A 72,089-nucleotide genomic window follows, 5' to 3' on the forward strand; every position below is an offset into this window, starting at 1 on the left:
ACTTGAGGAAGTAGTCAAGTATGAAACCACTAACCCACATGAGCATATTTCAAACCCTGTTTGAGAACCAATCATAGATTCTATGAGGGAACATCATAGCTTGCCAAAGGCCTTGATCAAAGCCATGATTATTCTCAAAAAAATGTAGCAGAAAGGGTTAATTTCAAAGCCTATATCTTTGGAATCAATTCAACAAGAACCCATATTGCTAGATTTAGTGAGTGAAGGATGACACTCAATGGGAGGTCAAAGTTAGCCTTCCATGAATCATGATAGTTTCCATAATATTTTCTTCAAGGTGATTGATGGATTTATTTTAACCCTTTAAAGACACTGTCTCCTAGGGAAGATTCAATCCCCATTCTCTACATGGTGGAAGATCCAAGCCCACCTCTGAGTGCGAGTGTGAATATCGCCTGCATGACATAGCAAGCCTCACAGCCTTCTTGTCCTCAAAAGGCCGAGTCCTGAAAAGTTCTCTTTTATAAGAAAATTCTCTTATCCATTGACTAGGGATAAAAGGGAATCTAAGATCCCATAGAGCTGAATTTGAGGAGAAGGATAAACCATGCCACATTGAGCACCTCCTTCCATATCCAAAGCCACCTCTGCTAAAAGTGTCCATGAACAAGTTGGGACACTATTTAAAAAAGCAACAAAATGAATGATCACTCTCCTTCCATACCCAAAACTAGTTAGAAAAAGTTGGGACACTATTTACTAAAGTGACAAAATAAATGTCATGTTACATGTAACAATAAGGGAACATTTATAAAGGAATGACAATCTTCTCCACAATCTTGGATTGTGGTGCTATTATTATCATAATCACCAAGGATTACTAAGAGGCTTGGGGGAACCTAGCACTCACATAAGCACAAGCCTCATGGTCAAGCTTGGTGATGCAAAAAGCTTTAGGATAATAAAATCAAGAACTTTGGTCTAAGATTCTACCACTCATTCATGATGATGGATTTTTAGAGAAGAGGGTTGTACACAATGCTCGGAAGAGGGTTGTGCACCATGATTTTTAGAGAAGAGGGTTGTACATCATGATCCTCAGAAGGCCATACATGTGAAACATGAAGCTAGTTCATGATTGGAAACCAATCGTCACAAAGTAAAGATATCCTCTAATCGATGGTGTCCTCATAAGGCCGCATACATCACTATGTATAAGTTGTAATTTCTAGATAGCCCCTACTAATCTATCTTTTGGGAATGATGCCCATTGCATCTTGCCCAAAATTCACCCCTCACATACATGTTTGATTGGGACCTCAAGCATTGTCAACTCTAACACCATCTCTTATGCATATGGGATGCTTCCTAAGCATGCCGGTATAACCTAAGCATGTCGGTAGTAGCAGCATGCACCACGAGTGCTCCCAATACATGTTGGGTTCTACCCAAGCATGCCAGTAGGAGTGCTAATGATAAGCTCACATCAAGAGAGTCTAGTAGATATATTGAATATCACCATATCAAACCCTAGGCAAAACCAAGGTGTCTGGACCTGCCGTTTATAGCCATGGTCTAGGTGGAGGAAAGGCATGGGGGATGTAGTTTACAGCAGCCCTATTTTTGATGTTACAGTTGACATCCACATAGTTTTTGATACTAGCATGAATACCTAAATTTTGGAAGAGTTTGGACATGTGGGTTGTCCCACTTGAATAGGTCAAAATAGTGAGCAAGAGAGTAAGCTACAAGTAGTGTACAACAAGCAAAGTTGTCATTTTCACCAAGTTTGGACAACCAGAATAGGAGTCCTGACATCACGAGGATCTCGTAGATATATTGGACTATCATCAAGTCAAACCACCCTAGGCAAAACCAAGGTGTCTGGACCCGTATACATGGTTTCACAATTTAATTGATTTGTCTATCTACACACATATGCACTACCTTTTTACACATAGCTACCTATTATTTTTCAGTCCAATTTTAGTATTATTTTTCCCCATTTTTTAAGGCTATATTTTTTAACTTTTTATATATTAAGAATAACTAGAAGGGATCTTACAACAGCCTCATCGCCCAAGGGTGCCCAACCAGCACCAGCTAGAGTCTTAGTTAAGGGACATGAGCATAGACGAGTTGGCAGAGAATGTGCTCAACCATTTAGGCCAGTAGTGGTGGTAGGGGGATAACCTCAAGGGAAACCCCAAGGATAGCCTTAGCTAATAGCACTTCAAGCAGGACACCCACATCTATTCCCACGAAGAGAGATGGTTTGATGTGTAATCTACTGTCGAAATTATACAAGTATAGAGTGTCTATGTTAAGGCCTAACACAACAACAATTTTGTGCTAATTGCCAGTGCTACAAGAACCAGGACACAGCTCACCGTTGGTGCTAAGGAAACCTAACATGGTGGACTTTCACACCATGATAGATGCTCCATGCTAGGGAAAGCATTGGCCCTGCCAGCCCCACTAGTCACTCCTTAGCAAGCACAAGCTTTGGTGCCTACATATCAAAACCCCTTATCTCAAAAGGTATGTATAGACCTCCCTTAGTTACCATATCCACCTCTAGTACTACCACCCTAGTCAGTTCCTCCAAGAATCAACTAGGGTTTCTCTAAGAACCACTCATAAGGAACTTCAAGTGTGCTCTTATCCTCACAAGGGGATTTGGATAGTCAGCCAAGCGTTTTGGTAAATGATCTAGATCAATAGGAGTTATTTTTCTTCCATTGATAAGGGTACTTGCGATTGGAATTCTCATTCTAACTCCTAAGCAACTTCAAGTCTACTCTTCTTCTCTCAATGGTATTTGGATATTCAGCTAAGCATTTTGGTAAATGCTCTAGACCAATAGGAGTTATTTTTCTTTGGCTTAAGTAGCCTTTCCTCATTGTTGTCGCTCTCAGAAGAGGATGATGAGTTTTGGCCCTATTCAAAGCCACTCTTAAGATAAAGAACCCCAAAAATTGAGAAGTGTGTGGACTCAAGGCCATGGTGAACTAGGGCTTAATGAGAGTGATAGGAAGACAAACCAATTGGACTATCAAAATCAATGTGTGTGTGTTTTTTTTGGGGATTAATATCTAGTTAGATCTTTAAAATCATGCCTAAAGCTAGGGCTTATGGTGACCTAAATCTAACTTATTACTACCATGAAAATGCAAGCAATGCATAATGTTGGACAACTTGGAAGTGGGCACAATATTGGATTGGATACTTGAAGTTTTCAGACTTGAGCCCAAGAGTTAAAGGATCGATTTGTCATTTCATTGTCTAGGTTTAGCACTCAAGTCGAGTTCATTGGTGTAATGATATGTTTTGGACTAGAGTGTAGGAAAACTTATTATCCGAATGATATGTTTTGGACTAGAGTGTAAGAGATAAAGATATATGCTCATTTGCCCAATGATAGCTTTAGGACATGAATCCTAAAGCTATTGGATAATTTTTAAACTTCAATTAGACATTAGCCCAATGATAGCTTTATGGCATTAGCCCAATGATAGCTTTAGGACATGAGTCCTAGAGCTATTGCATAGTTTTTCAACTTCAATCCAATATTTAAAGGATCAATTTGTGACTTGATTTCGAGAGCCAAATAATAGCTTTGGTTGCAAGCCCTTGACCATAGCTTTAGGAGAGATTTGATTCTAATAGACAAAGGATTGGTTTGTGACTTGTGTCCATCAGCTAAAAAATAGGTTTGGAACTTAAGTCCTAGAACCAAGGGATACGTTTGGGAGACGAGTGTAAGAAACAAAGGATTTCTTTTTGTGAATTCAGTCCAAGAGGTAAAGGAATTTTAAAGAATTCTTAAGCAATGTAATATCGAGTCCAGTAGTAAATGTTTTTATATTAAACCTCTACTTTTACCACATGTGCTAGGAGTGACATGGAGCTACGGCATGCCCACTTTGGTCACTTGAATTTTGGCAGTTTGTTGTACCTGTTTCATAAGCCTCTACCTATATTGGAGTGGTGGGGTCAAAAGGAGAATAAGAGTAGGTGTGTATGAAGAAGGGACACAAAGATGCCATTACACTCTGACTGTCATAGTGAGAATAAGAGTAGGTGTGTATGAAGAAGGGACACAAAGATTCGCCATCAATCTTCTCAACCATACATGTTCAACTATCACACTGAATGTTGCTCTATACTTAGCTTCATAGGATGATGTTGCCATAGTTGGTTTTTTCTTACTTATGCAAGATATGCACAAATTGCCAAGAAAGAAACAATTTCCAGATGTATTGTAATTGCCTACCCAATTGAAATCACTAAAGGCCTACAAATCCAAGTCATCAAATGTATTAGCTAACCAATTGTGTCTAAGACTTTTGCATTACGATTTTTTCATGCCTGATTCACATGGAACGGTGTAGGGATGGGCACCACCTGTCTCTTGTTAAGAACAGCCTTGAACCCTACACCCAATTGCTCATAAATCATAACATAGGATTCGGAGCTAATCCCTACCTTGTCACATATGCCTTGCTTACCTCCTTCAAGTGTACTCTTGCAACATCATCAGCAATGGTTTTGAACTTGGGGTTTTCCTCGGGGGCTGCACAAACCCCTTACATACTTTTCTGAATACTGATAACAAGTTCTTTTTAATGCCTGGAATAAAAGAAGAATTCTCAGAGAGTGGTGATTGTCCCACTATTTGTAGCTATGAGAACAACCTTACCAACTCCTTCACTAGATATGATTTATTGTTTTACATGTGAATGTGCCTACAACATAGAGAGAAGGGATCATAACTACAGTGCACAATGAATGCCCAATCATCCTGTACATAGTTTGTTGACTCCTTGTTTTCAGCACTTGGTGTAGATGTATCAACCACAACCATGCCTAAATTTTTATTCTTCTTCTCCAACCTTTTTTTGCATTCATTGATATAATGGTCTGGCTTTCAAAAATAATTACATTTGCCTCATTTGAGATAATAGAATTGGCTCATTACATTATTATTTGAGCATACAATTATGCAGTGTGATGATGGTATTGTGATGTTGTAGTCAAAATACATACAGAGACTGCTTAGACGATTTGGTCTTGAAGATTGTAAGCCTATTGCTACACCATTAGAGACAAGTGCTAGGCTCGGTCTCCAAGATGCAGGTGAACCATTTGATGCATCACTTTACTATTTATGCAATATACGAGGCTAGACATTCAGTTTGGCGTCTACCAATTGAGCAGGATAATGCATAGTCCCAAAAGCATTGGCAGGCTACCAAGTGAGTATTCCGATACTTATTATTACAGGGACTCAATCCCTTGGGCTATTCTAAGCTAAGGGGAGTGATATTCATCTGCATGCTTTTAGTGATTTCGATTGGATATTATGTCACACGAGTGTCTACTAGTGTATTTTACTTTCATCTTGGTGATTCATATATATTATAGCAGGCGATGGCTACTTTGAGCTGTGTAGCTTATATAGGGTAACTCAAGAAGAGAAGACAATGACTACTTTAAGCTGTGAAGCTGAGTATAGCCTAGCTTTTACAAAAAATTATGGAATGTGTATGGCTCATATGTCTTTTGGGAGATCTTGGTGTTGGACAATGTCCCCCCCCCCCACCTCCATCTTCACTGATATCTAAAGTGTATTAGCCCTTTGTAAGGAACCCTATGTTTTATGCTTGCACAAAGTACATTTAAGGTGCATTATCATTATGCCAAGGAGAGGCTCATTCTCTTACAAGAGAAGTTTGAAGCTTTTCACAAAGCTTTGGGCTTATTTTCATTTTTTGGGGATAATAATAAGCCAAGGTACTTTTTCCCCCCGAGCATGTGTACACACTCTTATGAGTGTGTGTAATCAACCTTATCATGTTACTTCACTGCTTCTCTCTATCTCCATTTGCTTCATGCATCTATATTGCTATCTTTGTCTCCACTCCAACACAATGGGTGTAGGAACAATGCTATTAGAAACATTACCAAGGTATACATATCATTAACAAATCTTATCTACACATACTAATATATTGCTACTTTATAAATTGATCGTATCTTATTGGAAGCATGTGCAAATTTATTACTCTTGGAGACCTAAGTGTCAATATCCACAAAAAACAACATATGCAAATAATTTCTTATCATTTTAATATATTTTTGTTAGTTAACTTTTTAAAAATATTTTCATCTAATTTCATTATCTTATAAATATGTCTAGAACACCAAGTTTTATCGTTAGAGAGAAGCTTGATAGAAGCAAACATATATTTTTGTTAGTTGCACACATACACCATTTACCTTTACTTGAAAATATGTTGTCGTCTCTCTTCATTATCTTATAAATATGTCTAGAGCACCAAGTTTTATCATTAAAGAGAAACTTGATAGAAGCATTTGGATTTGGTGGCATTTGGGAATGCAATTCATACCAGAAGACAAAGACTTGGGTGGAAATTTATTATTGGTGAGGATGCAAGACCACAAGAAAGTGAGACATGCATAAAAGGATGGGATAAGAAAGGAAGTGCATAAATTACATTGCAATGAACTTGTCAAATGAACTACTTGGAGGTCTTAGAGATGATATAATCCTTAATCTTATTTGGAGTAACTTTGAAGATATGTAGCTTGAAAAAAGGCCAAGAAGTGTAGTGTCACTCTTAGAGATGAATTATCAAAGAATTATAAAGTTCACATAGGAGTATATTGTGGATCACAATAGTAGCTTAAAGGTGAGTTGGTGAAGTTTAGTTGAAGACATTAAAACATATATTGAAGGCATTAAAACATATATGGATGGTAGAAAAAGGTTTCCAAAACATCAAGATCTAAATAAGCTGAGTATTCACTCAAGAGGAGACTTTATGAAATATATGATTTTCTTTACACAAAAGTACTAGTCACATGAATGGAAGATGTAGATGCTTCAACGTACATGATTGATCGTCATTTCAAGGAAGAAGGTCTCCTAAATTCACACACAACATGGAAGAAGGTCGATCATCATTTCAAGGAAGGTCTCCTTAATCCACACACAACATGAAACGATCATTCAAATAATTCAATAAAATCATGTCTTGGGCTAACCAACACATCATGGAATGGTCATTTAAATATTTTAGCAAATGAGTAAATAAAAATCAGTCATCTACAACATAGTATAACAATTCATATTCAAGACAAAGGGATAGAAACTAGATAGGTATAAGGATATGGAATTGGGGGAAAAAATGGGAAGCTATAAGAAATGTGTTCATTAGAAGAGGAGAATAATAACAAAAAATGCATTTCCAAATCTCCAACTATATGGTGTTTAGAGATGGTAGCCAAAATCAAATACATGTATAAGACAAATTGGAATACATAGAACCTATTCATATGTTAGTTGACCAAAGAAGGCACGTGCTATATGGGGTTTTCACGTAGGTCAAGCGAAGAAAGGTACAAGAAGAAATATTTGGGAGAATTTTTACCAATCCATTCAATATATTTTGTATTATGCATATTACCAAGTCAAATTTTGAAACCTTGAGACTAATTTTATCTAAAGAAATTCTCCATACCTAGTCAATGAGTGATCAACTTTAAGAATTTGATATAGTTTGATCCTTTATCTAGGATAGTTGATCTAAATGTCTTCAATTGCTAATCAAAACATTTTACAAAGTATTAGGAGTATAATTTTTGCGTGAGCATTGTTGATATCTAAATTGTTGTAAGTGGAGGGTGAGGACGATCACTATTCCCTTCTATGTGTTCGATGAAAATGTCAATGCAAAAAATAGGAGAATCTATTGAGCAATTTATTTCTTAGAAGAGTATGGATAACCCATAAGAGGTGATCTTGTGGTTGAAATAATGTAGAAATGGACCCTTAAGGAAAGAAGGATGTTACATTTTTGGCATGGATAAGCTAATAGGATATTGTTATTACTCTATGGGGCATGCAAGATGTAGCACTGGTTAGTAGTTGACTTTAAAGGATAAATAGTTAAGAACCCATAAGATTAGGGATATTGATCGTGCCAAGTTCCTTGTAAGCTCTTTTCCACATGTGTTATATATGTGCGTGTGGGTGGTCACATGTAACACTAACCACCTCAAGATAATCTAAGAGGAAATGCATTTGCAAGTACTCATAATATAAAAGACTCTCTCTCTCTCTCTCTCTCTCTCTCTCTCTCTCTCTCTCTCTCTCTCTCTCTCTCTCACTCACACACACACACACACACACACACACACACAAGTCATAATGTAGACATTGTCTCATCTCATGTATACTTGGGAGTCACCTTTTCTAATCCCTACTTCACTATGAGCACCCGGCAATCCAAGTCGACTGACAAGAGGGTATGCAACTTTGACTCAGTTGAAGTGATAATGTTTCCAAGATCACTTTCAAGAGCCTAGCACTAAGGGTTGCCTTTTTGACACACTTGTGACACCTATTGTGATGTATTGGGCCTCCTATTAGGACCAAACCTCAAGGAGGGTGATTGGAGGAGGATAGAGAGACCACACGTCATGATGTTTTAACAAATGATTCGGAGTAAGCCTTCAGTGCCCCACTCCATTATTCTGTCCCCTTTCTTTGTAGTTGATGCCCTCTTCCACATAGTGACGTTCATATACCATATCTACAACTTGGACAAAGACAAGCTCCCCCACTTGGCACTGGAGTAGTCTAGGAGACTAGCCGATGGGACAAGTTAAGAGTCATGTATACTAAGGTTACACATAGTGGTTCCTCTCACATGGGGTTCACATGGATTGCTTGCCCCCATTCCACACTACAATCTGGATGCACCACTATTACCTTTGACCTACCAAGACATTAATGGACATATTTGAGCTGACTTCTTCAGACTAAAGACCCATGTCACATGGCCTGATCCACTGCAACTTCCTTCCTACAAAGATGTCAAATCTTGGCTATCTTTATAGACACCTCACATGCCATGAGGATTGTGATCGGCCAAATCAAAGTTAAATCACATCGCATGAGGAGGGAGGCTGGGGTGAGCAAGGACATTGCCAGAAAGAATAGGATTTGCCAATTCTATTCACTAGAGGTCAAGACGAAGAGCACTTTTCAGAAGCCCAATGTACTATGAGATACGAGGGAGGTCTCATTGCCTCATGTGATTGATTTCCCAGACCAGTGATGCCCTAGGACTCTTCTTGGTAGAGTTAAACCGCCATAAATATCAACCATGCGGAAAGGCGCAAATGCAAACCCCAAGTACCTCACAAGCCCCCATCATGAGTTTCTTTCATCCGACTCAAAATGGACGCCCCCACCAACGACCACAAGAGAGATCTGACCCAAATGCCCCTACTCCATCGCACACTAATAACCCATGTGCCAAAGGTGCCACCTTGCCTCCCACGCATCTCCCTAAACAAAGCGATCCAAGTGCGACAAGTTAGACGTCTGAGACCCACTGGTCTGAGAAGATGCTCCACCTGAGAGCTTTAGATCCAAGACACTCCAAAGACATGAGTGCCCCTCCACAACCAATGGATATGGAGAGCCTCCATACACTCATGGATATTGAGGATCCACTTTGATCCCTTGGAATTTGTTTCACTAGGTGCTCACTTGGATAATCAGTTCACTAGGGAGGAGGAGTATTTAATTTTCGAATCCATGGTACTACCTATCATCGTGTTGGTTCTGTAATACCTCATGGAACATGAGATGCGGCTCCTCGACTTGCCCAACTATATGTGTATGATACAGAGCATGAATTAGATAATAGAATTCATGCAATGCCTTCTTTAAATCATAATGTACTTGAGAGGTTGCAAACAATGATGTATGGATATAGTCCATATGCCATTGTACCATTGTAGCATTGGCACTTACATGGTTGTTTCTTACTTCAGCTCTAGTTGGTTTTTTTAATGTTTTTTCTAGATTCATAAGCTTCATGGACACTATGAAACACTAGTGGTCTAATAGACCCTTTCGGACTCTCAATCTCTCTCAAAAAGACCCTCAAACGACACTGCAATACAAGGAAAAGCACAAGGCGAGGGTGCAAGTTGTCAAATATCTAAATGATTAACAAGACTTTGGAAAGGCAAGATTGACGAAGAAAAAAAGACAGAGGAGCACAAAGACGGGATAAGTAGCACTAGTGCTTGTGTTATATGTACATTATGTGTGCTATGTTGTATACACATTATGTGTGCATATACTAGGAGGCTAACCCACATTAGGCTTGTGAGCATGGGAGCATGGGAACAAGCTCTAGTGGAGCATGGGTTAGGACTAACCTTAAGGGTTAAGGTTAGGGTCAGGCATCCAAGGGTCACACATGAGGAATGGAAAGTCAAGAGTCACTTGAGGGCCCTCCTATATAATAGGGGCATGGGGCACACTCAAGGGGGCTTGGAGGTTTGGGCTCCATGAGGCCAAGGCTATGTTATGCTCTCTTTGTAGAGGTTCATATCTACTCTTCTACCATTTCACACTTTAGCTACATGCTATTGGATTGGAGTTATACCTCTTGATGGTATGGGACATCAAGGTAGAGGTATGATGTATTTCATTTATTATTCATGTGTGCATCCCTTAGGCTCGGGGGTGGTTGGGTGGTTGAGTTTATGCCTGATTTATGCATGTTTATGCATAACAATTATCTAGAGAGATCTTAGGGTTTTAACAGTGGTATCAGAGCAATCTCTATTTAATTGTTGTTGATTTTTTTTAGTAAATTTTAATATTTACTAATAAAATGTTTTTTTTGTTGATTTGTGTTGATGAAATGCACATGGATCATCGTTATGGTGATTGGAACGTGTGGTACTTCAATTCAATGGACGAATCGACGTTACGGGGGAATACCGTGAGTTAATGCTATTTTTTTCTATTTTTTATGGTTAAAATTGAGCATTAATGGAATTTTTTACAAAAATACCATAAAGTTTATGGTGGATATTTTTGTAGGATGGATTCCCTGAATTTCTAGAAATTTTTTCCTAATTTTTTAGGAATTTTTTGAGCATTTTTATGATTAAAAATGTATTTTTATACATTTTTTACGGGTTTTTTCCGCGGGAATGTGATCAAATTTCTGTCAATTTCTACTGAAATTCAGCAGGGGACAGCGTGTTGATGCATGAGATGCTCTCCCGTGTGCGTGGGGTTCTCTCCGCCTCTCAAATCTGATTTTTCTTTCTCTTTTCCAGGTGAAAAATCTCTTTAAAATGATATTTTTTAAGCATAAATCATAATTAATCATAATTATGATTAAGTTTAATTAAAATCTTTAATCAAAGATTAAGCTAATCTCTCTGGTTAAGAGAGAGAGAGAGAGAAGAGATTGGAGGAGAGATGGAATTGGAAAGGAAAGGGAGGAGAGAGGGGAGAAGAGAGAATTATCTCTCTCTCTCTTACACGCAGGCGACGACGGGAGGGGGGGGCTGCGCAGCAGCCGCCGGCGAAAAAACGCCCCCCCCCTAAAAAATCAAAATGAACTATAAGCTAATTAAAGCTTATATTTATTTTTTTTCATTTTTTAAAAAAATGAGTTTTTTAATTAAAAAAAGCTTTTGAATATATTTCAGAAAAAAGCTTGAAAATAAGCCTGAAAAATACTGAAAAATAGGAGATTTGAGAAAAAAATTCTCTGAAAATTCTCTGAAATTTTCTTCTTAAAATTTTTTTGGCTTTTTATCTTCCGGAAAACCTTTGGCTTTCCGTTTTCCCGAAACCTTTTGGCTTTCCGAATTCCGGAAAAACTTTTGACCTTCCGTATTCCGGAAACTTTTGACCTTTCACATTCCGATTTTTTTTGTCTTTTCATTTTCCCAAAACTTTTGGCTTTCCGTATTCCGGGAAAACCGTTGGAATTCTGAAATTTTTTGACCGTTCGTATTCTAAATGCGTTCGGGGTAATTTAAAAATTTCAAAAAATTCCTGAAAATTAGTGAAAAATTAGACAAAGGTTATTTTAAATTTTGGAGAAATGTGGGGTTGGTGTTTAGCATGTGGTGTGTCCATTCGGGCGCCCGTGACCATTCAAATTCCTTTAAAAATATATTTTTTGACCCAGAAAATTAGAAAAATCCATTAAAATTGAAAATTTTCATTGAATTTGAGAATTGTCGGGCGGAATTGGAAATTTCGTGAACGATGGGATTCTCAGGGAAAATTAGGAATATTCTAGATATTATATTTAGAAATCCTAAAAATTGGTATTTTTAAAATATCAATGGTATTTTGGCAAATTAAATTGCTAAAAATTTTCTGAAAAAATATAGGTTTGGAATGCCATGAGATAGATTTGGTGGAATTCAAAATTATTATATTTTGAGACCCTGTAAAATTTGAAAAAATTAGAAAAAATCATGATAATTCTTTTTCTCGAGAATTTAATATTTTCGAGGGTTATTTAATGTTGAAGTACGTTTTCTCGTACTGGCATTAGATAGATGCGTATTATTCGCATATTATTAATACGATTATATCTCGTATTAATAGATATTTATGTTTGGATTAATTCTAAACGATGTATTCATGATTTTTTACCATGATTTAGCCATTCTTTTTGGACATGTTCCTTAATTTCTTTTGATGGCTATAATTTACGTTCAAAGTGTGTTTTACCTTTGACACTTTTCCATGATAATTTATTTTGCACTTATTTAAGTGTGGCTTGTGCTTAATTTTTTAAGCCTCTATCATGGGTCAGTTGATCGGTTTGTTTTGGTGGATTTTATTGGATGTTTTCCAAGTTTTATATGGACTCATCAGGTTCTGCCTAGATCACTTATGTCTAGGGTTTTCTTATTGAGTGCTACACACATGTGTTTCACTTTCTTACTTTGGAGTCTTATTTGAACAACATAACGTTCATATACTCCGGATTGATGAGCTGGCCACCAATTTTAATGCTTCTTTTGGCATGATTTATGTCCATTAGATGGTATGCATTGATTTTTATGATCAACTATGGTTTTTATAGATTTAAGGAGCTTCTATGCTTTTATCCATGATTTTATAAGGATCTTTTGATCTTTTGATCTTTTGATCTTTTGATTAATTGCATGTGCTTAGAAGGTAGCATTTGCCTTCGTTTTTTGCACATAATTTTGGAGTATATTTCTTATACTCTTGTATATGTTTCAACTCAGATACCTAGTTGCTTATATATCTAGGTGAGTTATTTTGCTACCCTAACTTTATTGTGTTTTGGGTAGTTATCATTAGAAAGGCGCCAATAATTCAATTTCTTTTCTAATGATGTACTCAAAAGGAGTTATTCCTTGATGTAGTCTCAAGTATATAGAGACAGGTTTAGTATGTGAAAGTCTGGATAAGGCCATCTTATTCCTTTTATACAGGATTTTATTTATATTTCCTAGACGGCATACTAGGGAGTTTCAAATTGTTAAGGTATGTATGGGTGGTATCATGGTGGTATGGGACGCTAGTGATCCCTCACATATATTATCTTATGGGATAATTTGGGCTCAAGATTGTTGCTTTGCTTACATCACTTAGCATGTTGACCTCAACATTCAAAGACAATCTTATTTTCTAAATTCACTAGAAGTTATAGTGTGGACATTCTCTAGATAAATTTCTTTTATCTATAGCTTGCATGTTATGATGAGGGCAATCTCATCGACATTTTCACTTGTTGAAATCTCTTTCTTTAGAGTTCAAACAAGTTTATCTTGTTGTGTTTGGATAAGGAAATTTAGATTCTTCCTTTGTTGGCATTTCTTTCTCTAGTTCCGTACTTTAGGTGATTTACACAATCAACGTGATAGGTTTACGGATGGACATATGTGACTCATCGAGACGTTGATGACTCTATGTTGATATGGGTAACTCGAGACGTCGATTATTCCATATGCAGATATGGGTATGTCGGGGCGTCGATAAATCCCTGGTTTCTGCTATTATAATGCCATGTTTTCCTACTTTATTCCGAATGGTTTACAATGAAGAAGTTACTTTGAATGTGAATTGCTCTGATCATCCACAGTAGTCTGATGGGCAAACAGAGTGTATGAATCAGATTATAGTGTATATGCTTTGTGCATGTCTCTAGAAAATCATCATATTGAAAAATATTTCAATGATGAAATTTACCTATAACAGTTTTAAATTTACGGCTATTATTTTAGTCCGTGCATACTTATGTATGGGTATTAACTCAGGGCACCTATTGATGTCGGTCTTAAGGACATCGAGCTTGATGCATCGAGGGATTTTTGACATAATATGCAAGAAATTCTGACCGAAGCTCGGGATTCTATCAGGAGTGCTCATGATAGGGCACGGTTTTATGTTGATAGGGGACGCTCATCTCGGTCTTTTGAACCAGGAGCGTTGGTTTATTTTAATGTTCCTAAAGATTTTCAGACTTTGTCAATGGGAAAATGCTCGAATTTATCTCCTAGATATTGTGGTCCATTTCGAGTTATACATCGGATTGGCACGGTTGCGTATGAACTAAAACTATCTCCAATTGTTAGAGTTCATATCCAGTCTTTCATATCCATAGATTGAAAGGAAAACTGGGAGATGAGGATAACAGAGTTACTCCTCAAGAACTCGTTGAAGTGGAAGATTTATCCTATGTTCCACATGAACCTGATATGGTACATGAATTCAGGAAAAGGAAACTTTCTAGTTGACTAATCCCTGAGGTTAAAATTAGGTGAAAAGATAGGAAAATTGAGGATTCGACTTGGGAGTTGGTTGAGATTGTTCAGCGCAGTTCTCCTTCTTTTCATTGCAAGAGTGCAATGTTTTGAGAGAGGGGAAGTATGTTATATGTACATTATGTGTGCTATGTTATATACACATTATGTGTGCATATACTAGGAGGCTAACCCACATTAGGCTTGTGAGCATGGGAGCATGGGAACAAGCTCTAGTAGAGCATGGATTAGGACTAACCTTAAGGGTTAAGGTTAGGGTCAGGCATCCAAGGGTCACACATGAGGAATGGAAAGTCAAGAGTCACTTGAGAGCCCTCCTATATAATAGGGGCATGGGGCACACTCAAGGGGGCTTGGAGGTTTGGGCTCCATGAGACCAAGGCTATGTTATGCTCTCTTTGTAGAGGTTCATATCTACTCTTCTACCATTTCACACTTTAGCTACATGCTATTGGATTGGAGTTATACCTCTTGATGGTATGGGACATCAAGGTAGAGGTATGATGTATTTCATTTATTATTCATGTGTGCATCTCTTGGGCTCGGGGGTGGTTGGGTGGTTGAGTTTATGCCTGATTTATGCATGTTTATGCATAACAATTATCTAGAGAGATCTTAGGGTTTTAAGAGCTTGTTGGAAGGAGTTGGCTAACTTGAGAGAAAGAAAGGAAGTATAAGCAACAGCAAGGAGGTAAAGAGTATCACATATGTAAGGGAGGAGAGAGAGAGAGAGAGAGAGAGCGAGAGATGGAGACGCTACTGCACAAAACAGGGGAGAGAGTCGAGGAGAAAGGACTACAAAAACAAAAAAGAGATTGGTGAGAGTGGTGCCAAAGAGGGGAGAAGCAAGGTGGCAGCAGTGATAGGCGAAGGGGGGAATGGAGATAGTGGGATACTAGAGCAAAGCACAAAATTAACGGAATCCAAAGAGCTTAATCTCATCCCCCCTTTTTTTCAAATATATAACACAATCTCCAAATTCACAATGTTCTGTGTCCTTGATTTGGGCAGTGGACCCTAGAACATCTAGTACAAGGTGAGAATGGTCATTGCAAAAAAGCCGCACAACAGAGTTGGGTTAAGCTGAAAGCCTCTCCCAATGTACAACACAATTTAATTTGATTTATTTATTGGTAAGTTTTTCCCAATTTAAGATGCCAGGTAAGAAGGATGGCAAGTCCATCCGCCAAACGCCACACAAACTGGATTTAAGCCACATAGCTACTTTTCAACTAGATACATAAACATTGAATTACAGTTCGTAATAGTTTCAAGCATTTACTGAGTACTGCACTGTATCCATACATATCTTAACCAAAAAAAGCATTTGGTACCTTGAAAATCATTAAAAATAATGACATTTCTTGCTCATACATAGGAAAAGCAAAGTACCAAATTTTTGGTAATATTAAGTACCTTCCAGCACCTAGCCTTAACTACACATTATTACTGGTGATGCTGAATTGCAGCAGACCACTAAAAGCATAGACAAACAATTTCAGTGCAAGCATTAACTTAAACATGTCCATATCATCAGCCCCCTACTCTTCACCCCTTCACCTAGGGGCCAAACAATAGTTTGACCCCTTTTTGACTTTGACATTTACTCGGTTGGCCCCATATAATCCATGTAAGTCTGCGGACAGTTTAACAGAGCTGCACACGCAAGCATGCAGTAAAGGGAATGTAAGGATACTACCTAAGGGCATGGATGGATACTACCTACTACTGGAAGGTATCTACCTTTGGTGGTTGGGGAGGGCAGGAAGAAAACATGAGATCTCATATAAATAAACATACATCTACCTTAACATGGCCCTTCTCAAGAACTGCCCAGATATCAAAAAGGGCCACAAAACCTCTTTCTACCCCTAGGCTTTGTGGACAATACTTACTATCATAAGGACCCAAAAAGATGACAGTTACGAGGCACTAAAAAAAAAAGCTGAGACAAGTACGGAGAAAAACATAAATTATAGATCCAAAGTAGAGCAGCCACATCTGGAAAAAACAAAGGTACTGTGGATTAAAGCTCTCACGGGAACACACCCCCTACAAACTCTCCCGACAGAAACAAGCTTTGAAAATGTCAGTAAATATTGCTTGGAAACGGTGCCACTTAAAAGTGCTACAGTACGCCAAGACCTAGGCATAGTAATTTAAGCTGGCCTTCTTCTTGGCCTGTACTTGGATAATGCCCTCGTTAAAGTCTTCATGAGTGACCTGCGAAAGCCCATATGAATGTAGTCAAGGTGCAATTAGAGATCAGCATAGGGCATATTGTGGTGCAACCATAGCATGTGTAACCACAATACCTCGTTGGCATCACGCCGCAGGGCAAGCATACCCGCTTCCACACATACTGCTTTGAGTTGGGCTCCATTGAAGTCATCAGTTGATCGAGCCAATTCTTCAAAGTTGACATCTGGTTTCACATTCATCTTTCTAGAATGAATCTGGAAACATCACACACTTTGATGAGATTCTGATACTGCCCATTGCATTAGCCATGTCTACAATAATGACTTGCAGAGTGAAACCTGTAAGATGCGTGCTCGGGCCTCCTCTGTTGGGTGTGGAAACTCAATCTTACGGTCTAGACGCCCAGACCTCATAAGAGCAGGGTCTAGAATGTCTGCCCGATTGGTGGCTGCAATTACCTGCCCAAAGTCCCAATTGGTATCACCCACACCATAGACATGACCAGCCGGCTACACACACAAGTTGGCACCACAGAAACCACAGAAATTCTCAAAACAAGTTGCTTACCCGAATTCTATCATCACTGCTAAACCCATCCAGCTGATTCAAGAGCTCCAGCATGGTTCGTTGCACTTCTCTGTCACCACTCACCTCACTGCAGAGGTTAAAGGTAGCCAATTTGAGCACCATCACACCAGAAAATGACATAAAGAGTAAACCTTATTTTAGAGAGGACACCGTTCAGTATTATTTTTTGCCCCTCAGAATACCTATCAAAACGTTTGGTTCCAATAGCATCAACTTCATCAATGAAAATGATGCAAGGAGCTTTTTCTTTTGCAAGTTGAAATGCATCTCTGACAAGCTTGGCACCATCTCCAATGAACATCTGAAGACAGAATTATTAGCAACAGGAATGTCAGGCCATTCATTGCCAAGCCTAAAGGAAACCACTTTATAACCCAGCAGCATTAAGCTTGATCAATAGCCAGTGACTCACCTGTACAAGCTGCGGGCCTGCAAGTTTCAAATATGTTGCGTCTGTTTGTGCTGCACATGCTCTTGCCATTAAAGTCTTGCCGGTCCCAGGAGGACCATAAAGCAGGACACCTTTTGGTGGGCGGATGCCTAGACTTTGAAACCGCTCTTTGTGTGTCATGGGCAATACAATTGCCTCCTCTAGCTCTTGGATCTGCGTGCAACAACCAAGTCCATACAGTCCTACTCATCATAAATGTGCAGTCCATGTCACATGCTGGTGACATTTGGAGCATCATTATGTCTAAGGACCTTCACGTTACAGTGGTCTTGATTTACTTGAGCCTGTAGAATGTCACAATGATCCACAGACACTCATTCTATGGTCCTTTTTGGCATTTACAAGCAAGGAGGCTTATGCTAAGTTAGATAAGGATACTTAACAAACATATCTGTGCTAGGGGCAGAAAACCTCCACCCTTGGTGGGATCTCAGACACCCAAAGGCTTCCCAGCTTGTTTCGCACCTTGACAAACAAGGCTTGGGACAGCACTCCAGGCCACAGCAGGCAGCAGTGTACGATACCTGGCAGGTGTTGCATGGGGCGGACAGGAAAGAAACAGCCCCCCTGGGGTCTGGCCAGGGCCGCAAGGGCCTTGATGCAGAAATATTTCTGGACTTCAATGACACCTAAATCTTCTACCATTAAAACCAAAGATTCTTTGCTTGCAGTAGTGAAAATACAAAAAGATTTTAAAAAAAATCACAGCCACCTGTTTGTCGAGTCCTCCAATATCGCCATAATCCTCCGTAGGCTTCTCGTCAACTTCCATAGCTTTGACTCGAGAATCATATTCAGAAGGAAGTGTGTCTAAGATAAGATAACTGTCCTTGTTAACCCCAACCAGATCTCCAGGCTTCAGAGAGTTTGGATCTACTAGACCAACAACTGGCAAGAAGATCGTCTACAAAAACAATCACCAGAATAGAAAAGAAAAGACTATTTAGACCAAATGTTAGGATTGCTATAGAACTTATAACTTGCATACAATGATGTACGGACTCATTGTCAAGGATGAGCTTATGTATACATGGCAACCTCATAGAATCTAGATCTACCATGACATGCATCCAGTACACCAAACCAGCTGCGTACACACACAGGCCTAAGAACATGGAAAGAAATTCATTAAGCCAGCCATACACCGAGCACAGAAAAGTTAGCACCTGCATAAAATTCATGAGAACTTGAGACTCCAGAGACAACCTTGCCCTTGAGAAACCACCATTCATGTCTCACCATGTCAATGGTCACCTTTGGTTTCTGGCTGCCTCAAAAGCTAGACTGAGGATCATCCCTTGATATGCACACTCATAACTTCTATGGGAATATTAACAAACTCCCCAATAGTCAACTACCAACCCATGTTACTCCCTAGTCTGAACCATTAGCAAATAACCATATCACGTGTAATCCTGAATGCCAATCTTTGCACACATGGTCATGGCTGACTTGCAATGCTAATCCCTGATTAGCACGCGGATAAATAGTAGATTAGGACACTAGAAGGAGCTTAGAAGACATCCATTTGGGCAAGGATCAGGTCGGCCAGTTTTACAGCAACTTCTGAAGGGTGTGTGTCATCCAGCATGTTATTTCTAGGATTTGTCCTAGAACAAGCCGAACGCAGGTCGGCCAGTTCATAGTGCTTTTTTGGGGCCTATATAAAGGCTAGGCCAGATTAAGTCTCATCATCTGATCCTCTCTCGAGGACAGGTCATAGATAGGCCTTAGGATACCCTTTTGGGAAGGCCAAAGGCCACAGATTTGTATTAACATATACATCTTTGTAACATATAAATATACTGAAAATACAGGTATCACTCTCTCTCTTCTCTCTGTCTTTGTTGGTGATTTGCATCAAGGTTCCTATTCAGTTACTTAGGGCTGAAAGAAGACAAACAAACAGAGCTTCCGTGCATGTGACATTGGTATCAGAGCATCAGGCTCAGTAAGGCTAAGTGCTGTAAGTGTCCCATAAAGGTGCATAGTTTCAAGGAGAGTAAGTTGTAACACAGCCAGGGTAGGAATCCCATGGGGTTGGTCGGTGTCATCAAAACCCAAGGGAATGGGAGTAGCCCTTAGGGTCGGATGCCATTTGGGGCATACCAAGGAAGGCTCTTGGGAAAACGGTTCCAAGGTGGTGGAGGAAGGATGCCATGATCAATCTCGGAAGGGAGACCATTCAAATGTTTAGAGACAAGTATAAAGGCAAGGGGACAATGTGGAACAGACACACAGATCTCAACTCCAGATCTGGATGGACTCAGAGACATGGCAAGGTTTTCAGTGAAAAGGTTGCCAGGAAGGAAGAATGACAGATTTGGGAGTCCAAGAGGAGATAAAAGGGATGATGACAGTCATCCAAGGTCAACAGTTGGAATCCCGTCATCAAGTTTGGCAGGAGGGGATGTCATGTGCACACATGGACATGGATGTTAGCTACATTCCTCTATGGTCAATCGGGGACGCTTGTGACACCATTATACTACTTACGGTACGTGGGTGATTTCCACATATTCCGCATGGATAGTATATGCACAATTGGTACTGACTTGTATTTTTGGGCCTAACTATTTGCGTTTGATGCAGGATTATTTGCAAGTGTCACAACTAACATTATTGTTTATTGAGAGACGGCCTACTTTATTTCGTTTTGCTCCTTGCGCTCAATTCTGCGTAGCACCGTTTCTACCATGCTTTTGGGACTTCTATGATATATGTGTACTAGTCACATTGGATGTTGTGGTTATGTATGGTTCACAGTGGTATACAACTTAGACATTTACTACACTATTAAGCTTATGGGACTTCTATGATATATGTGTACTAGTCACATTGGATGTTGTGGTTATTTATGGTTCACATGTTAGCAGTCATCTCCTGTCTGTACAATATGTCAGGGCCTCTGTTGTGGGTGTGCCCGCCCAGTTTTCCCCATTTTTTCCTCACTTCCATGTATTTTTCTCATTTTTTGCTTGGTGTGGGAGGCTGTTTTGTGCTTGTTGACTGTATCAGATGCTAGCTGACTGGACTCTGCTACCCGACCTGACCTACAATAGTAGCCGACTGTACTTATTGTTGGTCGTGAGCATTTTTGCTGCTGTCGGCTTGTTTTGTGCTAGCCGACCAGCAGCCTGCAGCCATATAAAATGGCCCCTTGCCTCCCCCCACTCTCCATTGTACATTCCGGGATTTTATTGGTGTATATAGCAGAGTTACACTAGCTTCTCTCTCTCTTGCATCTGTATTGCTCTCTACAACAGTTGTCTTCAGTTCCACTGTGCATTTTGACATGGTATCAGAGCCCCAAGTAGCTTGAAGCTTGGAGACAGTGGGACGTCAAGGGTTTGCTGATTCAAGATTGTTTTGGGCTGTACGGGACTTGGAGATCGGGTAGAAGGCGGCCATCATCATTGGACAGCCACCTTGCATTCTATTTGCAGCCTCTTCTTCTTCTTTTTTCCCACCCACCCTCCCTTCACAAGACCTTGTGAACCTTTGAGATGGCAGATTTGCTTGAGATGGCTGAGAAGCACGTGAAGATCCCGACACTCCCCACGTTCCCAGTGGACCGCCAATTGGACGGGAACAACTACGGCATATGTAAGGTAATGATGGAATCTGTTTTGGAGTCCTATGACTTGGCTGATTTCATTGTTGTTGGGGTTCCACGGTCGGAGTTAGAGGAAGGGGAGTTACCCTCTATTCGGAAGAAACGGGAGGCACAGGCATAGTTATGGGATCGTGTCAATACCAGAGTCCGTTCTTTCATCTTCCTCAACTCCACACCATAGGTGATCAATCACATAAAGCATATGACGCTAGCCAGAGGTATTTGGCAACATTTGGCTTCTCTCTACAAGAGGGTATCACCCATGAAGAGAATCTCCTTGGAAGTTCAGATGCGGGTGATAAATCCTGCAAATTTGTCGACGATGCGAGAGCACATCAACAAGCTGCAGGCTCTTCAGCAGGAAGTTCTCCAAGCAGGGAAAGAGATATCATCAGAGGATATGGTCATAACGTTGCTGTCACATTTGCCCTCTCAGTACTCAGCCTTTTACTCCTCTTTGATCACCAATGGCAGGCTCAGCACCATCACATGGGAGGAGCTTGTGCCCATGGTCTTGGACCAGGAAGAGCGATTCACGAACCCTCCACAGGGCGGAGGTTCCGAGGCCTTAACTAGCCAACGGTCAAAAGGCCGTAATAACAACAAGGGCAAAGGGAAGGCTTCATCGGAGAAGTCTTCTGAGAAGAAGCCCAACTCAGACCAAGAGAAACTGAAGGCCCAGAGGACCTATAATATTGGAGGAAGTGTCCCAAGCGGACTGGGAAGAGTGCTGATTCTTCAGCTTCTGCTGCAAAGACTCCAACCTTTGTGCACTTGGGAGATGTTGGACGCGAATGCTTCATCTTCTTCGAGCGAGGAGGCAGTTGGCTTCACCGCAAAGGATACTCGGGAATGGATTCTTGATAGTGGTGCTTCCAGGCACATGACTCCTTCCTGTGACTTCTTTCAGGATCTGAAACGGCAGTCAGGTCACATTTTCATTGGCGACAATTCCACCATACCGATACGCAGTGAGGGCTCGATGGAGATCATTCCCGATGGCAGAGGGGAAAAGCATTCCTCTCGTGTTCTTTACCTCCCAGCACTTGATTTTCATCTATTGTCAATGCATGAGGTGTGCAAGACTGGCTTTTGGTATTCTTCATGGGCAGCCTTCAAGTGAGAGAGAAAGAGAGTAGCCATCATTAGGGTAGCCTTCAACGGTGGTAGAGGCTAGTGTGCAGCAAGAGAGCCTCTATTAATGAAGAGAGAGGGCTCCAATTTATAGATTTGGGCCTCCCATGAGCTAAAATGGCAAGAGAAGGCTACAATGACAAGTGGAGAGCCACACAATAGCCGAAGTGACAAGTGTGAGGCCACTTGTCTCACTTTGATCCACTTTCTAACAAGTGTCAAGCCACTTGTCTCACTTTGGTCCACTTTCTTGCCACATGTCCCAATCTAAGAGATGGGTCCTTCCATAAACTTTCTCTCTAAAAATATCCCAACTGGTAGACATTCTGTCATAGGCACTTTGCCAACTCTTGGTATCTCCTCAATTCCAGATGTAATGACGCGAACAGAATTTCAATCGGAGTCGGGCCAAAAATAGCAACTCTCCTAAATTTTAGGAGTGTGGTCCTTTGTATTCTAGGATAATCCCCCATTCCCAAAGCTTGTACTTTCCAAATATTTAAACATCCTGGAGTCCACCAGACCCCTTTCAGACTGGGAAATGTCCAGGCTGGTGACATCCTCCCCAACTTCTTAAAAGTTGTCCGCAACTTTAAGCTTCAAGATATAATCATGTCCCATCGATTGGGCGAGACGATACAGTCTCAAAAATCCAATATAACTGAAGAATCCATGGGCGAGACTAAATAAGTCTCCATAATACCAATATCAAAATCATGTCCCAAGATAAATGGGCGAGACAAAAACAGTCCCATAAGTCCAGATATCATAATCATGTCCCAAGATAAATGGGCGAGACAAATCAGTCCCATAAGTCCAGATATCATAATCCATGTCCCAAGTAAATGGGCGAGACAAAACAGTCCCATAAGTCCAGATATCATAATCCATGTCCCAAGTAAATGGGCGAGACAAAATAAGTCTCTTGCCAACAAGACATCGGTCCACATGACTCTTGGCATAGACATAAGTCCCGTCATGTCCACTTTACCACTTGCACTCCGTGTTGGTACTCTGACCACACACCTTGGATGAGAGGTGGGCTCAAGTAACAAGATAAAACAATCAACCTGGAGTTCCATAAGCATTTCTGCTACTTGAAAATATTCCGCCTGCCATCATAACACACCATGTGTGCATGGCCGGAATCCACACGGGCACCGCCCGAAAGTCCACAAATGTCCTGCCATGTCCTTAGACTTATATGCATCCACTCATATGATCCATACACATGCCCAGGTATAATACATACATGCATCCGCATGTTTCTAGGCCTGACACGCATCCGCATGTCCCTATAATATAGGGGTTTGTGACACGCAGGATGAGGATTTTGGGAGGATCTATGATCAGATGTCTAAGGGTCAGCAGCATGATCATTATACTCTCAGGGATGGCTTTTTGTTGATGCATGGTAGACTATGTGTTCCCAAGCAATTACGGCTCACAGTTATGGCTGAAAGTCATGCTTCACCGTATGCAGGTCATAGGGGCATTGCGGCCACAGTAAAGGCAGTTGACGCTTTCTTTTATTGGCCGACCTTGAGAAGAGATATTGATGCCTTTGTTAGGGCAAGCATCACATGCCAGAAGGTGAAGTTTGATCGTCAGACGACACTAGGGTTACTTCAGCCTTTACCTATTCCAAATAGACCATGGGAGAGCATTGCCATGGATTTTATATTTGATCTTCCAAGGATACAAACGGGGAATGATGGCATTTGGACTATCATATGCAGGTTCAATAAACAGACACATTTCATTCCCGTGCGTAAGAAGATCAAAGTAGATCACATGGTGAAGTTGTTCATGGCGAACATCTTCAAGTATCATGGCATGCCTTCGTCTATCATCAGTGACCATGATCCACGGATAACGAGTTTATTTTGGAGAGGGTTGTTTGACAACATGGGTACAACCAGGCTTAGTTAGTACGAAAGGTACGATACGGTACAGTACGATAAAATACGGTACTAATTGGTACCTTAAAATTTTTTGAGGTACGGTGCGATATTAGTACGTTTTTTTTTTTAAAAATACTTCCTAAACTTAAAAATTGTAGACAAGAAGTTACAAAATAGTAGAACCATGAACATAATGTCATCATGCCATTAGAGTACAAAATTGCTACAAAAGGATAGGCCAAAAACTCATGGCATGGGCGACCGCCAACATGCATACATACATGATACTACATACTACAATCATGGTTGTCACAGTACGAAAATACGATACCGTACGATACGATATCGTACGGGAATTTTTGGTACGATATGAAATTTTCGGATACCGTACGATAAAATACGGTTTTTATTTTTTACACTTACAAGCTATGGAGCTTCAAGCTTGAATGAGAGGGAAGGTTGGGAGGGGAGGAGTCTACAGTGCTTGAGAAACCAGTACATGGATATGTGTCTCTCCCGGTTGGATCTCCCGATTGTCTCCAAAAAAGAACCTGGATGGGTAATGCAATACCAAAGGTCTCCAAGTGTAGCGTTTATGACTAAGGGACCGTCCTTGCACAAATACGAGGAGTGCATCTAGGGTGATAAGTTTAGGGACTCCTCTCTAAATCAAAATGGCCATGTCCAAATGTTCTCCCTCGTACATAACTTGAGAATCTAATTGTCTAGCCTACCTATACCAGGGATCCCCAAGTGATGTAGCAAGATTCTCTCATCCTACCAATCAAGTGTACACTACCAGTCTACCTCGCCAGGTTTTTTAGGTCTCTCCACAACCCCATATGGAATACTGAGTGGACACGAAAGTTGCAAAGTATTGCGAGCATTTGGGATCTTCGTAAAGCAGGGTTTCTATTTTTTTTTAGCATTTGGAATTTTTTTTTCGGGGGGACGCGGGGGGGGGGGGGGGGGGAACCTAACTCGTAGCGTACGATATTGTATGAATTCGTACGGTATCGTACCGTACGACTCGTACGTACGAACAGGTTCATACGCGTACGAGAAACAACTATGACTACAATACATCATCAATGGACTAGAAGGAGATAGATGCCCAATGCCTAGAGAGCTATAACATATCAAAAGTCTACATCATCACCAACATCTGCATGATCATCGACATGATCACTACTAGAGTGTCCATCAAGAGAGTTCTCTAAAGAGGACTCTTCGAAGGTGGACGAGACACTCTGGGGATCATTCTCGCTAAGTAGGTTGCCGTCATCATCAAACAAGGGCTCTCTAGGCAGTGGGGTATCATCATGAGGGGGCAATGGAATATCATCATGAAGGCGGGGATTGGAGCTCGAGGATCCCCGCCTCACATGTGCGAAGGCCACCCTCTGCCGATGTCAAAGGCAGAGGCCTATGAACTCCAACTGCTCGGTCCCGTCTATGCTGACTCCTGGTGCTGCGAGTATTTGCTGCCACAAGCTCACTATAGAGCTCCATGAAGATTGCCGCCTCCTCCTCATCAGGTTGTTGATTGACACTTGCAAAGTTTTCACTCGTCAACGTGGAAGTGTCAACATTGACCTACACATTAAGGCACAAAAGTTAGAGTCTGTACAGTGTACACAAAACTTAAAAGTTATGAGTCATGACAAGTTAGAGTCTAGACTTGTCACTTACCTGCTTGGGACTACCCATACTAAGAATGCCCTGCATCATGCGCAAGTTAGTGCGGCAATAGACCAACCGCTCCAACTGTCGTGTGCTCAGTCGATTGCGTGTCCTCGTGTGTATGAGAGAATAGGAACTCCAGTTCCTCTCACATGCACCCGTAGAACAATCCTGGGCTAGGACCCTTAAGGCTATGGGTTGGAGATGCTCTAGTCCATACCCAAAATTGTCCCACCAAAAAAGGGGCTTCACAAGTGACTCCCTCCTCCAGCAAGTGGGAGACGAAAAGAAGGTTTGACCTCTCTGATCAACATAGCAACCCAACTCCTCTAGAAAGGCATTGTGCTCATCAACGGGCACAGCTCGAAGCATATATGCATCCCGATCTTGTCGAAGCTCCCTATCGGTGCAAACTACTGGAGACTTGTAGGCTGGATGTACCAATGCTGCAAACCCGTGGATTGGTTTGTGCATCCACCTCCATCTCTTCTGTGCAATCTCCATGATTTGTGCTCGCTCGTCAAATGTAATGTCTGTGCAAGCCTCCAACTCCACAAGGGCAGCTCTAAAGAAGTGGACAAGAAGGCCCATGGTGGACCCCTCGCAATCTGTCATCCGGAAGAGCCTATAGAATGGAGTCATAGCGCAATGACAATTGCTCGGACTCTAGTCCAAAATCTCTCCTCTAGGCAAAAGCGTTGCATGGCTTTGGCCTCTTCAGTGACGTGCTCATCCCATTTGTTCCACATGGTGGAAACAACTGTCTGGCAAAGGGTGGGCCTCACATCGTATAGACGCTCCAAAACCAGCCACATGTAGGCAAAGCGGGTGGCCCATGGCTTCTTCAAGTCAAGCCTGCTATGCTCACGAAACATAGCAAGCACCTTTACCTTTAGCATGAAGAAGTTGACAACAGATGTAGCTTGTTGCACAATCCTCTTCACCCACCCGAGCTTCGCCACATCCTCCATGAGTAAGTCAATGCAATGACTCGCACATGGAGTCCACACAATGGTGGGGAATTCTACCTTAAGCAAGCGGCCCATGCGTCAACAATTTGATGCATTGTCGGTGATGACTTGCACCACGTTTTGAGCCCCAACCTACATGGTAGATAAATCATATGAGTTGAGGGCTTTGCACAAATGACAAAATCAGCCACACTTTGCCTAATATGGCGGTAGATGAAACTCCCGATAGTCTTTCTCCCCCTTCTCCCGGTGTCAACCGCACGCAAGAAGTATGTGCCGAGCGGGCAAGACACAAAGATGTTGATAATGCCACGCTTCCTTTGATCACTCCATCCATCTGTGAGAATAGAACATCCATACTTCGTCCATGCGGCTCGAATTGGGTCAAGGGCTCGATCAATTCTCTCCTTCTCTTCATCAATCTTCCTCGTGCGCATAGCCGTGTAAGAGACCCCCGTCCACCCCTCACATGGGCCCACATTCGCAATCGCCGTCACCATCTTCTTCCATTGCTCCTTTTGGAGTACATTGAAGGCAAGATTGCATTCAATAATGGTGCGAGCAATCTCTATCTCCGCAAGGCGTTGCCGCTCCTTAAGGAATGCAACCGAACCTCTCACACTACCCATGACTTGGTGGAGAGAGGGTTGCACCCCTTCACGCTCCACCACCCTTTGCCTTTTGTCCGGTGCGGAGGCGGACCGTGAATCCGTGGAAGTGGCAATGGAGGATACACCAATGAAAGAGCCGGTGGCCGCTCCATCATGTGCCGATGGTGGTGCTAGTGGTAGTGTCGGTGCGTGTGTTGATGATGCTCCTCTACTTGAATTTGAGCCGCCGCTCATCTTCCACGAAATGTCATCGGCAATGCTTTGCAGAATCTCCTTGCATGGGGCAACTTGTCCCCCAATCTTTGAAAGGTGCTGGAGAAATCTTGTTGCACCACTGGTGTATGACTTGCCGCAATATCGGCATGTCCAATGATGGGAGTTGGACTTCTTGGTGTCCTTCTCCACATTGAGGCAATGCAAATCAAAAGCCTCATGCTTCTCTCGAGGCATGATGGATAAGAGAAGGGCTAAAGCGTGGAGTAGAGAAGAGAGCGTAGAGAAGATGAACTATGGGAAGAGCTTGGAGGAAGAGAACTTGGAGTAGAGGCTCAAGTGGGATGGAAGGAGCTTGGAGGAGGGTGGAGAAGAGGCTTGGAGTAGAGGCTTGGTCCTTGAGGCTTGCAGTAGATGGAGGGTGGTGGAGGGGAGAGGCTTGGAGTAGATGGAGGAGAGGCTTGGTCCTTGAGGCTTTTATAGAAGGACTCAGGAGAGATGAAAGGAAAACAGCCAAAAAAACGGACAGAAAACGGTCACAAAAAACGGGCAGAAAAACGGCTACTTCCAACGGGCAGAAACAGGGCAAAATCGTACCTAATCGTACAGTACCGTACCGTACGAATCGTACGTACGATCTGATCCGCACGACATACGGAACTAAGCCTAGGTACAACTCTCAAGTTTTCATCATCGTTTCATCCACAGACAGATGGACAGTCGGAAGAGGCTAATTCCACAATGTTAGATCTTCTCAAGTGCTATGTGTCAGAGCACAAGCAACAATGGAAAAAGTATCTTCCTTTGGTGGAGTTCGCTTATAACAACACCGTCCATACTCGAAGAGCAAGGCGCCTTTTCAGTTTGTGGGAGGGAAGAAAGTACCACCCATTTTGCACACAAAGGATAAGATCTTTCAGGCTGACTAGTATGTGGAGAACATGGCTAATTCCACAATGTTAGATCTTCTCAAGTGCCATGTGTCAGAGCACAAGCAACAATGGAAAAAGTATCTTCCTTTGGTGGAGTTCGCTTATAACAACACCGTCCATACTCGAAGGGCAAGGCGCCTTTTCAGTTTGTCGGAGGGAAGAAAGTACCACCCATTTTGCACACAAAGGATAAGATCTTTCAGGCTCACTAGTATGTGGAGAACATGGCTGAAGCTTACACGAGAGTTAAGTTGACACTCCAAAGAACTCAACAAAAGCAAAAGAAAGCAACAGACCCTCACAGGCATGCATTAGAGTTTGCACTGGGTGACTGTGTTCTTTTGTGATTTGAGAAAGCCAGGCTCAAAAAGATTAAGGGTAAAGAGTGCTTATTCCCTATGTTGAGCATGCGCTACTATGGACCTTTTCAGGTAATGGAAAAGATTGGTTGCTGGGCTGCAGGGAAGCGCAGGTCTGCAACTGCACCTGGGCTCTCTCCAAGCGACTGGCGAGCTGGTAGGGCACCAACAGAGGAGTCGGGCAGTCAACAGGTAAGCGGGCAGTTCGCAGGTGGTAGGCAGGGGCTGAACAGTAGGAAACAGTGAGTTGCAAAAAAGCATAGGGCTGGACTGCAGAGAAGCGTGGGCTGGACACAGGCCTTTTTGCTTTTTGGCTACTGGTGGGCTGCAAGGGCAAGGGCAAGGACTGGACTTCTCTCTCTCTCTCTCTCTCTCTCTCTCTCTCTCTCTCTCAACCATACTCGTCAACCCCATGCTTGACATTTTGGAGAGTGGTATACCATCTACTCGGAGCTGATGTTGCTCCCATGTTTTTATGTTCTTAGTATTCCATGATGAGTTTCCATGGACAGTTTTGTATCACCCCAGTGAGAGAGCTATTTTTATGTTTTCTTTCTGTTTTATTTTCCATTCCATGATGAGATATGCCATGGACATTATTGTATCACTTTGGTCTCATAGGCCCATTGGGTCTTTAGTAGACGCTTAATATTTCTTTCTTTCTTTCTCTCTCTCTCTCTCTCGTAGGCGGGCAGTTTGCAGGCGGCCACAGAAGTGCACAGCGGACAAGTTTCTCTCTCTTTCTCTCTTTAGGGGAAGGCGGCACAAGGACTGCAGGTTTCTCACTCTCTTTGCGAGCAGGAGGGCTACAGGAAGTGCACAACCAAGTCTCTCTTTTCACTGGCTCGAGTCTGTCTCGGACGTGCTCCTCTGGCCCTTTGTGAGAGGAAGGGTTTGACAGTTCTGAGGGTGGAAACAGGGCAAGCTTTTGGGCTGTTTTGGAAGAGTCTACGGGCTGATGTACGCCTGTGTTTTTGGCTATGTGCATGGGCCAATTGGTTGCATATTCAGGGCCTCTATGCCAAGAGGACCAGAGGATTGGCAGTTTGGACATGCATATGTATAAGCCATGTAGGGCCATGATGTATTCAGTTGGACTTTTCTTTGAATGTGAATAAAGAAATACCGAAAGAGGCGCCAAGCTTTGGGGCCAACAGGTGTCGTTGTTTTTGTATAGGAGCGCTCTAGCTCCCTTGTCCATCTTCTTTGCTGATTAATAGCTGTGTTTGGGCGACGTTTAGTTTACCGCACTTTGGTTTCTACTAAAGGCCGGTTTCATAAACTATAGAAAGAGGAGTGGAAGTGAAGATTCCGTAGATTTTGAGGATGATCAAGCTCAGAGAACCGTTGCGGCTACTCTTAAAGCTCAAACTTCTAGAAAGGAATCTCGCATTAGCCAAAAAGCTTTTCAATTTCATAACTTTGATGGAAAAAAGAACGCACGCACTATTACGTCCTAGTTGAGCCATCTTAATGACTATTTCTCGAGAGAAGTTTTTGAGAGAAAATCAAATGTGCATGCAATCATTTGATTGATAATGCAGCATTATGGTGGAATGCTACTAAGAAGTGCCATCATAGATCCAAAATTTGGAAGTCATTTCAAAAGCTCATTAAGAAGAATTTCTTACCACACAGTATAAGGCTAGGGCTAGGCAGTAGTGGGATAATCTTTGGCAATTGGAGAAGGAGACACTTCAGATGTATTTAGATAAATTTTGGCAAACCCTTCTCCGATTGCAAGCCATAGAAAAGATGTCTAAAAAGAACTAAAAGAGAAAGTTTAGCGCAAGACTCAAGACTACTCTTCGAGCCGAAGTGAACATTTTCCATCCCCACTCTTTGACTTCTACTATTTCTTTAGCTTTGAGTTGAGAGGAAGAATGGAATTCCTAAGGAGGCTAGATCTTATGATGCTCGTACTTCTAACTCTCAAACGAATGGTTCTTTTTCTAAAAGATTTAACAAGCTTCAAGGACGCAATCACTTCAATAAAGTTCCTCACAGCAACAATAATAATAAGGATGGCAATAAGAAGAATCAAGTCTCTTAACTCCAACCAACAAAGATGATGCTAGAGCTAGACCTATTCGTTGCTATAGGCGCAACCAGAGAAGATGAAGAACTCGATGACCACCACCACCACCACCACAATGAACATGATCGAAGATGAAGAATTCAACGACGACTACCTTCCCGAGCAAGAGGGTAACTCTGAGAATAATCTTTCTGACTCGAAGGTGAATTGAAATTTCTTACTCTTTTGAAAATGCATAGTAAAGTAGAAGGAAAGGAAGTGCTTGTACTTCATGATGATGGCAGCACACATGATTTCATTTTTGAAAAGTTAGTAAAAGCACTTAATTTGAATGTCACACCGTCACAACATAATATATATAAAGTTACTTAATTTGAATGTCACACCGTCGCAATATAAAGTTAAACTTACTTTCACTAACACAAAGTATAATTGCACTAAGGAAGTACAAGGTCTTTGCTTGTCTATTGCATCTTATGAAGAAAAGAGAAACTTTTTGGTAGCACCATTGCAAGGAGTTGATGTTATCTGGGGCATGCCTTGGAGACACCAGTTTAATCCTCAAATTGATTATGATTCTCACTCATTGCATATTGTTCATAAAGGAAAACAACTATGTCTTAAGAGATTGATCAAAGGAGAGAGTACTCCATTACTTAGCCATACACAGGCTAAGCAAGCTTTAAGGAAGAGGGAGAAGACTTATTTAGTCTTGGTTAATAAGCTTGGAGCTTCAAAACCTACTCCCAATGAACCCCCTCATCAATCTTTTCTTTCACAATTCTCAAATTGTTTCTTGAATGAACTTCCTCTTGGACTACCTAGTTCTAGACCCGAGAATCTTAAAATTGATCTTATCCTTGGTAGTATGCCCCCTTACAGAGCTCCTTATAGGGTAAATCAAATTGAGCAAAGAGAGATTCAAGCTCAAATAGAGGATCATTTAGCTAGAAAACTCATTAGACTCAGTAGCTCACCATACGTGACACCTGTACTTTTAGTCAAAAAGAACGGCACCTATTGTATGTGTATAGACTACCGAGCCCTTAACAAGGTCACTGTGAAAAATAGATATCCAATTCCTCGAGTTGATGACTTGTTAGATAGGCTAAGAGGCACGTGATTTTTGGACTACACTTTTTAGTAAGGTAGGCACTAAGTTGAATTTCACAACCACCTTTTATCTTGAGTCTAATGGTCAAACAGAAGTCACTAATAGTGCCATTCTAGACTTACTTAGAGTCTATGCTTCTTCTCATCCAAAGCAATGGGATAAGTATGTTACATTGGTATCAGATTCAGCTTGTCCACACACACCGTATCCTAGCGTGAGGACATTCCTTGGATGGTCAGATTGTGTTCCGGCACAACCACCGACTTTAGCATCATGTCTATAGAGGAGAGTATCCATCAGCCGGAATAAGTCTCTCCCGAAGGAGACCTTGCTCTTCCGACTACAACAGACACCATAGCTCTTCTTAGAGTTCAAAACCAGCTGCTCATGGAGCATCTCCAGCTCTTGGAGACAGCAACAGCACATTCTCCTCTGCCTCCAGCAGCCCCCGACTACATTTCCCTCTTCTTTCAAATGGAACAACAAAGAAGAGAAGACAAGGCCCGAAGGAGAGAAGAAAAAGCAGAAGCAGAATTAAGAAAACAACAAGAAAAAGCAGAAAGACAGGACTATGAGGAAGCCCAACGCAGGATCGACGGAAGACCGACGTCAGGCTAAACTCGTCGCTTGGGAGCACCAACGAGAGCTCGATGGAGAACATATGTTACTCGAGGGAAAAGGAAGCCATTCATCTTAGATACCAACACCTCTCTTCAACATCCCCCGCCTCAAGTGCTACCAGCCAGCAATCCGCAGCATCAACTACCGTCATTCGCAATCAATCAAATTTCAGTAAGTATGATGGTAAGTGTGATCATTTAGCAGTTAATTAGTTTATTCATCAATTTACTGCTCATTTTCCATTAGCTAGGATCACAAATCCTCAAGATAGAGTCCACGTATCTCACTGGTGAGGCATTCACTTGGTGGCAGCGTTGGTCTAATCTTTATACAGCATTTGTCCATGACCTGAAGACCAAATTCCTCCCGCCCCAGTGCATGACCGGTATGGCAGATGAGTTCTATGGACTCAGACAGAACGGATCCCCAGTGCTTCAGTTTTCTGGCAAGGTTATTACTTTAGCACAACAGTTAGGGCTATCTGCGCATGCCAAGATGGAGCAATTCATTCGTGGATTGGATCCTAACATTCGGTTCACAGTTCGTAACTTTGAACCCTGTACATATGACCGGGATTTGACTCTCACTTAGAATGAAGAAATGAAGATGAACGGAAGCAAGCCCAAGCAATCATCACAGTCCAGTACCAAAGCCCAACCGGGAAAGGGTAATTCGTCTTCTAAAGACACTAAGACAGACAACAGCCCTAGCTCTAGTTCAGGGGTAAGAAATCCAAGCCTAAGAAAACCCCTTAGGAAAAGGCTAAAGCAAGCATCACTGGAGGCTATCTTCCTCCAGAGGAGCAAAGACAGTATCAATCAAAAAACCGATGTTTTTTCTATCATACCATTGGGCATGGTAAGAAGGATTGTCCAAAAAAGGCAAGCGGAGCAAGTCTCCAAAGAGCCTTCTGCCACAGTTGCCGCAGTATCCCCCGCTCCTCCAGACCCGCCTGCTACCACCAATGCGGTTCAGATGCGATCCGAGCTTATGGCTCTGCCAAGGGCCGCCAATTCATAATCCTTTTTGACATGGACAATTCTACGGACGCCATCTCTCCCCAGTTGGCTACCAACATGAGTTGTACCTTAGTGCCCTATCATTTGAAGGTAGACGGGTTTACACCTAGTCTCCGCATCCACATATCTCAACGGTCACAACAGTTTTCTTTTCAAGTTCAAAAGGCCTCATTCCAACAAGATTTCATTGTCTCTCCTCTTTTGGGGTGTGACATGATCTTAGGAATCCAGTGGTTTCGTCAGTATGAACCTATTCCCAATTGGGGACAGGACACCTTTATTATCTCTAAAGGTTTGCCTGAGCCTGTCATGATTTGGGGAGATAGGAGCATTCTTGGCATTCCTATGATTTCTCATCTCTAGACCCAACGAGCTATCCGCAAGGTAGCGGAAGGAGCATTGATTTATGCTCGGACAGCTTCTATCTCATCGATAACCGCTGACTCATCTTCTTCAGTCCCTCAGTTGGCATATCTCCTTTCTCATTCAGACATATTTAAGGATGATCTCCCACCCAGTATCCCACCCTCTCGTCCTGTGGATCATCATATCGATTTGGTCCCTAGGGCAAAACCTCCTAGCAAGTTTCCCTCTTGTCTTTCCAAGACTTTCAAGGGCAAGCTAGAACAGCAGTCAATACTCAAACATTTGAAACATGTTCCTTATGGACGCATTTTCACAGTCATCACAGACCACCAAGCACTTAAGTGGCTCCCGACGATGCCAAGTGCCCAGTGGAGTGATCAGCACACTTGACAGGGTCAGCTCGTCCACCAGTTTGGAGGAATGATCAAGTACATCCCTGGTCAGCATACTCCAATAGCAGATGTTCTTAGTAGAAAGACCAGCATCCATACCATTCAGGAGTCTACCATTCTCAACATCTCTAGAAAAGACTTAAAAAGCATAGAAGATCAGTATGTCGATTCCGCAGAGTTTCATACTCAACCCAATTTGGCCCTCAATTTTGAGCCTGGCCATTATTCAGTTCAGAGACAGGCAAGTAAGTCTAGACAAGATGTCCACTTCAAGGAAGGAAATTGGGTCTATCTGCTTATCATGAAACAAAGATTGAAACAAGTGGGCAAACGTTGTCCCAAGCTTTCATTCCGTAGTTTTGGACCTTTCCCAATAGTTAAAAAGTTAAGTGATGTCTCCATGAAGTTAAAGTTGCCTACCAGTTGGACGATGCATGATGTTTTCCATGTTTCTTGGCTAAAACCATATGTTGGACCAGAAGTGTTTGATGTTTCAAATGAACAGTAGCCAGACGTGGTAGACGAAGCATAAGTCATCGAGCCCAAGAAGATCCTTCTTCATCGTTGGAAGCATGATTCTAGTCGACGGATACGTTAGTTCTATACGAAGTTCCGAGATCGAGGCACCCTCGAAGCCGTATGGCTCGACGAGGAGTTCTTTCAAGAGTACCCCCAGTTGTTGGCGGACTACTTAGAAGCCATGAACCTGTCGCCAAGCTAAGCAGAAGGGAATGTCACATGGACTCTGCACTGTAGTGCATGGTGACAAACTAGCTCATCATCATCAGTGCAACATTGTAACAGTATTAGTTCCATTCAGGATGATATTTGTCGTACGACGTGACCCCATTGTAATCCTTAGTCCAGGATAAGTCAGGCACGAGCTACGTAGGTCATTCTCAGCCATAGCAAGTCAGTGAGTCAGTCTAAGTCCCTTAACCCACTTAAAGAGACGCATTCATGCATATACAGTCAGCAGAAACCTTAGGGTTTGCATTAGAAAGCATCCTGCATATTGCACATCATTCATGCATAGCATCTAGATCATTGCAGGAACCCCAGATATCATCCAGTATTTATCAAGATACTTACTAGGATTTTTATGGTTTTTTTCCTATCATTTCAACATTTTATACATATTTTATGCATTATTTGTGGACATGAGCAATCGGCCAGCTCAGTAGCCAGCCGACTGGCTCTTGTGGTCCATATAAATAGATCAGTAGCATATTCATTCATTCATTCAATCATATTCAGCAAAGGAGCATTCAAGCACTTGTCATCCTCAGCACTAGAAGCATAAGCAATTGCAGTTTCAGCCATCTTCTCTCAGCGTTTTCCTCCTACAACCCTAGGCGCATCAACGCATGAGCCTACATAAGCAAAACGCAGCAGTTTCAACATTCAACCTTGCGTTTTCTGCATTCATACAGTTTTCAGCATTCATCTATTCATTGTTTTGTTCCAGCTACTTGATGAAGGTAAAACGCAGCATTCATATTCATTTACATCATTCATACTCAGTCTAGAACAGTCCCAAACAGCAGCTCTCTCAGCCCTAGCTTTGCATCCCTCCCTCATTCCATTGGGAAGAGTGCATAGGCTCGAGATTGGACATCTTTGGTGTTTCTACAGCAGTGTACAGTTCAGCCCAACACTTGGTCTTCAGAGGTCTTGCGTTTGGCTTATCGTCAGTCACACCGTCAGTCTCTTTAAAGATAATAAAGCAAATACTATCTCAGTAACCAGATAGGGGGCCCTTCAATGGGTAATTCAGGACCCCATACGGTGTACAGTTCTCATCTCTCTCTCATACTCTCTAAAGTTTGAAGTATTAAAGTGGATTGCTAAACTCGAGAAACTCAAGATAGAGAAGACGGTGTGAGCATTTGTGTGACAAGATCCTCAATACGAATACTTCCGCTGCATGTTAAGTACCTTTTGATCTATCCAATAGAAGATTCCAGATAGATGCCAGAGCGATTTTTTCGCAGTTTCCAGATCACATCCATTCATACAACCAAATACGCAACTAAGGAGAGTTGCCAATCCGCGCAACAGGGATGTTAGCTACATACCTCTATGGTTGATTGGGGATGCTTGTGACACCATTGTACTACTTACGGTACGTGTGTGATTCCACACATGGGTGATTTCCACATATTCCGCATGGATAGTATATGCATAATTTGTACTGATTGTACTGCCTTGTTATTTTGGGCCTAACTATTTGTGTTTGTTGCAAGATTATTTGTGTGTCGCAACTAACATTACTGTTTATTAAGAGTATGTGTATGAGCGACGAGTATTCGCATGGTTGTAGTGTCTCCCATCGATACTAGTGCATGTTCGAAGTGTGTCTCCCATGGATGATAATCTATGTGCAATGGTCTCTTGGCATTTATGGTATATGCATGTGTCGCATGGCTTTATTTATTGAACATCTATCTTAAGTGGTTCATACCACAATTTTGATTATTTTGGACTATGGCCGTGTGCCCAATAGTTTGTATACGTTAAAGGTTTAGTTCTATGATACGTTGTTGTGAGGGATTAATTCTTCAAGTTGTACAAAGATCCTGCCAATGACTAGCTTATCCCTAATTGGGCAACAGATAAATGGTAGATTAGGGAATTCTCAGGGCTCAAAAGCGTCCATTTGGGCAAGGATTAAGTCGGCCAAATTTATAGCAACTTCTGCACGCCAGAAAGTCTGTCTACAGCGTTAAGGAAGTTCAATACTTGGGCTATATCATTGGTTCCGATGGGATTAGACTGGATCCATCAAAGGTTCAGGAAATCTTAGATTGGGACATTCATAAGACCGCCCAAGAGATCCGCTCATTCATAGGTCTTTGCCAGGCCTTTAGTATCCATGTCCATCAGTTTTCCAACCTTGCAGCACCTCTCACCGACTTGCTCAAGGGGGTGAAGACTCGAAAGCAAAAAGTCTCAGTCATCACAGGCAAGGCGCTTGATGCATTCCATGCACTCCAGAAAGCTGCCTCAAAAGCGCCTGTATTAAAGTTAGCATCTTGGGATGAACCTTTCGAGGTCATTACCAATGCAACCAATGTAGCCATAGTTGCAGTTCTCCAGCAAGACAATAGACCCGTGGCATACTACAGTAGAAAGTTGGATGTCGCCGAAAAGAATTATTCGGTATATGACAAAGAGCTTTTGGGTGTGATCACAGTGCTTAAACATTGGAAGCCTTTTCTTTATGGACAGGTTTTCACAGTCAAAGCAGACCACCAAGCACTTAAGTGCCTTCAAACCATGCCAAGTGCCCAGTGGAGTGATCAGCAGGCCAGGTGGAGTCAACTCTTCCAACAGTTTGGAGGAATGATTGAATACATCCCTGGTAAGCATAACCCAACAACAGATGCTCTTAGTCGAAAGGCCAGCATCCAAGCAGTCCAAGAATCTACCATTCTCGAAATCACCGGGGAAGAACTTAGATAGCATGAAAGACCAATATGTCGACTCCCCTGAGTTTGGTACTCAGTATAATTTGGCCCTCACTTCCAAGCCTGGCCATTATTCAGTACAGAATGGTTGGTTGTTCTTCAAGAACCGCCTCTGTGTCATCCAGGAAAAGCGATCGGCTCTTCTCCATGATGCCCATGACTCCTGAGTTGAAGGACATGGGGGTATCAACAGTACCCTCGAGAAATTGGAACGGTTCTTTTATTGGCAAAAAATGAGGCGTTCATTTTATATTCACATGTTCAAGCCTGTAAGATTTGTCAAAAAGTAAAGGTTACACATACAAAGAAGGCTGGTTTTTACTTCAACCTTTGCCTATCCCCGATGGACCTTTCATCGACATATCTATGGACTTTGTAGGGCTTCTACCAGCATCCACCGGATCTCGTAACACTCAGTGTTTCACCATCGTGGATCGCTTCAGTAAATTCTGCATGCTCATCCCATGCGAGCATACGGCCACAACCGAGGATGTAGCCATTCTTTTTCTCAAGCATTGGTACCCAATTTATGGTTTGCCTAGCACCATCACCTCAGATAGATATTCCAAGTTTACCTCGCATTTCTGGAGGGCATTATTTGAAAACTTTGGAACTAAGTTGCAATTGTCTAGTGCATTCCATCCACAGACAGAAATATATAACCAATTGGCCTTTGATGTTCTCAAGTCATATTGTCATGACCAACAGTCCAAATGGAAACATTATCTTCCATTGGTCCAGGCTATCTTGAACGACACTCATTCATCCAGTGTCGGACGGACTCCATATGAAGCAGCCTTTGGTCGCCATTTCTCTTCTCTTTTGACAAGATTGGTGTCTCCATCTCTAGAGGCTAATAAAACCATAGAAGCATTTTCCGAAATCATTGAGTCAGTCAAGAACCACTTGACCAAAGCACAAGAAGCCTATAGCAGACAAGCAAATAAGTCAAGACGAGATGTCCACTTCAAGGAAGGGGATGGGGTCTATCTGCACATCATGAAACAAGTGGACAAACGTTGTCCCAAGCTTTCGTTCCGTAGTTTTGGACCTTTCCCAATAGTCAAAAAGTTAAGTGATGTCTCCATGAAGTTGAGATTGCCTAACAGTTGGACGATACATGATGTTTTCCATGTTTCTTGGCTAAAACCATATGTTGGACCAAAAGTTTTTGATGTTTCAGATGAACAACAACCAGACGTGGTAGACGAAGCCGAAGTCATCAAGCCCAAGCAGATCCTTCTTCATCGGTGGAAGCATGGTTCCGGTCGACGGATACGTCAGTTCTATACGAAGTTCCGAGATCGAGGTACCCACGAAGCCGTATGGCTAGACAAGAAATTCTTTCAAGAGTACCCCCAGTTGTTGGCGGACTACTTGGAAGCCATGAACCTGCCACCAAACTAAGCAGGAGGGAATGTCACATGCACTCTGCGCTGTAGTGCATGGTGACAAGCTGGCTCATCATCATCAGTGCAATAGTACCTTTCACGATGATATTTGTCGTACGCCGTGACCCCATTGTAATCCTCAATCCAGGATGAGTCAAGCACGAGCTACGTAGGTCATTCTCAGCCATAGCAAGTCAGTCAGTCAATCCAAGTCCCTTAACCCACTTGAAGAGACGCATTCATGCATGTAGAGTCAGTAGAAACCTTAGGGTTTGCATTAGAAAACACTCTCCATATTGCATAGCATTCATTCATTGCATCTAGACCATTGCAGAACCCTCAGATATCATCTAGTATTTATCAAAATATTTTTTAAGAATTTTCTAGTATTTTTTCCATAATTTCCAGCATTTTATACATCATTTAGGTATTTTATGTAGACATGAGCAATCGGCCAGCCGCATTCCAGTGCTTGGAGCCTTCAACACAAGGAGCATAAAGCGATTGCAGTTTCCAGCCATCATACCTCAGCGTTTTCCTTCTACAGCACTAGGCACATCAACGCATGAGCATACATCTGTAAAACATAGCAGTTTCAGCATTCAGCAAGCATTCCACCTTGCGTTTTCTGCATCCATACAGTTTTCAGCATTCATCTACTCATCGTTTTGCTCCAACCACTTGGTGAAGGTAAAACGCAGCATTCATACTCATTTACAACATTCATACACAATCTAGAACAATCCCAAACGGCCTCTCTCTCAACTGGCTTATCGTCACTCACACCATCACTCTCTTCAAAGATAATAAATCAAATACTATCTCCGTAACGGGATAGGGGACCCTTCAGTGGGTAATTCGGGACCCCATACGGTGTACAATTCTCATCTCTCTCTCTCTCAAATCTCTTAAAAGTTTGAAGTCTTAAAGTGGATTGCTAAACTCACGAAACTCAGGATACAGAAGACGGTGTGAGCATTTGTGTGACAGGATCCTCCAATACGAATACTTCCACTGCATGTTACAGGACTGGAGAGGGCTTGCCTCCATTGAGCATCATCTCGTGATTCTGCGCAAGAGTCAAAGCCCTGTGATAAGTCTAGGGTTCAAATTTTCGAATGGGGAACCGAATGTTTGGATCCAATCCCAATGAACTGCTTGAGCTTCTCGTCCTCGAACTTCCACAACCGAATGGTCGCACTTGCCATCATACTTGGTGAAGTTCGGTGAGGCACAGATAACTATTGTCGAGGCTATGGCTGGGGTTGTAGAGGACTGAGAAGGGTGGAAAGAAGTTACCAGAGTCCAAAGTGTCTGTTGGAACTGGTCCCTCAAGTCTTCTCAGGCTCGTCACTCGTGGTTCGCCTTCGCTTCGAGCTCTGCCCGCAATCGCTCCTCTTTGGCCTTGTGTTTGGCTTTCTCTGCTAGCTATTCAACCAGTCTTCCTTCACGGTGTCGCCTGTTCTTTTTCAGTCATCCATCGACACCATTGTTCCATTGAGGAACTTTGTTCTTTAGGTGTCTCCTACTGGGACAACGTTGCCTGTAATTCTGCCAGTTTTTTTTCCATTTGCACTCTTTCGAGTTGAATCTGGAGTTGCCTTATATGCTCCTTTAACTTCTAGTTGTCTTCGTCTTCTTTTTGCGGAAGCATTTCTTCGAATGGTTCTTCTTCTTTAGTGATGTCTTCGGAGCTTAATGCCATGGTGGATGGGCGAGTGGTTTTTCCTGATCTCAGCTTTACCATCCACAGGATGCTCTCACCTAGGTTGCCTAGTTGAATCATGTCCCAAGCTCTAATACCAATGTAGCATGTGCCGAGCTAGGACCGTGTGAAACAATGAAGCCTTTCTTTAAACCTGAGTTTAGTGAGTCTTTAGCAATCCTTTAAAACAACATACATGAATCTGAAAGAGATGTAGCAGAGACAACACCAGATGGGATCCCGAATTACCAACTCAAGAGTCCCCCCTGCAAGCAAGAGTATTTGCTTTATTTCTTCTTTTCTCGAGAACTACATACAAGCTGAACTGTGTCCACAAGACTGAGAAGACAAACTAACTAACTGACCGCCAAACGCAAGGACAAAGCGACCAAACACTGGGCATAAGCTATAGGCGACTGTGAAGCTATCTTCAAGAGAATACACCGGCCTGAGACTGAGGGTTAGTGTGCTGAATACTCCTGAAGAGGCTGAACTTCTTTGCCTTGGGCTGAAAGCACAAGTGCAAAGGCTAGAGCCTATGCACACAGGGTTGACTGACTCTACTTGATAATCTCTGATTTTATCTACTGATTTTTGGGATTGAACGGGTCTTGCCTTTTTATATGGCTACAAAGGTGCTGGTCGATTGCCTTAGAATGCTGTCGGCCTACAAGAAAAGCCCACGACTTGCATTAAATAGCATTTAATGCTGGTCAGGCTGTTTTGGGTTGGTCAAGTTGTTTGGGCTAGTCGGTTGGCTGGTCGGGTTGATGCAAAACCTGGCCGACCACAGTCTGACTTGGCTGACTGCTGCCCAGGCCCACAAGCCGACAGGTCTTATATGGAGGCGAGGGGTGTTGAGTGCCCCTTAGAATATTGGGCATACTTTATTTTGGGAAAATCGAGAAAAGAATGTGAAAATATTCATAGGAATGCATCGAGAAAGCATGGATAAATTTTTTCAAGGAGACGTGGCTCCCATTCGGATTTCTGTGGTGTTCCATCATTCCAGGCCATCCACGCTAGAGAGTGGCGCGATGATCTTCTCCTTTCCCTTGAGTGCAACCCTAGGGACGGAGTGGGATTCGAAGTCGGTGGCTACCGCCATCCAGGGACAGGCAGTGGAGCTTTCGCACCATCTTCATGATCTATGCATCGCTGACGTGCTAACCCATCTTTGGCCCCTGAATCAAATGGAGCTTGGAGGCTCAGGCCATAGAGATCAGGACGGGGAGGTGGTGTCCTCTAGCTGGAGGTGCTGCTCTTTGTGCTCCTTCATATTTCAGTTGCCCCTTCCCCCCTCTTACAGATACCTACATTGCGACCGATGGAGTTCAGAGTATGCTCATTGCACTCTTGAGCTCGGACAGAGTGGCCACACATGGAGGACAGGATCTACGCCCACCTAGCGCGCCTTCGTCCCAGGACTGACTGTGACTACTCCCCGTCGAAACCCACACCCAAGACACTTCAAGTGGAGAGCAGTTCTGATAGATCCGCCTCCCACAGAGTTTGATATGCAGATTACCTCAATGTTTATGCCCCGAACGTCGTAGCAAGTAGAGCCACCTTCAAGAGTACAGTCCGTCAGTCCCTCTCTCAAGCTGACTTTTGGTGCATGGGTGGAGACTTTAAAAACATAATCGAGTCAGCAAAGGACAGACTCGGAGGAGACATGGCTACAATCTCAAGCTCAAAGTACCCTACTTGGGAGGAGTTGATCCTGGCACCTTGGGGACAAGTCACCAAAGTTTGGGCGCAGCACCGAGAGTCTGTGCTTCTCACAATCTAACAGGAGGAGCACCGGTCGGTCCGGTCCCAATCTCTCTCAACTTGATAGATTCTATGCGGATGAGTGGGCTTGCGGTCGCAGGGGCATGATTGGTATCTTGGTGGGCAATGATAGATTCTATGTGGATGAGTGGGCTTGCGGTCGCAGGGGCATGATTGGTATCTTGGTGGGCACTACTTTCTCTGATCATGCTTCGGTTATTTTGTCGTTGGAGGACCCCTGGAGGCAGGACAGGCACTTGAGCACTAGGATTTTGGACAACCTCATACAAGACTCTGAGATCTGGGCGTAGCACCGAGAGTCTGTGCTTCTCACATTCTGACAGGAGGAGCACCGGCCCCAATCTCTCTCGACTTGATAGATTCTATGTGGATGAGTGGGCTTGCGGTCGCAGGGGCATGATCGGTATCTTGGCGGGCACTACTTTCTTTGATCATACTCCGGTTATTTTATCCTTGGAGAACCCCTGGAGGCAAGACAAGCACTTGAGCACTAGGATTCTAAATAGCCTCATACAGGACTTTGAGATCTATAGCAAGATAGAGCAGATATGGGAGGGACTGGATTTTATCTCAGGTTTTGCCGCATGCACCTTGGATGCAGGTCTCGGCGAGATCAACAACTTATTGCAGAAGGCATTCGCTAGGGTCTTGCTTCTCTCCAACGTCTCCAAGAGAGTTCCCTCAATAGCCCGTGGATTGAGAGTCAATTGGCTGCCGCCAGTACAAAGATCGAAGCTAGACCCTACAAAGCTGGCAGGGTAACAATGTTGATGTCGGACATTTCCCAGTATGAAAGGGAGACGTCTGGTGGACTCCTGGATGTCTAAATATTTGAAAAGTACAAGCTTTGGGAATGGGGGATTATCCTAGAATACAAAGGACCACACTCCTAAAATTTAGGAGAGTTGCTATTTCTAGCCCGACTCCGATGGAAGTTCTGTTCGCGTGCCTATGACAAAATGTCTACCAGTTGGGATATTTTTGGAGATAAAGTTTATGGAAGTACCCATCTCTTAGATTTGGACATGTCGCAAGAAAGCGGACCAAAGTGAGACAAGTGGCCTGACACTTGTTAGAAAATGGATCAAAGTGAGACAAGTGGCCTCACACTTGTCACTTCAGCTATTGTATGGCTCTCCACTTGTCATTGTAGCCTTCTCTTGCCATTTTAGCTCATGGGAGGCCCAAATCTATAAATTGGAGCCCTCTCTCTTCATTAATAGAGGCTCTCTTGCTGCACACTAGCCTAATACTGAAGGCAAGGGTATTTAATCATTTATTATGATTTCTAGCCATTGTACTTGTTGTACCTACTGTACCAACCATTGTACCGACTGTACCCTTGTACTTGCTGTACCAACCATTGTACTTGTTGTACTAGTCACTTTACATGCTATACCAGCATTTGTACTTGTTGTACCTGCTGTACCAATAACCGTACCGACTGTACCAACCCATGTACCTACGTACCAGCTGAATGGAGAGTTGTACTTGTTGTACCAGCTCTATAGACCCGTGGTTTTTGGGGAAGAATCAGTACCCACACAGAGGTATATGGATTATGTTGTTGGCTCGGCATTTCTATAGCTTGTGTTCTGGCTCGGTTGCCTCGTGTTGGGCTGCCCGGCTGTGTTATGGCATTTGTGGCTCGGCATTTCTACAGCTTGTGTTCCGGCTCGGTTGCCTCGTGTTGGGCTGCCCGGCTGTGTTATGGCATTTGTGGCTCAGCATTTCTACAGCTTGTGTTCCGGCTCGGTTGCCTCGTGTTGGGCTGCCCGGCTGTGTTATGGCATCTCCCGTGGGGAGAGTAAGGCCCTCAAAGCTTGTACATGATATTATTCTCCTTGGGTAATAAAATACTCCAAGAGGGGGGTCGGCCCATTCCGGCCTCTATGTGGTGTCACACGTGCAAGCTCCATTTTCAGCATTTGTGGATGTTTTGTCCAGCTTTTATGTTTTATGCAAAGTGATGATGGATATGTGTTTTAAGGCTGTGGCCATGTTTAAGTGTTTTAATATGCATTGATGGTATCAACAAGTGTGTCAAATGCCCTAGTCCCCCGGGCGGCGCCACGAGTTACATTGGTATCAGAGCATAGGCTTTCTTGGAGGCAGAGGCTTCCTTCTATTAATAAGGAAGAGAAAAGATCTCAAGTGGGGACCACACTTACCATCATTGCTATTAAGCATGGCCAGCCACTTCAGAGCCTATGAAGCAAGAGCATAAGCAATAGACAGCTTGGTCTAAGGATTTATGAATTCACAAAATTTATCTTGGAAGTATGGAGTTGACTTTATGTGCACACATTTAGCACTCTTTCCATATGGATATTGTGGATTATATTATCAAGCTTACAGGTAAGCTATATGGAGATATATCTCAGGATATCTTAAGGATATGATGACGAGATATTTCTTTTGGCTTCATGACCAACCTGGCAAAGAAAAGCTAAGTATACTTTGAGTTTGCAAAGTTGGTGCTTTTGCTATTTACTATGAAGTGTTTTTGATGTTCACTAACCCTTGTATAGCCATGCAAGGAGAAAGGTGGTGTTGTTTGCCTTGACATGGTTTCAGGGAAACATTGTTTATGGCTCCCTTTATTGGGATGGATTATATCTATGGAGATTTCTTTCTTGGACGAGATTTATATAGATATTGGGCTTCACAAGCAATTTCTATGGACGAATCTGTCCGAGTTTATCGAGAAGAAATCTTTGGATATCTCATGGATATGATGCTTTTATGGATAAAGTCCACCTCTACTCCAAGGTGTGTGGTTAGCACGGAGTATGTGGTAAGAGTTATGGTATACAGGTCTATGGATTCCTGGACTTCTTTTCTAGGGATTTGGATCCATCCTCAGGTTTATGGATTATTCTTTTTGGCTCCCTTTATTTGGGATGCACTGGACTTACGAAACTCATTGTTCACATACCCTGTGTAGTGTTCTTGTGTCCTACGTGCTCTCTTGAAGATTGTTTCTACCATGTGTGGGTGGAACAATAGAGAGCAGATGGAAGGGAACATGGGCACTTCAAAGGGTAATGACAAGCACAACATACCCTGTGTAGTGTTCTCTTGTCCTACGTGCTCTCTTGAAGATTGTTTCTACCATGTGTGGGTGGAACAATAGAGAGCAGATGGAAGGGAACATGGGCAGTTGAGAGGGTAGTGTGAGTTGGTGGCCGAAATGCCTATAAACTATGTGTAGCAGAAATGCTTATGGAACACCAGGCTATCTATGCCTGCGAGTTATTGTTTTATCTTGTTACTTGAGCCCACCTCTCATCCAAGGTGTGTGGTCAGAGTACCAACACGGAGTGCAAGTGGTAAAGTGGACATGATACCTGGTTGGCAAGGGACTTATGTGTACGCCAAGGGTCATGTGGATTGGCACATGTTTGTGTGCTTTGAGCTTGGATTATGATATCTAGACTTACGGGACTGATTTGTCTCGCCCATTTACTTGGGACATGATTATGATATCTGGACTTATGGGACTGTTTTTGTCTCGCCCATTTATCTTAGGACATGATTTTGATATTAGTATTATGGAGACTTATTTAGTCTCACCGATTTCTTTGGGACATGGATTCTTCAGTTATATTGGATTTTTGAGACTGTCTCGTCTCACCTACTCGATGGGACATGATTATATCTTGAATATATGGCTTCAAGCTTAAAGTTGCAGACAACTTTTAAGAAGCTGGGGAGGATGTCACCAGCCTGGACATTTCCCAATATGAAAGGGGTCTGGTGGACTCCTGGATGTCTAAATATTTGAAAAGTACAAGCTTTGGGAATGGGAGATTATCCTAGAATACAAAGGACCACACTCCTAAAATTTAGGAGAGTTGCTATTTTTGGCCCGACTCCGATGGAAATTCTGTTCGCGTCATTACATCTAGAATTGAGCAGATACCAAGAGTTGGCAAAGTACCTATGACAAAATGTCTACCAATTGGGATATTTTTAGAGATAAAGTTTATGGAAGTACCCATCTCTTAGATTTGGACATGTGGCAAGAAAGCGAACCAAAGTGAGACAAGTGGCCTGACACTTGTTAGAAAATGGATCAAAGTGAGACAAGTGGCCTCACACTTGTCACTTCAGTTATTGTATGGCTCTCCACTTGTCATTGTAGCCTTCTCTTGCCATTTTAGCTCATGGGAGGTCCAAATCTATAAATTGGAGCCCCCTTTCTTCATTAATAGAGGCTCTCTTGCTGCACACTAGCCTCTACCACCGTTACAGGCTGCCCTAATGATGGCTACTCTCTTTCTCTCCCTCTCTTGAAGGCTGCCCATGAAGAATACCGGTTTCTTTGCTTGGGCCATCTGCCTTATAGCATGGCGATGAGAATCTTCTCTTGTAAGGAAGACTGACCATGCACGTCACCCACCACCTTGCATGTGGGTGAGTGCCAGGTGTTAAGTAGCCACCCCACACTTGGCATGGCTGCCCATACAAGTGCATGGCCAAGTGTTAAGTAGCCACCCCACTTGGCATGGCTGTCCATACAAGTGTGTGGCCATGCACTTTGGGCATCAACACTCATTAATGAGTGTGTGAACATGCAAGTCACTTATTAAAGCAAAACCAAAAAAAGAAAATAAGAATTTGAGCCATGCTTACCACCTATTCACACAAACAAAAGCTAGTCAGATTCAGGCAAATAACGCACATATGTCCATGAGGTAGTATCAAGCATCCACGGACCCCAATGGAATATTTCTCAAACAATAGGAACAAAGCAATGTACATATCAAAGCAGTTCACACACTTACTTCCATACATCAAGCAAACATGAAAGATGCAATGCACATGTTATATTGGACAATCTCCCATTCTCAAAAGCTTGTACATAACATATCCACGCTCAGGCATGGGTATGAAGCCCCAAAGTGCCTCTTGGAGAGAATGAGAGAAAGAAAGAAAGTTATATTAGCGTCTATAAAAGGCCAAAATGATCTATGAGACCAAAAGGATTACATCATGTCCATGGAATACATCATCATGGGAACTAAAATGAAATGGAAGAAAATGACAAAGCTGAAATGCTAGAGCTGATCAATGTACAAAGAGCATAGGCTCGCATATCATACTAAGATATCCTGCATGTGGCGCTGCAAGATGGCACTCAGAGTGGTAAAGCTGAGCCGGCATGAGGGAGTCTTGTGATGGTGTAAAATGACCTAATCCTCCTACGGTGACACGGCGCGGGGCGGGGAGGGGGGGGTGCTCTGGGGGCGAGCTCTCTCTCTCTCTCTCTCTCTCAATGCAAGTAGGATGACGAGGCGGGATTAAAGGACAAAGAGAACAGAAGATGGTAAGAACTAGAGGAAATTGATACAATTGAACAAGAAGCCACAGGCCACAGGTTGTTCAAAAGGGCAGGCACAAGTGGACAATAGAAGTGAAAGAGAAGTTTGCACTTCAGCATGGGCATGCACGATGGCAAGTTAATTGCACGTGCATTAAGAGGAATCAAAAAAGATGCTTTACTATAACTTTGATGAAAGATTTCCAGGCTTTCAAAGAGCTCACAATCAAAGTAGGTTAAAGCTACTACCACACTTCAAGGTTCAAGGCTTCTACGTTACAACTCAAACTAGTTCAAGCTTCTAGCTTACAACTCAAACTAGTGATCCATCGATGCTTCTACCATATCTAAATGGATGTGTCATCATCAGCACCTCCACTTAAAAGTAAAGAGTTACTAGCTTGACAAGGAACTTGAACAATCATTGACAGCTTACAAAAACAGTATAGGAAACACAATGAAGACCAACTCAAAGAGAAATAGCCTTACTTGGCGTGTAGAAGTTTTCAGCACCACACATTTGCCTTTCCTTTGTGAGTCAAGGTCGACATTTGCACCATCCTCTTCAGCCTCATCCTCAGGACTCACGTCTAAAATCTGACAAGCCAAAAAGGTGAGTTGTAAAAAATCTTGGATGAAATATTGCCAGCCATAGCTGCTTTACATTTGCTTACCTCTACCACATTGCCCACGAGATAGGGAAGCTGCTTATTTAATTTTATCTTTTCCTGATTCTCTTTCGTTTTCTCTCGTAGAGCATCCAGCTCCAAAGACAGACGTGTAGTTTCCTCCTGCAATGCATGCCATCATGATCAAATGGCTTTATTTCTAAGGCTACATTTGTTCAAATTCTACCATGGATCAATACAGTACCCTTCGTACTGAATTGATCCATGGTAGAATTCAGTACCCTTCGTTACCCAGCACTGTTATTATTAAGGTTAATGTGGTTCATACCACGTCATCATCAATTGGAATGATCAAGCATACTCTATACTCAATTGACCCGATGCAATTAATTAGGATTCTGTAGGAAATGTGAATCATCAAGAAACATATTGTAGCATAGCCGAAATGATTCTTAAGAACCTAGACTATGGCATGGACCTGATTGAGCTTCTGACGTAATTAACATAGTTGGAATGCTTTCTGCGAGAAAACCCTAGACTGTTTGATCATAGATGCCTGATATGGAGCGGAACAGAAACCCAAAAATAAGCAGAAACCAAAAACTGCAGGTAACCCTAGAATCATCCAGAGAAAATCCTAAGATCAGTCGGAGCAAACCCTAGGTTCAGTCCTATAAAGCCCTGGGAATGCCCTAGAATCACTGAGAAGAAACCCTATCTTGGGGGAAAAAAAAAACTAGAAAAAAGACAGAGAAAGCCCATACTTTGAGGACTCGAATTTCCTGGTCAAGCAAGCGGCTGCCCCGAACGAGGTCTTCTGTGGACATGGAAGACAACTCATCGGTGGTGCCTTCGAAGATATCAGCCTCGCTGATGGCAAGAGCCATGGCTATCGTGACAATGGCTGTTACAAAACTCTCTCACCGAGAGACAGAGGAAGCTGTATCCACGCAGACCACGATGCTGCAAAAAGAAAGGTTTTATGATTTACTCAAAGACACGTTACTACTGTCTATAAAATCACATCATCAAGAAAGAAATCTAAAAATAGGAAAATGATAAACTAATGTGGAGTTAATTTTTCAGCCAACTTGGTTTGACTGGTTGTGGTGATGGAGGGAATCCAGGGCAATCTCTCTCTCTCTCTCTCTCTCCATGGGGCAAGGGGATACTTCGAGCGGCCGAAGGGGCTCTATTTGTGAGGCAAAGGGACGCTCTCAAAGTCTCTCTATATAGCAACTCTACATTAGATCTCTCTTGAGTCTCTCTATATGGACATGCAGGAACAACAGCTCTCGATCATCTCTCTCTGAGTCTCTCTATATGGGCATGCAAGAACAACAGTCTGTTATCTCTCTCTGTTGAACTCTTTCAAGTGAGAGGGAGGGCTTGATCATGTGCCTTGCCTGCAGTGAGAGGGGTACAAGCCCTGTAGAGAGGATGGCATAGAGATGGAGGGAGGGTATCGTGAGGCAACTAGGTAAAAACCTTAGGCCATCTAGAGGGAATAGGAGATGTATAGGATAGAAAAGAAGATGTGTACGATTGATGAGAGAGACGTTATACCATCTAGATTGAATAGGAGATGTATACAATTAATGAGAGAGACATATACAATCTAGAGAGAGAGAGAGAGAGAGAGGTATTAACGTTAGTAGAATGCCACACGAGGGCATATTCGACCAACGGTGGGACTTGAACTCGGGTGGATCTAGAGAGAGAGAGAGAGAGAGAGAGAGAGAGAGAGAGAGGCTAAAATAGCAAAGTGATGTTGGGTAAAAGTTAGGAGCAAGGGGGACTAGCATGTGACTCTCAAACATTCGTATGAGTTGTATAAGTCATAGATTATGGTTCAAAGGGAGCCCAAATATGAAGGATTGTATGAAATGGCCATCCCATGTGGAGGCCAAAACTAGGTGCCTAAGAAAGTGGGAAAGACGCCAAGTGGATGCTCACTTCAAGGGAGATGGTGCCCAAATCTAGGAAACATTAGGGGCAGCTTAATCAAGCTGATGAGCCATGATTAATGACTAATGGAGACGTTCTCAAGCTTATAAAAAGGCACTGTAGCTATTGGAGATGTACTCAAGCCTATAAAAAGGCTTTCTAGCATTTCTAGCATGTCAAGATGTTGATCCTAATTCATGTCTACACACCTTAATTCTCTCTAGACATAAATTGTTATGAGAATGTATTTTAAGCCCTCTTAAAAATATTATTCTACCCTCTTAGATAATTCAGGGATGCCTGGATTGTCTTTGCATCATGCCAAATTATGTTAAATATTAATATATTTGGTGCACATTGACATATGCTTGCGGCTTCTTATTTTTATTGTAGCAGTTGGTTTGTATGGCAAGGTGATTCCTAGAGTACTTACGCCTAATCAACATGTGTGTGGTGGTAGTTTGTATGTTTATGGAATAATTGTTTACCAATTTATTGTTGGATATTTTATAGGTAAAGAGGACTTGGAAGATTGAGGGAAAAGCAAATAAATTATTATTTTTGGAAGGCATTCATTATTTTGGACAAGCTTTGTATATATGTTCGAGCTTGTGCACATCCACTTATCTATTTTTACAAGCTTAGACTTGAAGCATAGACTAGCAAATATTTATTTTGTAAAGCTTAATAGCTTTCCCCTAGCCCTAAGTATCTAATATTGAAGATCTCTCTATTTTGGGTAAAGAGAGAGCGCTATGCAAGAAAAACACAACTTTTGTATTTTTGGAGGCTATGGTCTATCTTAGCAATTGAATGCTTAAAAATGCTCATGTGTGGGGAATAGGCTATGCACGTGAGGGGAGAAGATTACACCCAATGCAAGAGCTAAGTATTTCTATATATTTTCATGTGTTAATTTCTAAAGCTTGGTTTATGTTTAAGTTGAATAGTTTAATAATTATTTAACATAAGATATTTTATGTATTTTTATGTGTTAGTTTCTAAAACTTGGTTTATGCCGAGTTTGTAGCAATAGCTTAAGTTAAATGGTTGAATAATTGTTTAGCTTAAGATATTGTCTTCTTAGCCTGAGTTAAATGGTTGAATAATTATTTAGCTTGAGATATTGTCTTCCACAGCAATAGCCTAGGTTGAATGGTTGAATAATTATTTAACTTGAGATATTGGCTTTCCACAAATTCCTAGATGGGGATCCTTGTGTCAGTGGTATCAGAGCATGGGCTAGGTCAATTTGTGGAAGAAATTAAAAAAATTAAAGGTTGAAGAGTAGAGGTTTTTGTGACCATTGAACAATAACAAAAGAACAAAGAAAGGTGAAAACTAATATTGTGTACTCAAACCACTCAAAAATCAAAAACCACTTTTCAATCCCTTAAACATCTTCTTAATTGGACACTAGCACCTTGCTTCTTTCCTCTCTTCCTGTTTTCTTGCTCTCCTTTTCCCCTTCGCCTCTTTCCAGCCCGCCTTTCCTGCCCCGCTTTTCAACCCAGCACCCTCGTCATTGCCCTGCCCCAGTTCCTCCCTCTGCGTCACACTCCAGGTTGTGGCTTTTCCGATTGAGGGTTCCCCTTTGGCTTTTCCCCCTAGGAGGACTCTATGATATGCTCCATCGACCCCGGCCGAGGTCACCCGCGATTTCTCTTTCTCAGAAGCAGAACTCCAGCTCTTGGCTTCTTCGATGGCTTCATTCAAAGCATGCACAATGGTGTGCAAATTTGTTGGCAGCCGTCCGACTCAAGGCCAGCTTCGCGATCCTCTTCAGGTGGCTCTCATTGGAGAGCCCAATGGTATCTCAGATATCCAGTTTTCTCAACCAGGGTACATCCAGGTGGAGTTCTCCTCTTCCACCATCACCACAAGACCTTGTCGTTGAGCTTGCTAGCAAAGCGGAGCTCCCAAGTCTACTTTGCACTATGGAGACAACGTTTCTCCTAAGATTTGGGACCACTGGCAGAAGCAACGGGCTTCCCAGTGACGGTATGCTTTCCCGGCCTCCCCAAAGAGTACCACACGCTTCTCTCAGCCTTGGGGGCGCGCCCAAACCAGTTAAAGATTTATGAGATTTTGATTTAAAAAGAGTATGACATGCTGTTTTGTTTTTCTTACGTGAGCAAGGGGGACTGTTTTTTCCTAGTGCATGTCTACAAAAGAGCCACTTGATTTTTTAGAGTAAAAAAGCACAGCAGCTTTTTGGCTTATAAAAAAAGAGGGCATACCTGACCTATCTTACTCAGAGCGTGACAAAAGCCAAAGGGGACAGCCTACCACGCGGATAGTTTGTGTTTTTTGTTAATTTGATTTATTCTTTGTCTCACAATAATCACACACTTGAACAGATATAAAAGCATTAAGCAACATAGATGTGTTTAGTAAGCAAAGAAGGCTTCAAAACCGCTCAAATTTCAGCAAATCATGCAATTACAGCTCACTCTCACAAAACATGCACCCATGGTGGTTTTGATTAATTGTGATTAAGTCTCGTAATCTCAAAAGCGACTCACAATAAGCTATGTGATTGTTGTAGGTGACTCACAATAAGCTCTCTCTCTCTCTCTCTCTCTCTCTCTCTCTCTCTCTCTCTCATAAAATATGTGCCTATCTTCAACCATGGTGGTTTTGATTAAGTCCCATAATCTCAAAAGCTCAAAAAAGCTTTTAAAAGACTCAAATCTTCAAATTTTGTAGTCTTTGGTAGTCAAATGAGTTGCTATAAATTTTTAGTGAGTACTTAGATGTTCAGCCAAAAAATCAAAATTTTGGTGATTTTTTTTGGGACCTAAAATTTTTGGCCTATTTTGAGCATAAAAAGACCTAAAAATAGTTAGAAAACACCAAAAATTTATTAAAACTTTCTTTCAACTTTGGCAACTAGAATTGAAGTTTTCAAGCAATGGGAAAAGTCCAAGGATTAATTTCGACTATGCTCAAGCTCGTCCTAGCACAGATTCCATTAGAATTATTGTGTGAAGCACGACCTCCGACAAAAAGTTTTTGTTCAACTTCAACAGAATTCGAGCGATCTTGGGAGTATTGAGCTAAGGCGATTTGTGTGCTTTATTTAATTATTTGTAAGTTATTTATTACATTTTATTTATTTATTTGTTTGTTTATTTGAACAAAATGGCCAATTTACCTGTACAGCCCACAATGCAAGAGCAAATTGGTGCACTTCAAGAGCAAATAGCAAAAAGTGTGATCATAGGCATGAGTTAGAGCATTGTATTAACCATTATAAAGCACAAACATGATCTTTCCGATTCCAATGAGGAAAGTGATCATGTTAGACACGTTGTTAAGGCTACATTGGGTGCCCATAGTTCTTGAAAAGACTCATAGATTAGCCGAAAGGCATTCACTTTCCATAACTATAATGGGAAGAAAGATGATCGAGTGCTTATTGCATGGCTTAATCACCTGAATGATTATTTTTCAAGCAAAAAATTCTCGAAAAAATATAAAATTGAATGTGCTTGTAATCATTTGATTGAAAGTACTGCTTTATAGTTGAACGTGATTAAGTAGGGAAAGCATCAACCTAGTACATGGAAGGAATTCTAGAAGCTTTTCAAGAAACATTTTTCCCCTTCACAATACAAGGCTGAATCTTGTCAACGATGGGATACTTTACGCTAAGTGGAGAAAGAGAATGTCCAAGCTTACACCGATAAATTATATGATATTCTATTGCAAGTTTAAGTAATCGAGAAGGTCAAAGAAAGAGAGCAAAGAAGGAAATTTATTGCTAGTCTCGAGCCAACCATTAGGGCGATGTTAATATGTTTCATCCTCATAATCTTAGTTCTGCTATGGATCTTGCTATCTTGCTCTCAATTATGAACGCAAAATTTATTCTCCTAGAGATTGTAGAATGCATGATAATACTTATGCGAACTCTTCTAAATCATATTTTTCTTTGAGTAATTTCGATAAATCCAGGGTGTATAAGGGTTAAGATGTGGCAAAAGGAGGTATTCATAAAGATAATAATAACAAAGCCTCAAATAGTAAGCCGAAGAATTGTCTTGTCAAGTATTATAGATGTCATAAGGGGGGCACATTACACCATAACGTTCAAACAAGAAAAAGAACTCTGCAAGATGTCACAAGGAAGGGCACATTACACTAGAATGTCTAAAGAAGAAAAAGAACCCTGCACCTATAGCTCGTGTTAACATGGTTGAAGATGATGATGATTTACTCAAGTAAGAGAGTAACTCCAATCCTGACTATTCGGATGACGGTGAGGTTCCTATTTGTGCTTTGTTGAGAATTCAAGGAAAAATAAAAGGAAAACAAAATTCTACTTTGCATGATGATGGTAGTTCTCATGTTTTTTTTTTTGAAAAGGCATTAAAGGCACTTAACTTAGATGCATCGCACTCTAGTTACAAAGTGAAAGTTGCATTTCAAGAAACTAAGTACAATTGTACTAAAGAAGTTAAAGACCTTGAATTAGAAATGAACTTATTGAAACAAAAGAGAACATTAAAGGCACCTAACTTAGATGCATCGCACTCTAGTTACAAAGTTGTATTTCAAGAAACTAAGTACAATTGTACTAAAGAAGTTAAAGACCTTGAATTAGAAATGAACTCATTGAAACAAAAGAGAACATTTTTAGTTACTCCTTTGCAAGGTGCTGATGTTAAATTAGGAATGCCATGGAGACATGAACATAACCCTCAGATTGATTATGACACTCATACAATATGGTTTGTGAAAGATGATTGATTATGACACTCGTACAAGATGATTGATTATGAACATAACCCTCATATTAATTATGACTCATACAATATGGTTTATGAAAGATGATAAAGAATATATCTTTAGTGTCAGACTAAGGGTGATTTAGGTTATCTTTTAACTCATACTCAAGCTAAAAGAGCTGTAATAAGAAAGAAGGAGAAGACCATTTTAATTCTTGTTAACAAGTTTAGTGCTTAGGCTGACTCTAAACCATTAGGCTAACTCTAAACTAAATGTATCTCATGATTCTTTTATTTCTAAGTTCTCTAATAGTTTATGGATAACCTACCTCTTGGTTTTACGTAAATCATGGTTTACATAAATCATGGATGACCTACCTCCTAGTTTACGTAAATCCCATCCAAAAGATCATAAAATTGAGATAATCCTTGGAACCTCTCCGCCATGTAAAGCTTCGTATCGAGTTAACATGCTTCAGCAGAAAGAGATTCAGAAACAAGTAGAAGAATTGTTAGAGAAAGGACTAATTAGACCTAGCAATTCTCCATTTGGTGCTCAAGTTATTCTTATTAAAAATAAGAATGGGACATATCAAATGTGTATCGATTATCATGCTTTAAACAATATTATTGTGAAGAACCGATATTCGATACCATGAGTGGATGACTTGCTAGACAATCTCAAGGGAGCATAAGTCTTTAGCAAAATTGACCTCAAGTCCGCTTCGTATGGATGAAGGAGACATTTTTAAGACTGTTTTTAGAACCCAAACTGGTCACTATGAGTTTTTAGTTATGCCATTTATTTTGACTAATGCTCCGGCTACTTTCAATAGAAATAGAATATTTTTGAAACATTAAAATTTTGTTGTAGTGTTTTTTGATGATGTTTTTTTATGATATCTTAGTTTTTAGTAAGAATCGTCAAGAGCATAAATAGCATTTAGAAAAAGTGTTTGCACTTCTTCGAGAGAATAAACTCTATGTCAATCCTGATAAGAGCAGTTTCTTTCAAGATGAAATTGAATACTTAGGACATATTATATATGTTGATGGTATTCGAGTAGACTCTAAAAAGATCAAAATCATTGTTAATTGGCCCAAATCGCATGACATTCACAAACTTTGATCTTTTCTTTGCTTGTATAGCTACTATACGAAGTTCGTTAAAATTTTTGCATATATTGCACATCCTTTAACCAAACTTCTTAAGAAATCTAGACACTTTGATGGGACTAGTAGACATGACCATTTCTTTTTTGAGCTTAAGAAAGCTTTGACTCATGCACCAATTCTTACACTATCGGATTTTCAATGACCATTCTTTGTAGTAGTGTAAGTGGGAAAGGTTTTGGTGTTGCTCTCAGGCAAGATGAACATCCCATTGCCTACAATAGTCATAAGCTTAAACCAAAAAGAAATTATAGTACACATGACAAGGAATTAGCTACTACTATTGTTCATGCTTTGAGACTTTGGAAACATTATTTAATGGGATATCAAAACTGACTAACAGAGCATTCATCATGTGTTGACTCGACATTTAATTTCTAACCGTCGTACCAAACGGGCTTCATTTATCTAGAGTTTCCAACCCATGATCCAATATCAACTAGAGAAGAAAAGTGTTATGGTAGATACTTTAGTGGACATCCTAGTGTCCACAACATCTCTGTGATTGAGAGTGAACCCTTGAGTCCTATGTCTAAAGTTTGGATCAAGCTTAGAGACAATAATCGAAACCCTATTTGTGATTACTCGTGTCATGATGGTTACCTCTTCTTTGAGAAGAGATTTTGTGTTACACAATCTTTCAGATAGAGGAAATGCATCAACCACCATACATGGGTTATTGATGTGTTTCTACTACTTTGTAATTAGTGTCTAAAGAATTCTTTTGGCCTTATCTTAAATAAGATGTAGCAAAATCTGTGGCTGAATGTTCTATTTATCAGAAAATCAAAAGCTATAAAGGTAAGACCCAAGGACTTCTCACACCTTTACCCATGATACATAGGAATAGCTATCAATGGACTTCATTGCAGGTTTTCATACTACATTGGGTCATAATTATGACATGATTTGGACTATATTGGACCGTCTAAGTAAGCAAGCCTATTTCTTATCTTGTAATAAGAAAACATTGACTTCTCAGCAAGCCACAAACATGTTTATTAAGCAAATTTTTGTGCATCACGATTTTCCAAAAGTCATTGTTTGTGACAGAGACTCTAGATTCTATAGTAATTTTGGGGATCACTCTTTTCTCCAACTTAGGTACTAAGTTAGACTTCTCCATCGGTTTCCATCCAGAAATGAATGGACAGACTGAGGTTACCAATAGGACTATCTTGCATTTGCTTAGAGTCTATGTTGCCCAACAACTTAGTTCATGGGATAAGTACATTCATCTTCTACAGTTTGCATACAATATTTAATACTCGTCATTCGGCTACTTTTGGTCGCGAATCTTTGGAGATAGTATATCGAAAAGTTTTACCTATTCTAACTATAAGGCTTTCCCACAAAATTAAAGTTGTTGATCAATTCACTATCGCTTTTAGTCACATTTTAAGTGAGGTAAAAGACTCTATTGCACATGCTCAAGAGCTATATGTTAAGAAAGCAAACCACAAACATAAAGCTCTCTCTTTTGAAATTAGAGATTATGTACTTTTGAGAATTGAGAAATGTCAACTTAAGAGTGTTGAGAAATTCCTAGCTATTAAGCTCACCCCAAGATTTTGTGGACCTTTTAAGGTGATTCACAAAGTCAATGATGTTGCTTACAAATTAGAATTACCTTCTCATTGACCGCTTCATAATTCATTTCATGTTAGTTTGCTTAAACCTTTAGGGGATCACTTCCCGCTCATTTGGTGTATGAGGATCCATCTCTTATTGAGGGTGTGAGGAAGAAGTCTTGATTCTAGATACTATCATTGACTAGCAGATTATATCGATCCATACTGGCAATCAATATATCAAGTATTTTATTAACTTTTCAAAATCATCCTCGTGAATATATGAGATGGGTGTGTTGCCCGAGAAATATTTCCTAGAGATCCTCCGTTCGTTTCAACAAACCCGCATTGAGGGCAATTACAAACTCAAGCAAGAGGGAATGTTATGAGAATGTATTTTAAGCCCTCTTACAAATATTATTTTACCCTCTTAAATATTTTGAGGATGCCTAGATTATCTTTGTGTCATGCCAAATCATGTTATTATTGTGGGTGATGTCATTTTAAATATTAATACCTTTGGTGCACATTGACGTATGCTTGTGGCTTTCTATTTTTGTTGTTGTAGTTTATTTGTATGGCAGGGTGATTCTTGGAGTACTTACGCCTGATGATGTGTGTGGTGGTGGTTTGTATGCCTATGGAATAATTGTTTACCAATTTATTATTGAATATTGAGGCAAAAGTGCATAAATTGTTATTTTTGGAAGGCATTCATTATTTTGGACAAGCTTTGTATATATGTGCCAGCTTGTGCACATCCACTTGTTTATTTTTACAAGCTTAGACTTAAAGCACATGCTTGCAAATATTTATTTTGTAAAGCTTAATAACTTTCCCCTAGCTCCAAGTAATCTAATATTGAAGAGCTCTTTATTTTGGGTAAAGAGAGAGCGGTGCTCTACAAGAAAAAGCACAACTTTTGCATTTTTGGAGGCTATGGCCTATCTTAGTAATTGAATGCTTAAAAATACTCATGTGTGGGGAACATGCCACACATGTGAGGAGTTTGTGTCATACAAGAGCTAAGTATTTTCATGTATTTTTATTTCTAAGCTTGGTTTATGTTGAATTTGTATCAATAGCTCAAATTGAATGGTTGAATAATTATTTTGCTAGGTATTGTCTTCTGCAAATTCCTAGATGGGGATCCTTGTGTCATAAATATCAGGTTGTTATCAAAGCCACCCATCATTCCTTATTAGTTATGCACCCTAGGATAGTCTAGATTAGTAAAATAATAAGTTTTACTAATTAGCTAGTAAGTTTTTTTCCCTCTTTTCGCAAGCTTCAAAATCATCAAGAATTTCTTAGTTCGTCTACTACAAGAAGGGATGAGTATATACTTCAACTCAAGAAGCCACATAACATCAAAGGGAGCCATCATTGATCAAATCAAAGCTTCAAAGGCTTCAACAGAGACGGTGACACGATTTTCAACCAAGACGACGGGTAGCAATCTTAGTTTTCTCATCATCATTGTAAGCATTTGATTCATGGGTTCATCATATATAATGTAGAGGATGTTTACATCAGTTTGTTGAGCATAAACAACAAACATTGGAGCTGTACTATCAAATCATTCTATGCTATGCTGGTAGAAAATTACCTCTGTTTAACACTAATTACAATCAATTTTGTGAGCCATTGAAGGTTCTACTTTACCATTGGGGTGTTGCTAAACACTTGTGCATCATCAAAATCAAATTTCCCCATGGTTTAGAATTCCAATTTACTCTCCCAAACATAGGGTATTTTTTGATTTGATAGTTTTTGAAATTGGTGAAATGCATATCTCCACCTTTATAAGGGACTAGACACTGGCATTGCAAAGAACTTCCCATCCCCATCAAGAAACCATGGCATCATAGTTGATAAATTTAATGGTGATGGTTTCCATATATGGTAGGTAAAACTTAAGTTTGATCTCATGAAAGATGGGCTTTGGGGGATAGTAGGTGTGGAAGGGAGAAGTGTCCTCAATTAGAAAGGGAAGAAAAAAGGTTTTGACTTGAAAGAGATGAGAGAACTCTAGCCATCATTGCATTAGGGCTAGGAGTGTGAGTTTGGAGCCAGCTTTTCTTAACAACCTCTCTCTCTCTCTCTATATACCCATACCTCCATACTTCTTCTCACTCTTCTTTCCTCCTCCCCTCTCGGCTCGACCTAGCCTAGCCCTTTAATCCTCTCTCTCTCTCTCTCTCTCTCTCTCTCTCTCTCTCTCTCTCTCTCTCCTCTCCTCCTTTATCTCTCTTTCTCTCTCTCTCTCTCTCTCTCTCTCAACCTCTCTCAACCTCCTTATTTGCTCTCTCCTCTCTCCTCTTCATCTCTCTATCTCTATATATAACTCTCTCTCTCTTTCTCTCCTCTTCTCTCACTCTCTCTCCATCTACATGTATCTCTTCTTCTTCTTCTATCTCTCTCTCTCTCTCTCTGTCTCTGTCTCTCTCTCTCTCTCTTCCTCTATCCTCTTCTTTTGCAAGAGGACTCAATGGTACCCTCCTCATTTATAGGAGGTGATTCCTCGTGCACTTGCACCATTGGGTCCCACATAAGCTTTCAAGTTAGAAACATGGAACACATCATGTATTCTTGTGGTGGATGGAAGTAATAGTTGATATGCAACTTCACCCACTCTTCTCACCACTTAGTAAGGACCATAGTATCGATGGGCAAACTTAGTGTTTGTGTTACCCTTAAGAGATCCATATCTTGATTTAGGGATTCTCAAGAATACATAATCCCCTTCCTTAAACTCCACTGGTCTCCGCATATTGCTTCATGCGTACCTGGGCATCCTTCATATTCTCCTTGCATTATTGGAGTAGTGCTTGCATCTTTTCAACCTCCTCTTTTGATTTGGATTCACAATCTCTTGTTTGAATGCAACCATAGGTACATTCACTTTGTAACCATACATGGCCTCAAATGGTGACATCCCAATACTCACATGATGAGCACTATTATATGCAAATTCATATGAAACCACTCATCCCAAACATGTTGCATATCATGAAAATAGTGTTGTATGTCTCAAGCCACTTGTTAACCGTCTCCATTTGGCTATTCGTTTGAGGGTGATAGGCCATGCGTGGAGTCAACAAGGTGCCCATACTCTCAAAGAGAGTTCACCAAAATGTACCCATAAATTTTACATCTCGGTCACTCATAGGCCATGCGTGGAGTCAACAAGGTGCCCATACTCTCAAAGAGAGTTCACCAAAATGTACCCATAAATTTTACATCTCGGTCACTCACAATTTGTTGCTGAGGCATACCATGCAATTTGAATACATATTCCATAAATTGCTTGGCAACCATCAATCTCGTATATGTGACCTTTGTGGGAATGAAATGGGCTACCACTACATAAATGCTATCCCAACCCTTCCTCATGCGAGGGATCCCCATAATGGCAATGTGTGTCTACTTGCCATCTGGAATGGGCAATGGTTGTAACAATCCTTTGGGGAGTTAGATCCTTGTTGAGTTGACAAGGCATACATTTTGACACATAAGCATGTATGTCCTTCCACATGCCATTCCAATGAAAACTTTTCCTCGACTTATCATAGGTCTTTAAGAGTCCCAAATGCTCGCCATTGGAGAAGAATGCATCTCCTTAAGTATTTTCAGCTTGTAGGTCAAATTGGGAATAAGATACACCTTATCGCTATAGTAAAGAAGACCATTTTGCAATTAAAAAATCTTTGTGACCCTTGCTGTAATTTTCCAACATGTGGGCAACATTCTCATCATTCACATATTCCTCTTGTGTGTTCATATAATACTAATCCCTATTGACTTCCAAAATTTCCATAAGTGTACGTGCCCACATCCTTGACAAAGAGTCGGCCCACCACATTATCTTTACCTATAGTGTATGTTATCTCAAAGTCATAGTTTTGCAGAGTTGCCAACCACCTCTTTTGCTTGGGTGAGAGAGTGGTTTCAGGACATGAAGTACTTCAAGACTCTATGATCACTCCTCACATAGAATTGGCTACCATAGAGATAGTGATGTCATTTTTTGATTCCATGCAAAATGGAAATCATCTCTTGATCATACACATTCATAGCCGATTCCTTATCATGCGAGTTTCATAGGCAATGATCCCCATGATCTTGATATAAAGTCATAATCTTGCAAAGTTGCCAACCATCTTTTTTGTTGGGGTGAGAGAGTGGTTTGAGACATGAAGTACTTCAAGACTCTATGATCACTCCTCACATAGAAATGGCTACCATAGAGATAGTGATGCCATTTCTTGATTGCATGCAAAATGGCTACCATAGAGATAGTGATGCCATTTCTTGATTGCATGCAAAATGACAATCATCTCTTGATTATACACATGCGTAGCTGCTTCCTCATCATTCAAATTATGACTTTTGTAGGCAATGACCCCATGATCTTGATACAAAACAACCCCAACTCCTCTACCACATGCATCTGCTCGTATGGTAAAAGGTTTAGAAAAATCCGAGCATATTAAGATAGGGCGGAAGTAAGAAACCTCTTGAGCTCTTCAAAGCTCTTGTTAGCAATGGCATCCCAAAAGAAAGCCTCTTTCTTCAGCTTATTGGTGAGAGGTAACACCACATGAGCCTTCTCAATGAATCTCTTATAGAAAGAATATTAGCCTAAGAACCCTCTCAATTGAGTAGTATTACCTGGTTTTGGCCACTTTCTTACACACTCCACCTTCTTGGAGTCCACCCTTATGCCATCTTTACTTGTGATATGCCCAATGTATTCCACCTCGCTACTAGCTATGAAAGTGCGGTTACTTTCCTTTGCATACAAGTGATTGGCTCTTATATATTAAAAAAAAATTCACATGTCGCAAGTGATCATTCATATTCTTGATATACACCAAGATATCATCGAAGAATACAAGCACCGACTTGAACAAGTATGGTTATAACACCTTATTCATCAATGCTTGTTGGAATGTAGCAAGTGCATTCCACAACTCGAACTACATAACCAAGAAATGAAAGAGACCCCTCTCAGTCCTAAAAGTGGTCTTGTAGTCAATCACCATATTTCATTTGGATTTGATTATACCCTATCTTGGTGAATAGACTTGCACCCTTGAGCTCATCAAGTAAATCATTGGTCCTAGGTATTGGATACCTATTCTTGATCGTGATTTTGTTGAGATCTCGATAGTCAATACACGTGAAATGTTCTATCTTTCTTCTTCACCAACAAAATGGGTGAAGCAAATGGTGATTGACTTGGCTCAACCATCCCATTTCCATGAGCTCTTTGACTTGTCTTGCCACTTCATCTCTTTCAATTTTGCATGGGTGATACGGAGTCTTATTCACTAGTTTTGCATTAGGTTCAAGCTCCACATCATGATCCATATCTCTTCTTGATGCCAAGCATTTAGGCATGTCGAATACATCCCTATAGTCCTTAAGAAGCTTCTTCATGCCCTCATTTTCTCCATCAATGAAAAGCTATAATGCATGCACATAGACTTATTTCTTGAGCTCCCATGTAAGTTGAGTGGCATTTATCAAAGCAAGTTTTTGTACAATGGAACCATGGTTTCCAATTGCATAAAGCTCATAATGGCCTCTTTGGGTCATCTTTGGTTGGGTGGTTGCACCTTAAGGTGTGTCCTCTATTCTTCTTTATTACCCTCTCGTTTCTCCTCTCTTTTCTCATAAATTTGGAAGAGCATGTCATGGTTAAGGGGTCATCAGTAGCACTTCAGCTTGCTACCATTGAAGTATCATTCCATTTTAATCCCATCCAAGGTCACAATATTTATTGCACCTTAAGGAGCAATCTCTGACACTTGATAGGGACCTTGGTCTTTATACTTAAGTTTTTATTTGGTGTTCTTGACACTGTACATCAGAACCATATATCTCCTACCTCCATACACTTGTCCTTGAGTTGTCATTAAACCACTACTCTTTCATTGTAGTTTTTCAATCATCAATCTTTATAAGCGGATCATAATATTTGCTCACTAAGTTGTTATAAGGCAACTAACCTCTCCATGAGAGGGTTTCCCCCTTATGTTTGGCATAACTTGGAGAGGCTCAGAACTAAGTGTTCTACTGGCATGATTGCATAAATCCCAAATGCAAGCTAAAAAAAAAGTGTTATTGATAATGTTGGTTATTTAAATTCAAAGCTTCACATGTGTGTGTTCATCCTATTTGTGTACCCTCATGTGTGAACATCCCTTAAGAGTGTGTGCACACTCATCTACGTGTATATGTGTATATGTGTGTGTGAAACCACTCTTATGAGTGGATAGGATAAGTGTGCCATGCATCATCTGTCTTCTGTATATGTCAAAAGATAAGGCTATTCTCTAGCCTAGTAAAGAAGCATTATACCTTGAGTCATATTAATCTATTATCATTGTACGTGTGTTGCAGCCATTGTCTCTATCATTTGAGCATTATCACATCTCTCTCTCTTATCCATTTACCATAATGGATGTTTTTCACCATCCATAGAAGCTAGAGTCTCTCTTGGTTGCCTAATCACCAACATGGTAATCCACCATGGTAATCCACAGTACTATTATGCTGCATTTTTCTTTCCATATTCTGAACTGCTCCATCACTACCTCACCACCTGACTCACTATGTGTTTTATATTCTTTGCATTGACTAAAGATACATTTGTCACCATCAAACCTTTGAGTGCCACTGCAGCCCTTTATGTGTCTCTATATGTGCAGCAACTACCACTACCGCATGTACCTCTCACAACGTTGCATTTCTCTATTACAATGCCACCCCACCTAAGCTACCACCACTACCACCTTTTCTTGTCATTCGTCTTGGTAACTTGTTGCATCGTCAACTTGCTACTACTGTAGAGCATCTTACCCGCGTGCCTGCCAGACATGTGAAGTCACCTCTTCATGCATCGTCAACTTGCTACTACTGTAGAGCAGCTTATCCGCATGCTTGCCAAACATGTGAAGTCACCTCTTCGTGCTTTTCTACTCACCTATTCCCAACTTAATCTTGTCTAGCCTCACGTGCTATGTTAACAAGCCACTAGACATTTCCACCTTTACAGTGTCGCCTTCTCCATCCGTCTATGTCTCTATATGCTTTGCTAGTGCTGCCACACCCATCAAAGCACTAGTTGACAATTAGGTGAAATTGTCTAATTAACACTCCTGCATTTCACAAAATTTGGGGCTTTTCTACAAATCAACTTTGTTCATCAAATTGAAGGTGTATTAGCTTGGAAGCATCGACGATAAAAGGTCTTCATCAACTTAGGCTTAGCCTTTGGGGATGCAATACTACCACTCAAAACTCACCTAGACAATACCTAGAGTTTCATTCCCACCCCATCTCCCAATGGGCTGGAGTAATGGGCACACACCTCTTAGTGAGCACCCTCACTCACCTAGTCTATGTACACTACCTTTCTTGGGGGGTTGGCCACCCATTTTAGATCTTCCTACCAATTGAAACCCCATTAATTTGATCGAGACAATGGGCTCACTATGGAAATCAATCTTGTGATTTAGAGCTATGTGGATGCCCTTCCTCCGGGAGGTATGGAAGTTTTCAACGTTCAAAAAATAAATTTTATATTTTTATGTGTTTGAGTAAGGTTCTTTGCCTCCCTATAAAAACATGTGTAATAATTATGTGTTTTGATTTTTGTGTCACAATAATGCTCCATTCCCACGTTGAACCCTCTTCAGAGTGAGTGGGGGTTATTTTTCTTTAGCATTGCATCCTTACCAGTCTTTACACATACATGAGCTTTTCTCATCATTATAAACCATCATGGCTAGTGCATACATGGGCATCATACCTAGCATTGTACATCATCATTGTCATGCCTACATGGTCATCATACTTGTCATAGCTCTCATCATTGTCATGAGTTTTGGTTCCGGGAAAAAATTATCATAGAGGCAAGTAATCTTAAAGCATCTTTGACTTTACTCTAAAGGGGAGTTTGTTGAGTATTCACCTCACATGTGTGTGTTCATCCCATGTGTGTAGAACCCCCATTTGTGACACTTCTTGTGTCTATGTGTGAATAGCCCCTAAAAGGGTGTGCACACTCATCTATGTGTGTATGTGTGTGAAACCACTCTTATGAGTGGATAGGATAAGTGTGCCATGTGTCACCTATCATGTGTATGCATTAAAAGATAAGGCTATTCTCTAGCCTATAAAAGAAGCATTGTACCTTGAGCCTATAAAAGAAGCATTATACCTTGAGTCATTTATAGGCTATACTCTAGTCTATAAAAGAGGCATTGTACCTTGAATCATATACGTGGTGTTATAACCATTGTTACATCTCTCTCTCTCTCTCTCTCACCCATATGATCTGTATAGCAAACCATAAGTCCCACACCAGATTATCCAGGGAGAGTTTGCTGCTATACAGCCCCGATATAGTAGTGGATGCACCTTACATTTCCAGACAGTCACCACGTACCTCCATTGCATCAATCACACGGATTCCCACAGGTACTCGAGGCTTGCCCTGGAGTCCTCAATATAGCTAGCACTTGAGGGCCACTCTAGAGTATGGTATGCACGCCTTCACAAACATGTTTCAATGGTGCCTCAACAAGAGGGGGCAATGAAGTAACCATATCAAATTTCTGCAAACGCAATAAACTAGCAAAGTTCAGATGACCAAAACGAGCATGCCATAGTTTTGCATCTGAAACTGCCTTTTCATCAGAAATTGCATTTGCTAAATCTTCCACACACTTGTCATAAGAATTGAGCCTTTACAGTCCACGAAACAAGGTGCCAGATACAATAATCGTATCACCAGAAGCCAAATCATGAACAGTACATCTGTCATCCACAAATTCGACTACAAGTCTAAGTCTAGCAAGTGCAGAGACAGACAATAGATTCTTCTTTATCCCTGGCACATACAAAGCATCTGAAAGTGTGAAAGCACTGCCATTTACGCAGTAAGCATAATTTTACCAACACCCTTCATCACTGGGTAAGAAGCATTATTGGCACATGTGACAGTATTCCCATTAGGGACAGCCTCAAGACAAGTGAACATATCACGATGCGAGGTAATGTGCTTTGTAGTACCACTGTCAAAATACCATACATCAAAGTCAACAGAAACTGCCAAACATGCATCATGTACAGATGGGTCATACTGGCAATATATTCTAAATGCCCATTCTGTATCCTGCACAACATTTGCAGAATCTGCATTTGTAGAAGCATCCGCTATTGTGGTTGCATTTGACTCTTTCTTCTTTGCCTCTTTAGCCTTTAGCTTAGGGCAATTCTTAATGACATGATCAGCTGCCTTACAATAGTTGCACCTAATTTTTTTTTAACCTTTATCAAGAGCCTTCTCAGACCTATTGTTGCTACCTATGGAAGGAGAAGAAGTTGCAGACCTACTAATAGGAGAAGAAACAGTGGAAGGGGCTGCCTTACCACTTCTTCTCTGCTGGGCAGCAACAACAAATGCCTGATTAACTGGCACGCTGCCTAGCCCTATTTTTCCTGGACTGTGCTTCTTGCAAGAGCTTGTTGACTAAAGTATCATACTTGATAACATCAGGTATGTCCTCAGTAACAAGTCTCCACGTGGAAGCAAAAGTCTGATATGACTCAGGTAAAGCATCAAGAACAGTTTGCACAAGAGAATGATCAGGAATAATCTCACCTGTAGAAATCAACTGTTCCTTGAGATCTTTAATCTTAGCAAGAAAAACATTCATGTCATCATCTTCGTGCATAATCTTCGATTCTAGCTCTTTACGCAAGTAAGAGATTTTTGCCTCGTTACGACCTGCATACAAACCAGCTAGAATATCCCAATCTTGTTTTGCTGTTTTAGCTGACGAATATGTGGAGTGATGTTACGGTTGACAGAAAGTGCAATCAAGGCATGAGCCTGCGTATCTTTACCATCCCAACGAGCTTGTTCAACAGTGGGTAAAACAGCAGCAATAGTAGAGCTTCTAGAACTTGCAACATCCACAACAGATCCTACATCCACAGAACTTGGACGTACATCCATACCCTGCACAATGTTCCACACTCCTTTTGCAACCAAAACATGCTGCATCATGTATGCCCAAAGTGGGTAGTTGCTGTCTCCATCCAATTTGTCATCAGCAGACAATATGCGAAATACATCATTGCTGTTATCAGCCATGGCCACCACTGACTGAAATTGATGCAAAAGCTACCTGTAATGAAGCAAAGACTGAATAGAAAATAACTCGTGCTATGTAGCACGGTCCACAATAGAATATGTATGCCTGTTTTGTAGAAAACTGCACTGTCGAGCAAAATCTCTGCACAAAGTGATGAAAACACATGTACAGAACTTGTAATGCAAAAACGGAGCCCAAAACGACCTTAGATGCAATTTCTGAGAACACAAAGCCCTACGGGCATTTCTGCAGAGTATAGGGACCTGTAAGCGCTCGTGAAAGCTCACCTCAATCGGAGAACGTGAGTCGGAGGGTGCTAGTGGCGTAGCCCTGGGAGCCGATGCTTGCTCTGATACCAATTGTTGGAATTAGGGTTGCAGGAAAGCACACAAAGCTTGGAGAAGAAGAAGCTAGAATGCACACAACACACAATGTATTAGATTGTGTCAATGTACAAAAGATAAGTTAGCCCTAAAAAGATGGGCGTATATACAAGCCGGGGGAAAAAACCTCCTGAAGAGGGAAAAAGTGCCGTGCCCCGGTAGTCCTAAGTGTGTTCACACACATCACTGCCTATATATATGGCAACACATTTCCTTCGGTTTTATTGGCATCGCCAACCCCACAATTGGTTCTTCTCCTCCCATAATCACGTCTATCATGAGCACATCATTCTCAAGATCTAGACTGCTTCTTGGTCTTGATCTTCTCTTTATGGATCTGAATTCCTGAGTGGTTTTCCCAAAACCATTCCATGGTACGGCTTGAGCATATAGCAATTTATACTAGCTTTGCTAGTCTTATACCATATAGACTTTCCAATTCAAATGTTCTTGTATATATCTTTATGTAGATTTTGTATGGTGCAACCCATCTCATTTTTAACTTTCCTGGGTGTGGTCCCATCCTGGAATTGAATAGCAGGACTGCATCTCTTCCTTGAAGATTTTAAATTTTGAGTTCTTGTTCACCTGGATCTTTCTTCTCCTTTGAACCACTTTAGTTCTCTAGGAACATAGCTTTTTCTCTTCCAATTTTAGGAGGTTCTCTATTTTATGCTTCTCAGATTCCTCCAGAGGTATCCTTTCTACTATAGCTACTCTAAGTCTTGGCATTATGAACTCCATGGGCACAACCTCTTCTAACCTATACACTATGAAAAAGGGTATAAATCATGTGGTGTTCTCATAAGTTGTTTTGAATGCCCACAGTGTAGAATGCTAGGCTAGTAAGAGTAGGGCCTTATAGCTTGTTTCCAAGACAAAGGGTAATTGGGAATCTTAGGGGTGCTCTAGGTCATGTTGTTGGTATACTTGTCTGGACATAATCCTTAAGTTAGTGACAAATAAGAATCTCTAATGAGAGAAAGTGTAGCTTATTTATTGATATCCTTTTTATGGTCCATATTCTCATGGCATGAGAACATCAATCTACTCTCATGGTGTGAGAACTAAAGTTGATTCTCAAAGTGATAGATCCACCTTTGACTTCCCTTTCCACCATCATTCTCATAGTGATAGATCCACCTTGATTTGGCTTGGTTCAGTAGTGTTGGATAAGCTTTGACTTCCCTTTCCACCATCATTCTCATTTTGCTATAGTCTCAAGCCTCCCTTAAGCCTCCCTTAAGCCTCCTTGAGCCTTCTTCAACAATAGGAGGGGATGCCATGTGCACAAGGCAGTGCCATGGCTAATCCTAGATCTAAATCCCCCATTAGGCAACTTTAGGTGCATTTAAGGCATGTAGCATCCTGTCAGAATTACCATAAAGAAAATCGGCAATATGAAGACCCCACACATGAGAAGCATGGCATTTAATGTTACATTTTCCTTAGTTGTTGAAATCCAAAATAGGCCGACAACATCATCAGTGGGGCCGACCACCAACAGTCTAGAAGACTATATACAGTAGCCTTTGGCCAAGCATAACTGTAACCTTTTTACATATACATAATACATATATTGGAAAACCTTTCTATCTCTCTCTCTTCTTTCATGCGTTGTTCCTGTAGGGTGATTAACTTATCTATCTCTCTCTCTCTTCTTTCATGTGTTCTGTGTTAATGTTCCTACAATGTGCTTAAGGGTTGTGATTAAAGGCATGAAGGCTTTTGCTATGTCATAAAAAATGTGACCGACAGTCTATAAAAAATTATACATACACGAGTGTGTCTCACCAAATAAATATTGAATTATATGAGGGAGAGCGATATATTTTGTGTAATCTAATTCTAAATTTTATTAGATATTCTATGTCCATGTTGCTTTAGGTACACTCTAACACTAGGATTAGGATCTAGTAGTGCACTTGCTATGGTCTCTCCACTCCCATACCAGCCACACCTGTACAATCAATATCCCATGTAGCTCCACCGCCACCTTTTGTCACACCCAGCAGATCCCTATCCCCATCCACCACACTTCCCATGCCTACATACACATAATGCCTACTAGGTAGGTCACCTCCTATGATGTTATAGGTCAAGGATTTTGGGAACGACTGTGAGAGTTGGTGTCGCTTTATCTACTGCATGTGCATATCTCATGAATGTAAGTATATTTCCTTTAATTCATAGTCTTGTGTTCTTGCTATATTTTAACAAGATGATTACTTTCAAACAAGAAGCAAGATGCAAGGGAAAAAAGAAAGTAGTTGCATAGTCCAAGGCCAAGTTCGGAGGTAGGTTGGTCAAAGAAGATGATCAATAAAGAGATGCACAAGTTAGTCAGGCATAGGCATGATAACGCCAAGTACACCAATCTTTTTTGTTGATGAATTAGTAGAAATGTGTATGTGTGTGTAGCTTTGCATCAATCTTCAAAGTTTAATAATAGAACATGTTATAGAGAGATTGGGGGTAGAGGGAGAGAGAATCACAACAACAGATTGGGTCCCAATAACACTCTAAAAGATCCTCACTATTTTTTGCTATATTTGCTTGCAAGATGTAAATTGAAGTACAATGATTAACATATTGGATCTCTGAGCTATGACACACTCGACACATTTGACTCGACATATTTTCCCAGGACTTGGGCAAGGACCTTACTCAAAATTGGGCTTCTCTAGGCACCTGACTAAATAGTCTAATAAGTGTCCGGATGACCCATACAACAAAATACAACTTGTAGTCCTAACACACTTGACACATTTTACCAAATGACTTGGGCAAGGATATGACTCAAAATTGGGCTTCTCCAAACACCCGACTAAATAGTCTAGTAAGTGTCTGAATGCCCCGTACAACAAAATACAACTTGCAAAGAGGGTTACATAGACCCTAGACCTAGATGGTGCCTGGTGACTCATCCATGGACCAAGGCTCACAA

At 41.3% G+C, this 72,089-nt stretch overlaps 1 protein-coding gene across 1 annotated transcript; it reads right to left on the bottom strand.

Moving 5' to 3' along the window:
• Nucleotides 1-16,586: 16,586 nt before the first annotated feature.
• LOC147603013 (26S proteasome regulatory subunit 6A homolog) lies at nucleotides 16,587-50,151 on the bottom strand. Its single transcript, XM_086797003.1, has 10 exons — nucleotides 49,925-50,151; nucleotides 49,206-49,322; nucleotides 49,021-49,128; nucleotides 18,585-18,776; nucleotides 17,834-18,025; nucleotides 17,604-17,722; nucleotides 17,401-17,488; nucleotides 17,172-17,291; nucleotides 16,947-17,087; nucleotides 16,587-16,854 (listed from the first exon to the last, which is right to left on the bottom strand). The coding sequence occupies exons 1-10, from the start codon at nucleotides 50,045-50,047 to the stop codon at nucleotides 16,777-16,779; spliced, it is 1,278 nt and encodes a 425-aa protein (XP_086653129.1). The 5' UTR covers nucleotides 50,048-50,151; the 3' UTR covers nucleotides 16,587-16,776.
• Nucleotides 50,152-72,089: the final 21,938 nt, after the last annotated feature.

Source organism: Cibotium barometz, chromosome 65 (assembly GCF_041138505.1).
Source record: "Cibotium barometz isolate CiBa-2024 chromosome 65, ASM4113850v1, whole genome shotgun sequence".
Classification (NCBI taxonomy): Eukaryota; Viridiplantae; Streptophyta; class Polypodiopsida; order Cyatheales; family Cibotiaceae; genus Cibotium; species Cibotium barometz.

Coding starts and splice junctions, on each gene's coding strand:
- LOC147603013 (XM_086797003.1), bottom strand. CDS start 50,047: ATGGCTCTTGCCATCAGCGAGGCTGATATCTTCGAAGGCACCACCGAT. Junction 18,777..49,020: donor TGAAAACTTCTACACGCCAA/GTAAGGCTATTT, acceptor TTGTTTTTGTAG/ACGATCTTCTTGCCAGTTGT. Junction 17,088..17,171: donor CCCGAGCACGCATCTTACAG/GTTTCACTCTGC, acceptor TGATGTTTCCAG/ATTCATTCTAGAAAGATGAA.